Source organism: Chlorocebus sabaeus, chromosome 6, assembly GCF_047675955.1.
Source record: "Chlorocebus sabaeus isolate Y175 chromosome 6, mChlSab1.0.hap1, whole genome shotgun sequence".
NCBI lineage: Eukaryota > Metazoa > Chordata > Mammalia > Primates > Cercopithecidae > Chlorocebus > Chlorocebus sabaeus.
Window position 1 is genome coordinate 52,194,775 of NC_132909.1, and position 66,092 is coordinate 52,260,866.

The 66,092-nt window shown below is 53.6% G+C and overlaps 1 protein-coding gene across 4 annotated transcripts; it reads right to left on the bottom strand.

The window, feature by feature from the left end:
* Positions 1–7,422: 7,422 nt before the first annotated feature.
* Positions 7,423–58,552, bottom strand: PDE4A (phosphodiesterase 4A). Of its 4 annotated transcripts, none has more exons than XM_037992363.2 (15): positions 58,005–58,552; positions 30,315–30,506; positions 28,428–28,464; positions 28,142–28,212; positions 26,302–26,351; positions 26,013–26,125; positions 22,058–22,151; positions 18,872–19,095; positions 17,477–17,575; positions 17,216–17,380; positions 15,578–15,677; positions 15,129–15,283; positions 14,803–14,925; positions 12,875–13,057; positions 7,423–10,177 (listed from the first exon to the last, which is right to left on the bottom strand). In XM_037992363.2, exons 1-15 carry the CDS (start codon positions 58,322–58,324, stop codon positions 9,452–9,454), a joined length of 2,652 nt encoding a protein of 883 aa, XP_037848291.1. In that variant the 5' UTR covers positions 58,325–58,552; the 3' UTR covers positions 7,423–9,451. The 4 variants fall into 4 exon arrangements, with proteins under 4 accessions (XP_037848291.1, XP_037848293.1, XP_037848294.2 ...); XM_037992365.2 differs by lacking the exon at positions 58,005–58,552 and adding an exon at positions 47,338–47,648; XM_037992366.2 differs by lacking the exon at positions 58,005–58,552 and adding an exon at positions 45,863–46,278.
* Positions 58,553–66,092: the final 7,540 nt, after the last annotated feature.

A 66,092-nucleotide genomic window follows, 5' to 3' on the forward strand; every position in this document is an offset into this window, starting at 1 on the left:
CTGGAATACAGTGGTGTGATCTCAGCTCTCTGCAACCTCCACCTCCGGGATTCAAGCGATTCTCCTACCTCGGCCTCTGGAGTAGCTGGGATTACAGGCGCATACCGCCACTCCCGGCTCAATTTTGTATTTTTTAGTAGAGGCGGGTTTTTCACCATGTTGGCCAGGCTGGTCTCGAACTTCTGATCTCATATGATAACCCACCTCGGCCTCCCAAAGTTCTGGGATTACGGGCATGAGCCAACGCGCCCGGCCCTAAATGATTTCTCATGTGACATAGTGGGTTCCTTTAACAGCTAGTTTCGGTTTCTCCCCATCTTCGCGGGGTGAGTTGAGTCTTTTGCCTTCCCCTCTGCTCAGCTGGGGGCAAGGGACACAGGGGGTCTTTGGGACTTCTATCTATGGGGGTCACCGAAGCCTTGCAGGGGTCGACCTTAAACTGGAAAGGAGGAAGGGACTGATCTCAGAAAAAGAGGGGATGACAGATCCCTTCTGAGTGTGCGGAGGGCAATGATAGGAAACACTCTGGAAATGGGGGAACAGCATCAGGCCCCTTCTCGGGAAGAAGAAACAACTCTGGGAATCCTTGAGGAAGGGGGACGCTCTGGGGTCCCCTCAGGAGGGGATAATGGCATGGGGGTCCCCGCCAGGAAGAGCGGAAGAAGTCTGGGTTTCCCGCAGGAAAAAAGGACAATGCGGTGCTGGCCATCAGGACAGGGGAGTGACAGCAGGGTCCCCTCAAGAAGGGTAGATGACGCCAGGATCCCCCTCAGGAAGTGAGGACGACTCTAGGGTCACTCAGAAAAAAGAGATGACTCCAAGTGTCCCCTTTTGGAACGGGCGACTGATGTCAGGATATTCTCGGGAAAAGGAGGACGATGCCGGGGTCTGCCGAAGAGACTAGGAACGACGCTGGGGCCCCTCTTAAGACGTTGTGAGGGCAGGATCCCCTCAACCACTTTGGGGTCCGTGGCGCTCGCTGTGGGTCGAGAGCCTTTGGCTCCGCACGCCTAGCTTCGCTCAGCCCTCGGCCTCCAAGGGCGAGGAGGCCGCGCCTCTCATTGGCTGCCTTTTCAAGTGATGACAGTTACATCAGCCAATCGTAGTCGGGAAAAAAAAAACCCTCCTGCTCGTTCTCGCCACGCCTCCCACCTGTTCTGCGCGTGCGCTGGGTCCCTATTCGGCTGTAGCACCCCCGTCCCCCGACCCCCCTCTCCCCGAGCCCTACTCTAGGGGGCGCTCACGGGCTCCGACTCCCAGCCCTGCCTCCTTCCCTGCCTATGCCTGTGACCCTTTTTATAATAATAGTACCTACTTAATAGGGCTGTTGTGAGCATTTACCCCGATGATTTACGTAAAACAAACAGGGCCTGTCACATAACAACCTCTCGGTAAACCTGAGCTATTGTTATTTGGATTTTTTTTTTTTTTTTTTGAGACTGAGTCTCACTCTCGCCCAAACTGGAGTGCTGTGGCACGATCTCGGCTCACTGCAACCTCCGCCTCCCGGGTTCAGGCAATTCTCCTGCCTCAGCCTCCTGAGTAGCTGGGATTACAGGCGCCCGCCACCACGCCCAGCTAATTTGTTGTTTGGATTTTACGGTGGGGGAAACTTAGGAAAGGAAAGGGAAAGGAAAGGGGAAGGGAAGGGGAAGGCAAAGGAAGGGGAAGGGGAAGGGGAAGGGGAAGGGGAAGGGATGAGGAGGGGAAGGGGAAGGGATGAGGAGGGGAAGGGAAGGGGAAGGGATGGGGAGGGGAAGGGAAGGGAGAAAGAAAGAAAAGAAAGAAAGGGTGGGGGTGGGGAGAGAGAGAGAGAGAGAAAGACATGTCTCACTATGTCACCCAGGCTGGTTTTGAATTCCTGGGTTCCAATGATCTTCCCACCTCAGCCTCCAAAAGTGCTGAGATTCCAGGCAAGAGCCACTGCACCCAGCTGGCTATGTTTTTGATAAATATTGTCAGACCATTCCTGGAAAGCTGTATGTTCTAGCTTCCACGAACAGAAATGAGCTGTGAAAATGCTTTGCAAAAGAAAATAAAAAAAATAAATGTCTTATTTTGATTTGCATTGACTTTTTTTTTTTTTTTTTTGAGATGGAGTTTCGCTCTTGTTGCCCAGGCTGGAGTGCAGTGGCGTGATCTCAGCTTACTGCAACCTCCACCTCCCAGGTTCAAGCGACTCTCCTGCCTCAGCCTCCGGAGTAGCTGGGATTACAGATGTGCGCCACCACACCCGGCTAATTTTTGTATTTTTAGTAGAGACTGGGCTTCACCTTGTTGGTCAGGCTGGTCTCGAACTCCTGACCTCAGGTGATCCACCTGCTTCAGCCTCCCAAAGTGCTGGGATTACAGGCGTGAGCCACCACACCTGGCCCGCACTGACATGTTTTTATGCTATTAAAGAGGGAGAAATACTACCTACATCTCAAGATTTCGTACACCTGAAATAACGTAAAAGTACGGGCACAGCTATCACTGTTGAACAGGCACTGGGTGAAGCGAGGTCCTCGTCTTATTTCCTTGAATTTTCTCCATATTGTGCTATCTCATCCCAGCCCTCAGTTTCTTCAACTGCAAAATGGAACCAATGATAGCCCATATCTCAAGAACAGCTGGAGAGTCAATGAGATAATCCTCTTGAAAAGTTTAGCACAGGACAGAGCCCTCTAAAGGCTGGGAGAGGCGGAGCCATTTGCCCAAGACCAGTACCAGGAAGCCTGCAAGCCTTGATGTCAATTTCAGAGACTGAACCGACTTCACCCCTTCCCCAGGTCCCCCTGGCCTCCTTCAGATTACATGGCCTCCCTGCTGTGCCCCACTGCCCTTGTTCACCTTTGCTTGAAGAAAAGTGAACTCCCCACCCAGGAGAGCCAGCTGAGGGTCACATGTCACTGCCTTTTTTTTTTTTTTTTTGAGACAGAGTTTTACTCTTGTTGCCCAGGCTTGAGTGCAATGGCACAACCTCTACTCACTGCAACCTCTGCCTCCCAGGTTCAAGCAATTCTCCTGCCTCAGCCTCCTGAGTAGCTGGGATTACAGGCACATGCCACCATGCCCGGATAAATTTTGGGGTTTTAGTAGAGACGGGGTTTCGTCATGTTGGCCAGGTTGGTCTCGAACTCCTGACCTCAGGTGATCCACCTGCCTCGGTCTTCCAAAGTGCTGGGATTACAGCCGTAGGCCACCATGCCTGGCCATCACTGCCGTTTTTGATGCACATTTTCAGTCTGTCCCAATACAGGAGGTGTTCGGGACATCACATCTGCCCTTTTTTTTTAAAAAAAAATTATATTTTCTTGAGACAAAGTCTCATTCTGTTGCCCAGGCTGGAGTACAGTGGCACGATCTCAGCTCATTGCAATGTCCACCTCCTGGGTTCAAGAGATTCTCCTGCCTCAGCCTCCTGAGTAGCTGGGATTACAGGTGCCTGCCACCACGCCCAGCTAATTTTTGTATTTTTAGTAGAGATGGGGTTTCACCATGTTGGTCAGGCTGGTCTTGAACTCCTGACCTCAGGCGATCCACCCGCCTTGGCCTCCCACAGTGCTGGGATTACAGGTATGAGCCACCACGCCTGGTGTTTTTTTGGTTTTTTTTTGAGACAGTCTTGCTCTTTCGCCCAGGCTGGAGTGCAGTGGCTTGATCTCAGCTCACTGCAACTTCCGCCTCCCAGGTTCAAGCGATTCTCCTGCCTCAGCCTCCTGAGTAGCTGGTACTATAGGTATGCACCACCACATCTGGCTAATCCTTTTGTATTTTTAGTTGAGACAGGGTTTCACCATGTTGCTCAGGCTGGTCTCGAACTCCTGACCTCAAGCGATCTGCTTGCCTCAGCCTCCCAACGTGTTGGGATTACAGGTGTGAGCCACCGCACCCGGCCTGCCCTTTTACACTTGGGGAAACTGAGCCCTAGAAGGAGAAATCTCGCCTAGGGTCACCCACAGTCCACTGCAGGATTGGTACTGTCGCCTCCTGACCCCCAGCCCAAAGCCCTTTCCCCATCTCTGCCTCCCTTTGAAAGTCCCTGGGGAAAATGTCTGTGTCTTTTTGCTTCTTGCACAAAGTTCAGATTCCCTGAAAACTTCTACCTAGTTTTCAAGCTCTGCTTCTCTCCTCCCACTTTTCTAGGCTCTATCTACTGGGAATCTTCACAGCTGTTGTCAAACAACTCTTTGTATAGCCGAAATATTTTCCATTAACTCTGGCTGAAGTTTTAGAACTTAAGTCCAATATAGTAGCTCCTGGCCACCACTGTGGTGGGAAATTAAAACTGGCCACATTTCAAGGGCGCAATAGCCATATGTGACTAGTAGCTAACTTGTTGGATAGCACAGGTACGGAATATTCCCATTACCACAGAAAATTGTACTGAGGCCGGGAATAGTGACCTCACACCTGTAATCCTAGCACTTTGGGAGACTGAGGCAGGAGGACTGCTTGAGCCTAGGACTTCCAGGAGATCGGCTTGGGCATGTAACATGGTGAGACCCCACCTCTACACCTTTTTTTTTTTTTTAAAGAAAGTTTTAGGCCGGGCGTGATGGCTCATGCCTGTAATCCCAGCACTTTGGGAGGCCGAGGCGGACGGATCACGAGGTCAGGAGATTGAGACCATCCTGGCGAACACGGTGAAACCCTGTCTCTACTAAAAATACAAAAAAATTAGCCGGGCGTGGTGGTGGGCGCCTGTAGTCCCAGCTTCTAGGGAGGCTGAGGCAGGAGAATGGCGTGAACCTGGAGGCGGCGGAGCTTGCAGTGAGCGGAGATCGCGCCATTGCACTCCAGCCTGGGCGACAGAGCGAGACTACGTCTCAAAAAAAAAAAAAAAAGAAAGTTTTACTGGACAAACCGTACTATAGAGCAACTCTTTAACTCTGGAACTGTTGTTATCCCAGTTTATTTAAATAATTAATTCTTTTGTTTTGAGACAGAGTTTCACTCGTGTTGCCCAGGCTGGAGTGCAATGTTGCGATCTCAGCTCTCTGCAACCCCTGCCTCAAGGGTTCAAGTGATTCTCCTGCCTCAGCCTCCCCAGTCGCTGGGGTTATAGATCCCCGCCAGCACACCTGGCTAATTTTTGTATTTTTAGTAGAGATGAGATTTCGCCAAGTTGGCCGGGCTGGTCTCTAACTCCTGACCTCAGGTGATCCGCCTACCTCAGCCTCCCAAAGTGCTGGGATTACAGGTGTGAGCCACCACACCTGGCCCCATTTTATTTATTTACTTTTTTTTTTTTTTTTTTTTTTTTTTTGAGATGGAGTCGTCGCTCTGTCGCCCAGGCTGGAGTGCTGTGGCCGGATCTCAGCTCACTGCAAGCTCCGCCTCCCGGGTTTACGACATTCTCCTGCCTCAGCCTCCCGAGTAGCTGGGACTACAGGCGCCCGCCACCTCGCCCGGCTAGTTTTTTTTTTTTTTGTATTTTTTTTTAGTAGAGACGGGGTTTCACCGTGTTAGCCAGGATGGTCTCGATCTCCTGTCCTCGTGATCCGCCCGTCTCGGCCTCCCAAAGTGCTGGGATTACAGGCTTGAGCCACCGCGCCCGGCTTTTTTTTTTTTTTTTTTTTTGAGGCAGTGTCTCACTCTGTCACCCAGGCTAGAGTGCAGTGGCTCAGTCACAGTTCACTGCAGCCTCGACCTCTTGGGCTCAAGTGATCCTCTTGCCTCAGCCTCCAGAGTAGCTGGGACTATAGGTGCACACCACTACACCCAGCTAATACATCCCCATTTAGTAGAAGAAACAAGTGAAGGTCAGAGAGATCACACCCAAGGTCACCAATCAGAGTCCCTCTCGAGCCCAGGAGTTCATGACCAGCCTGGTCAGCATAGGGAGACCCCCATCTCTACCAAAAAAAAAAAAAAAAAAAAAAAACAGAAAAAAGAAAAATATCTCAGAGTCCCCGGACTAGAAACAAAAGGCAGAGTAGGCGGTAGACTTTTCCTTGGACCCAGGCAAGATGCTCTCATTTGTTTCAGAACATGCATAATATAAAAACATATGTCTAGCGTCCCCTTGTGTCTACCTACTCGAGCACTGTGTGTTTTCATGTGCATCCTGGTTTATTAAACCCCAGAGGCAGCCAGTATTCTTTTTTTGAGACAGAGTCTCGATCTGTCACCCAGGCTGACATGCAGTGGTGCGATCTGGGCTCACGGCAACCTCCAGCTCCCGGGTTCAAGCAATTCTCCTGTCTCAGCTTCCCAAGTAGCTGGGACTACAGGCATGTGCCACCACGCTCAGCTAATTTTTGTATTTTTAGTAGAGACGGGGGTTTCACCATGTTGATCAGGCTGGTCTTGAACTCCTGACCTCAAGTGATCCACCTGCCTCGGCCTCCCAAAGTGCTGGGATTATAGGAGTGACCCACCGTGCCCAGCCGAAGCAACCAGTATTCTAATGAATGTCCAAATCACAAACATTTCCACTATCCATATCTTTATATTCAGAAGTTTTGCTCATTAGTATAGTATCAGAAACCTTCTATTGGTAAAACCAGGGGCTTGTTAATTAGCCTAATAGGGCTGGGTGTGGTGGCTCACGCCTGTAATCCTAGCACTTTGGGAGGCCGAGGTAGGCGGATTGCTTGAGCCCAGGAGTTTGAGACCAGCCTGGGCAACAAAGCGAGACCCTGTCTCTACAAAATAAAAAATAAATTAGCCAGGCATGGTGGCACCCGCCTGTGGTCCCAGCTACGTGGGAGGCTGAGGCAGGAAGATGACTTGAGTCCAGGAGGTTGAGGCTGCAGTGAGCTATGATCACGTCACACCACTGCACTATAGGCTGGGTGACAGAGTCTCACTCTGCCACCAAAAAAAAAAAAGAAGTCTAATAAATGTGGGAAAATTAGTCTCCGTGAGTGGAATTAACAGCATTCAAGTACGCGAGCCACTGCACCCAGCCCCATGCAGTATTTAAAAGGGAAAAGATGTGGCCGGGCACGGTGGCTCACGCCTGTAATCCCAGCATTTTGGGAGGCCGAGGCGGGTGGATCACGAGGTCAGGAGTTTGAGACCAGCCCGGCCAATATAGTGAAACCCCGTCTCTACTAAAAATACAAAGAATTAGCCAGGCATGGTGGCGGGCGCCTGTAATTCCAGCTACTCAGGAGGCTGAGGGAGGAGAATCGCTTGCACCTGAGAGGCGGAGGTTGCAGTGAGTCGAGATCATGCCATTGTACTCCAGCCTGGGCAACAAGAGCGAAGCTCCATCTCAAAAACAAAACAAAATAATCCCTGCACGGCTTGAATTTCCATTTTATAACCCGACTCAGGCTGGAGAATGTCTCTGTCTGAGCTCTACTTCCCAATTCCGTCTGCTGGGGAACAAGTAGGGACAGAAACTCTCTCCCCAACCCAAGCCGACGATGCAGCGGGGAGACACCTCAACAAACAACGTGGGGGAATGAAGCCACATCAGTCAGGAAGATCGGTGAAAGCCTCGGTTTAATTGGAGACAAGATCGAAGGATTATTGATCAACGGACCAAATGACTGATCGTCAAAGTGGACAATACACAAGCAGCGTACAGAGGTCCTGTGCCCACCCTGGGGAGAGGAGCCCTGCTTGGGGGTGGGGGTCTGTCTCTCCAGTCACCCCCTGGCTCCTGGCAAAGGGGGAGGGGACAGGCTCTGCCCAGCCCCAACCCCTAGGATGATACAACTTCCCATAAAACGACAGCGGTGAGTCCACCCTTTTCCCGGGACTATGGTACAGTTTGTATAATACAGCAGGAACGGAGAGTCTCCCAACAGGAGACCCCCTTCCCTACCTTCCCGACTGGGTCAGCCAGGGAAGGGCAAGTTTTTATTTTCCCTTTTTGCCTCTGTAGAATAATTTACAAACCAACCTTACAGTATGTACAAAAAAGAAAGAAAGAAAAAGAAAAAAAGATAAAGAATGAACAAAAAGAAAAGAAAAGGCCCACTCCGATCGCCGGCTGGGACAAAAACGACTTTCGCTACAAAATATGAACCCTGTACAGACAGCATCGAGGGAGTGCGAGTGGGGGGTTACCTCCCCCTGGGGTGGACAGACGGATGGAAGGCTAGGGAGGAACTGGGGGCTACAGTACCGTGTGCTCAGAATTGGGTCGGGGGCAGGCGATGAATGAGGTCGGTCCAGCTGCAGAACCAGGCCGAGGGGCAAGGGGAGGAGGGAGAGAGGGGATCTTTCCTTCCAAACAGTCCCCCATGGCTTGGAGAAAAATGGCCTTGCATCTGTCTGCCGTATTGCTCAGGACTAGCTGGGGGAGAGGGAGAGGATTGGCAAGGTAGGGATGGAGGAGAAATTATTTTGGTGACAGAGTGGACGGAAGGGTTGCCCAGGAATGAGAATGAGGGTATACACCATTATTGCTTCCTCCTAGGGCAAAAGGTCGGGGGCTGTGATCAGAGTGTGGAAGGTGGGGTCTGGAGGACCCTGGAAAGGGGGGTGCAGCCAGGATGGGGGTTCTGGGCGCCTGTCCCTGCCTCACGCAAGGTGCAGGCAGCCACTGCAACCCCCTCACCTGTGGCCATGGAAATTATTAAGGCAGAAACAAGAGGAGAAGCAGCTAGAAGTGGGGTGGGGAGGGGGGAGGTGTGCATGGATTAGAGCCACCGCCCCCCCAAAATGGAGAAAATTCAAAGTGAACCCAAAGTGGAAGGGAAAGAGGATGGAGAGTAGAGGAGGTCTAGGGCCATCCTCAAATCCCAGGCCCAAGGCTGGTGGTGTGAACGCCCCCTTCCACACCACCGCATATCCTAAAGTGAACAGCTCCCCCAGCTCCCTGACTCTCTAGTCAGTGTTGCCGGGATTATTGCCGGGATTATCGCCAGAATTGTGCAAAATCAAGCGGAAGACTCTTTAGCAGGGAGAGGAGGCAGCAAACCAGAGGGGGCTGGAGCTGGGACCTCCCACAGTGACTGCCCCCCACCCCGGCCCCAGCCCCGCCTAGAATGGCTATTCCTGACCACGTTCTAGAAATCCTCTAAAATTCAGAAGAAAACGCCCGAAGGAGGCCCCACACCTGCTTGAGCCCAGGTGGAGAGCCCTAGGTGGCTGGAAGACTGAGCCTGGAACTTGGGGGGCCAAGGGAGGCGGTGAGGGGAGGGGTTTGGAGGTGGAAAGGGGGAACCAGGAACAGGAGCATCTACAGTTGCTGTGTTTCTTTCTTTTTTTTTTTTTTTTTTCTTTTTTTTGTTCTTTTTCTAAAAATGTTACAATTAAAATTCAAAAAAATAAAATCCCTTCCGGGACCTCAGCCCCTCGTTCCCCAGCCCCCACCTCCAAAAAAAAGGCCCCGTGGGTGGGGGCGGGGGGAAAGGGGAAAAAAGAAAAGAGAAAAAAAAAAACCCACCTTTCGTTTTCTTTTTTCTTAGGAGGGCCAAGAGTCTTTGAGGCAGCGGAGGAGGTGGTTGGGGGAGAACGGAAGTGAGGGGAGGAGTGGAGGGGAACAGGGACAGAGGTCTGGGGATCAGGTAGGGTCTCCACCTGACCCTCCCCCACCAGGAGCTGGGAGTGCAGATGTGTCCTCCCCAGATGTCCCTGTGCAGGCACTGCAAGCCCTCTTGGCAGCCTGGTGCTCTCGTTGGGCCTCCACCTCGGCCGCCGTGGAGGGGAGGCCCGGGAGGCCCGGGGCATGCTCTGAAACAGACAGGGTCCTCCAGGCAGGGAGAAGGGGGCTTTGAAGAGCCAGGGCGGAGGGGCTGCTCTGGCTTACAGCAACCACAGATTCTTCCTGGGATGAGAACTCATCCTGAGCCACAGGTGCACTGCCTGTGGACTGTGCCTGCTGTGTCAAATACACTTCCTCCAGCTCGGCCTCCAGGGACTCATCCTGTGCCATAACATCCAATGACTCCTGCGCTGGGGATGCCTCCCGGGCCATGGTTGTATCCAGAGCTCCTGACAATCCCTGCGCTGTCAATGTCTCTTGGGCTGTGCACGGTATCGGGGCCATTGATATTTCTTCCTCTTCTTCCTCCTCCAGAGTCAGCTCAAACTGGAATTTATCAGGTGGGGGTGGGTGACCTGGCCCCCTTGACTCCTCCTCAGGTGGCGGCGACGGGCTCTGCCGGATGGCGCTGTAGTACCAGTCCCGGTTGTCCTCCAAAGTGTCCAGGATCTCCTGGGCATCTGGGTGGACAAGGTCTGCCCAGGTCTCCCACAATGGGTGCACAATGTAGTCAATAAAACCCACCTGGTGGAGGGGAAGAACGTATAAACGTGCAGCCTATGGGGTGGATGGTACCACCACATTGTGGGAGCTAATGAAATGGAAAACATGCTTATGGGCCAGGCACGGTGGCTCATGCCTATAATCCCAGCACTTTGGGAGGCTAAGGTAGTTGGATCATTTGAGGTCAGGAGTTCGAGACCAGCCTGGCCAGCATGGTGAAACCGCATCTCTACCAAACATACAAAAATTAGCTGGGCGTGGTGGTGCGCGCCTGTAGTTCCAGCTACTTGGGAGGCTGAGGTAGGAGAATTGCTTGAACCTGGGAGGCAGAGGTTGCAGTGAGCCAAGATTGCGCCCCTGCACTCTAGCCTGGGTGACAGAGCAAGAATCTGTCTCAACAACAACAACAAAAAAACCACACACAAAAAACATATACATTGATGCAGTTTATACACACACACACACACACACACTTTTTTTTTTTTTTTTGGACACAGGGTCTCACTCTGTCACCCAGGCTGGAGTGCAGTGGTGTGAACATAGCTCATTGCAGCCTTGAACTCCCAGGCTCAAGTGATCCTCCCACCTCAGTCTCCCCAGTAGCTGGGACTAAAGGCGCACGTTACCACACTCAGCTAATTACTGTATTTTTTGTAGAGACCGCGTCTTGTCACATTGCCTTGGCTGGTCTCAAACTCCTGAGCTCAAGCAATCTGCCTATCTTGGCCTCCTAAAGTGCTGCGATTATAGGTGACAGCCACTGTGCCCAGCCCTGTATGTATTTTTCTGTTTTTCTTTTCTCTTTTTTTTTTTTTTTTTTTTTTTTGAGACGGAGTCTCGCTCTGTCGCCCAGGCTGGAGTGCAGTGGCCGGATCTCAGCTCACTGCAAGCTCCACCTCCCGGGTTTACACCATTCTCCTGCCTCAGCCTCCCAAGTAGCTGGGACTACAGGCGCCCGCCACCTCGCCCAGCTAGTTTTTTGTATTTTTTAGTAGAGACGGGGTTTCACCATGTTAGCCAAGATGGTCTTGATCTCCTGACCTCGTGATCCGCCCGTCTCGGCCTCCCAAAGTGCTGGGATTACAGGCTTGAGCCACTGCGCCCGGCCTTCTCTTTTTTTTTTAAGACACAGTCTCACTCTGTCACCCAGGCTGCAGTGCAAGGGTGCGATCTGGGTTCACTGCAACCTCCGCCTCCTGGGTTCAAGCGATTCTCCTGCCTCAGCCTCCAGCGTAGTTGGGAGTTCGAGACCAGTTTGACCAACATGGAGAAACCTCGTCTCTACTAAAAATACAAAATTAGCTGGGAGTGGGTGGCGCATGCCTGTAATCCCAGCTTCTCAGGAGGCTGAGGCAGGAGAATCACTTGAACCCGGGAGGCGGAGGTTGCGGCGAGCAAAGATTGCACCACTGCACTCCAGCCTGGGCAACAAGAGTGAAACTCCGTCTCAAAAAAAAAAAAAAAAAAAGATGAGCAGGGCGATGCTTCTGGCATCTAGTGGGTAGAGACCAGGCATTCTGCTAAAAACCCTGTAATACCCAGGGCAGCTTCTAGCACAAAAAATGATCAACCAAATGTCAACAGTGCTGAGGCCTAGAAACCCAGGTCTGGAAGGGCAGAGACATCAAACTCAGATGGTTGGGTTTCACCAGGGAGGATATAAAGTGGAGAGGGACCAGGCAGGGTGGCTCACCCCTGTAATCCCAGCACTTTGGGAGGCTGAGGCAGGCGGATTGAGTGAGCCTAGGAGTTGGAGACCAGCCTGGGCAACATGGCAAAACCCCATCTCCAAGAAAAATACAAAAATTAGCCGAGTATGGTGGTGCACGCCTGTAGTCCCAGCTACTCTGGAGGCGGGGGTGGAGGATCACTTTAGCCCAGGAGGTGGAGGTTGCAGTGAGCCGAGATCACGCCCCTGAACTCCAGCCTGGGTGACAGAATGAGACCCTGTCTCAGAAAGAAAAGAAAAAGAAAAATGAAAACAAAGCCGGGTATGGTGACTCACCCCATATCCCAGCACTTTGGGAAGTCAAGGTTTGAGCCCAGGAGTTCAAGACAAGACTGGCAACATAGCAAGCCCCTATCTCGATGAAAAAACTTTTTTAATTAGCCAGGTGTGGTGGTGTGCACCTGTAGTCCCAGCTACTCTGGAGGCTGAGGCAGGAGGATTGCTTGAGCCCAGGAATTCAAGGCTGCAGTGAGCTATAATCACACCACTGCACACCACCCTGGGCAACAGTGCAAGACCTGGCCTCAAAATAAATAAATAGAACATAAATAAAAGAAAAACAAACAGGAGGCTGGGCACGGCGGCTCACACTTGTAATCCCAGCATTTTGGGAGGCTGAGGCGGGTGGATCACAAGGTTAGGAGTTTGAGACCAGCCTGGCCAACAGGGTGAAACCCCATCTCTACTAAAAATACAAAAATCAGCCGGGCATGGTGGTGCGTGCCTGTAGTCCCAGCTACTCGGGAGGCTGAGGCAGGAGAATCACTTGAACCTGAGAGGCAGAGGTTGCCGTGAGCCAAGATTGCACCATTATACTCCAGCCTGGGCAATAAAGACTGTCTCAAAACCAAACCAAAACAAAACAAAAAAACAGGAAAACCTGGCATTGTGGAAAGGCAGGGGAGGAGCTCCTGGGCCTCAGCACTTCAGGCCAAGATGGGCTGGGGAGACCCACCCTGTCCCCGTACATCAATGTCCTGAGCCTGTACCTGAGACTTCTCCACGGAGGCAGTGTGCTTGTCACACATGGGGCTGATTTCCATGCCACGCTCGCGCTCACGGTCACCCTGCTGGAAGAACTCGGCCATGATGCGGTCCGTCCACTGGCGGTACAGCTCCAGCGGCTTGGTGGGGTTGCTGAGGTCTGCGCAGTGCACCATGTTCCGGAGGACCTGCATGGGGTCGGGGCACAGGGGAATCTTCAGAGGCTATGCCTCTGTCCTGGTCTGAGACCTCAGGCATTCTTTCTTTTTTAAGAAATGGGGGCTGGGCGCAGTGTTTCACACCTGTAATCTCAGCACTTTGGGAGGCTGAGGCAGTTGGATCATGAGGTCAGGAGTTCAAGACCAGCCTGGCCACCATGGTGAAACCCTGTCTCTACTAAAAATACAAAAAAATTAGCCAGGCATGGTGGCGCATGCCTGCAATCCCAGCTATAGTGGGGCTGAGGCAGGAGAAGAGGCGGAGGTTGTGTGAGCCAAGATTGTGCCACTGCCCTCCAGCCTGGGTGACAGAGGGAGACTTCGTCTCAGAAAAAAAAAAAAAAAGAAAGAAAGAAAAAGAAATGGGGCCGGGCGCTGTGGCTCACACCTGTAATCCCAGCACTTTGGGAGGCCAAGGTGGGCAGATCACTTGAGGTCAGGAGTTTGAGATTGTCCTGGCCAACATGGCGAAACCCTGTCTCTACTAAAAATACAAAAATTAGCCAGGTCTGGTGGTAGGCACCTGTAATCCCAGCTACTGTACAGGCTGAGGCAGGAGAATTGCTTGAGCCCAGGAGGTGGAGTTTGCAGGGAACCAAGGTCTGTGCACTCCAGCCTGGGTGACAGAGAGACCCGGTCTCAAACAAACAAACAAACAAAGAAACAAAAACAGAAAAGAAGAAAGAAGGAGAGGAGAGGAAAGCGGATCTTGCAATGTTGCTCTGGCTGGTCTGAAACCTCTGGCCTCAAACAGTCCTCCTGCCTCAGCCTCCAGAGTAGTTGAGATTATAGGCGTAAGCCACCACACTCAGCCTCTCAGGCTTTCTTATCTCCCACCTGGGGAGGGAGGGTGTGGGGAGAGGAAGTGGGGAGAAAAGAGAACAGAGGAGGTAGCAGGGAGAGGTGTGTGGGAGATGGAGAAAATATGGGGGGAGTCAGAAGGAGGGTGAGGGAAGAGAAGATGGAGAAGATGGTGAGGGAGAGGGACGGGGGACCTGGAAGGGGTTGATGAGAAGACAGGAAGAATTAGGGGAAATGGGAGGAAATGGTGGGAGAGACGGGAAGGAGAGATGGGACTGGAAAATGAAGATGGAGAAGGGGACAGACAGAAAAAGAAAGAGGTCAGGTGTGGTGGCTCACGCCAGTTATCCCAGCACTTTGGCAGGCCAAGACAGAAGGATCACTTCAGTTCAGGAGTTTGAGAACAGCCTGGTGACATAGTGAGATCCCAGCTCTCCTTTAAACATACAAAGTAAATAAAAATAAATTTAAAAAAAGAGGGCGGGGCGCGGTGGCTCACGCCTGTAATCCCAACACTTTGGGAGGTTGAGGCGGGCGGATCACCTGAGGTCGGGAGTTGGAGACCAGCCTGACCAACATGGAGAAACCCTTTCTCTACTAAAAGTACAAAATTAGCTGGGCATGGTGGCACATGCCTGTGATCCCAGCTACTCCAGAGGCTGAGGCAGGAGAATCGCTTGAAGCTGGGAGGCAGAGGTTGCAGTGAGCCAAGATCGTGCCATTGCACTCCAGCCTGGGCAACAAAACCAAGACTCCGTCTCAAAAAAAAAAAAAGAAGAAGAAGAAAAAAGAAAGAGACAGGAAGATGGGCCACATGGGAGAAAGAAGCTGAGGAAGGGGCAGCTAGCTACCCAGACCTAAAGGTGTGGCTGGGGGAATGTCCCGCCTCCTTAGATGATGGGGCGTGGGGGCACCTGGATGCGGTCGGAGTAGTTATCCAGCAGCAGGACCCCCGAGCTGGTCACTTTCTTGGTCTCCACCATGGTCTTCAGGTCAGCCAGGAGGGTCATGTGCTTGGACATGTCCGTGGCCAGCACCTGCGGGCAAGGGGGCGTCACTGGGGCTGCTGACCAGACTGATCAGCCCACCAGACTGACCCAGGCATCCGAAGTTTTCACCAGGTAGAAGCCGCCCGCTCTGTCTAGGTTGAGGGTTCCTCTGGGACTCAGACCCACTCCTCCCCAAAGCCCTCGATTCCAAGGCTTCCTTTCCCGCTACGTCCAGCCCCAGCCCCGCCCACCATGTCGATGACCATCTTGCGTAGGCTCTGCCGCTGGCGCTTGCTGAGGTTCTGGAAGATGTCGCAGTTGTCCTCCTGCAGCAGCTTGAAGCCCACGGCCAGGTGGTGATTCTCGAGCACCGACTCATCGTTGTACATGAGCGCCAGCTCCGAATCTGCAGCCCAGCCCGGAGGTCAGGGGAGGGCCCACGTGTGCAGCCCCAACCGCAGAAGGGCCAGCTCCGTCCCCAACTAGCTAACCCCTCCTCAGCCTGGACAGCCTCGCCTCCAGCCCAGTCAACTACCCCAGCCCGGCCATCACCTTTCCAGTCCAGCAAGCCCCACCCCCCGCCCCGCCAGCCCCGCCCCAAGCCCCACCAGCCCCGCCTCCAGCCTAGTCAGTTCCGCCCCAAGCCTGGCCAGCCCCGCCTCCAAGGCAGCAAACCCCGTCCCCGGCGAGGGCCACTCACTGGTGTTGATGAGGAACTGGTTGGAGACCCCAGGGTGATCTACATCGTGTATGGCAGCCGCGAAGAGGGCGGCGAGAATCTCCAGGTCCGTGAATACTGCCTGGGAGAGAGAGACGGACGTTAGAATAACAGAGTTGAAGCCATGCATGGTGGTGAGTGCCTGTAGTCTCAGCTACTTAGGAGGCTGAGATGGGAGGATCACTTGAGCCTAGGATTTCAAGGCCAGAAGTTCAAGGCCATCCTGGGCAACTTAGCGAGACCCTGTCTCAAATTTAATTTTTTTTTTTTTTTTTGAGACAGAGTTCTGCTCTTGTCGCCCAGGTTGGAATGCAGTGGCACGATCTTGGCTCACTGCAACTTCCCCATCCTGGGTTCAAGCGACTCTCCTGTTTCAGCCTCCTGAGTAGCTGGGATTATAGGCGCCCACCACCACGCCCATCTAATTTTTAAAATATTTCTTGTAGAGACAGGGTTTCACCACGTTGGCCATTTCTGACCTCAGGTGATTCACCTGCATTGGCCTCCCAAAGTGCAGGGATTACAGGTGTGAGTCACCTTGCCTGACCTCCCCAATTTTTTTTTTTTTTTTGAGATGGAGTCTCACTTTGTTGCCCAGGCTGGAGTGCAGTGGCGCGATCTTGGCTCACCGCAACCTGCACCTACTGGGTTCCAGCGATTTCCTGCCTCAGCCTCTGGAGTAGCTGGGATTACAGGTGTGCCCTATTGCGCCCGGCTAATTTTTGTATTTTTTTTTTTTTTTTTTTTTTTGAGATGGAGTCTCGCTGTATCGCCCAGGCTGGAGTGCAGTGGCCGGATCTCAGCTCACTGCAAGCTCCGCCTCCCGGGTTTTTACGCCATTCTCCTGCCTCAGCCTCCCGAGTAGCCGGGACTACAGGCGCCCGCCACCTCGCCCGGCTAGTTTTTTGTATTTTTTAGTAGAGACGGGGTTTCACCGTGTTAGCCAGGATGGTCTCGAACTCCTGACCTCGTGATCCGCCCGTCTCGGCCTCCCAAAGTGCTGGGATTACAGGCTTGAGCCACCGCGCCCGGCCCCTAATTTTTGTATTTTTAGTAGAGACGGGGTTTCACCATGTTGGTCAGGCGGGTCTCAAACTCCTGACCTCAGGTGATCCACCCATCTTGGCCTCCCAAAGTGCTAGGATTGCAGGCGTGAGCCACCGCACCTGGCCTAAAACATTTTTTTTTTTTTTTAAATAAATAAGATTTTTGGCCAGGCACAGTGGCTCACGCCTGTACTCCCAGCACTTTGGGAGGCCAAGGCAGGTCAGGAGTTTGAGACCAGTCTGTCCAACTTGGCGAAACCCTGTCTCCACTAAAAATATTTTTAAAAACTTAGCCAGGCATGGTGGTGGGCGCCTGTAATCCCAGTTACACAGGAGGCTGAGGGAGGAGAATCGCTTGAACCCGCCAGACAGAGGTTGCAGTGAGCTGGGATCGTGCCACTGCACTCTAGCCTGGGCAGCAGAGCGAGACTCTGTCTCCAAAAAAAAAAAAAAAAAGAGAAACAGGGTCAAAAAAGAGATGGAGGTCAGAGAAGCAGGGTCAGAGAGACACACAGGAGGCTGAAGAGGCAGTCACAAAGACAGACGGGGACGGGGAGACAAGGTAGTCACTCACATCTAGCGCAGGCGTGGCCAGCAGTACGTGGGTGGACTGTAGTACGTCGGCAGCGTGCAGGCTGTTATGGTAGGCTACGTCAGCGTGGTAGTGATCCTCCAGCGTCAGCATGTATGTCACCATCGTGTCCACAGGGATGCGGAATTTCTTCAGCAGGTCCCGCTCCTGAGAGCAGGCAGGGGCAGGGTGGTGACCTCTGCTGGCCCCCAGCGCGCCACTCTGAGCCCCTCACCCGGGCCCACTCCCAGCTGTCCCCATCACCTGGAATATCATGTACATGATGCAGGTGAGCGAGCGGCCTCCGGCGTAATCTGACACGCAAAAGATGTTCAGGCCCCACTTGTTCAGGTTCTCCAGTTCCTGGTGGAGATGGAGGCCAGAGGTCAGTAGCCTGTAAGACTCAGGGCCCTGGAGAATATTTCCTAGGAGTCTGAAGCCTTGGTCTGAAGGAAGCACCATTATTGCTCACCCAGTGGGTGACAGGTTCAACAGCACAGAATGTACTGCCCTCGTCCTACTGGGCTGCAAAATAACGAAAGCAATCACAGCCACTGTCTTTTGAGCACTTATGATCTGCCAAGTATTGCTCTAAGTACTTGATCTCATTTGGCAGGTGAAGGCACCAAGACTCAGAGAAGCAATGTGACTTTTCCAAGATCATGCAGCTCATAAGTAGCAAAGCTAGGATGGGAACCCAGCACGACTGGCCCCCAGCACAGCTCAGCCTCTTAGCTAAGCTGTTCACGAGCCCCAGAGGAGAAAGGAAGAAGGGCTTATTTTCTATGCCTCTCCAGAATCCAGAAAACAGCCAGCACATAGTAGCTGCTTAATAAACACCAGTTGGCCGGGTGCAGTGGCTCACGCTTGTAATCCCAGCGCTTTGTGAGGCTAAGGCAGGTGGATCACTTGAGGCCAGGAGTTTGAGACCAGCCTGGTCAACATGGTGAAACCCCATTTCTACTAAAAATACAAAAATTAGCCAGGTGTGGTGGCACATGCCTTTAGTCCCAGCTACTCAGGAGGGTGAGGCAGGAGAATCGCTTGAACCCAGGGAGGTGGAGGTTGCCATGAGCCGAGATCATGCTACTGAACTCCAGCCTGGGCGACACAGCAAGCCTCCATCTCAAAATAAATAAATAAATATAAATAAATAACTAAACACCAGGTGACTGAACGGAAGATTCACTGGAGGAGGTGGCTCAAAAAGGGTTACAATAAGCCTCAGCTGAGTGAGCCACCAAAGATGGATCACTTCCACTGCCACTGTCTCCTGGAAGAGCTAGGAGTGAAACCCGGGTCTGGACCGTTGGGGACACTATGGGGGCGCAGTCTGGATCAGTGTTACTGGTCTGTACACCAATCCCCCCGCAGCTGGGAGTGTTGCCTGCTAAGACTCACAGCTGCCCACTTTTCCAGAAGACTAGTCCCAACAGGAGCTACATGGAAGAGGTGATATGTCCACCCCTGGGGACTGCCCCCAGGCAGTAAATGATACAGAGGTACAAAGCGCCAGCTTTGCCTCAAGATGGGCTCAAACCCTCACCTTAGGCTCTGCTTCTAGGAAACCTGGCCTAAGACATAACCCAACGCCCAGTCTTTCTCGGGGTCCCAGGAGACCACTCCCTCCAGCCCTGCCCCTACTGAGCCCCCACCCACTTGGGCCAGGAGCTCTTCTTGATCGGTCTTCACCCCAAATCGGGGAATGTTAGAGTTGTTCAGGCTGTTACTATGCATCAACTTTTTCACCCCTGTGATTTGGGACATGGGCTGTAAGTGTGGTACAGGGGGCGGGGGCGGCTGGGATGGTCTTGGTCGCGGCGCTTGCTGTTTTTCTCGTTCCTTCATCGTGGGTGATGGGATCTCCACTTCATTCTGTTTGTCTGCAGAAGACGGGAAGTGGGAACAAGTGTGAACACCCCCTCCACCCCTGGAGGTTCCCTTATCCTTCAGCCCTCTACCATGTACGGGGAAGGCTCACCCAAAAGGGCAGAACCCTTCCAGTTGTGATGCCGTTGGCTACTCAGAGTCAGGAAACCAGAGGGGATGTGGGAAATCTTCCGGGAGGTGGTGGGCTGGAGTAGGGGCCCAGGGCTCTGGGATGGCCCCAGTCTGATCATCAGATTTGGATGGAGAGTGGCATGGGAAGTCAGGAAGTGAGGTGGGGACGCCAGGGAGAGCCGCTGCCTACCCCGACAACCCAGGGAACCATTTTGGGTGGGGAAGACCCTAGCATGGGGGTTAAGAGTGCTGGTGCGGGGGGTAGCATCGCTGGGAAGAGAGAGGGAAGGGTGGTCTCTGGCTCCATGTCCCTGGCCCCCCCGCCTACCTTGGCACCAGCCTGGCTAGGGGACAGCCCCAGGAGCCCTTTTCCTGAGCTTTCAGGGGCTCCCAGAGCTCAGCCAAGGTCACCCATTGTGACCTGGAGCTAGCTAGTCAATGACAGGGCCTAATATGGGTCATTTGCATGCTATGCTCCCATTGGGTGGATCCTCAGAACTCAGAGACACACCCCACCATCACTGGTGGGAGCACTGGAAACTCCAAACACTTTTTTTCTTGAGACAGAGTCTACCTCTGTTGCCCAGGCTGGAGTGCAGTGGCATGATCTCTGGCTCACTGCAGCCTCCACCTCCCAGGTTCAAGCGATTCTCCTGCCTCAGCCTCCCGAGTAGCTGGGATGACAGGTGCCCGCTACCACGCCCGGCTAATTTTTATATTTTTAGTAGAGATGGGGTTTCATCATGTTGGCCAGATTGGTCTTGAACTCCTGACCTCAAGTGATCCGCCTGCCTTGGCCTCCCAACAAGTTGGGATTATAGGCATGAGCTACCACGCCCAGCCCCAACACTTTTCTTGAGCTTGTCTGGGCGGTTCCTGAATTTGGGGGCCTTTGGGGTATAGTGATAAACTGCCAGGATTAAATTATCTTGAGTTTGGGGGGACATCTTTAGCTTGAGCATTTTGAGGAACCCATGAACTTAAGGGTTCCAGTGAATCTGGGGTATTCTGGTGCATTTGGGGTTCCATTGAATTAGGAATCTTACAGGTGTTTGTTTTTTCGAGACAGGATCTCAGCTCTGTAGCTCAGGCTGGAGTGCAGTGGCGCAATCATGTCTCACTGCAGCCTCAAACTCCTGGGCTCCAGTGATCCTCCTGCCTCAGCCTCCCAAGTAGCTGGGACCACAGGCACACACCACTATGTCCGACTAATTTTTTATTTTATTATTATTATTACTATTATTTTAGATGTAGTCTCACTCTGTCACCCAGGCTGGAGTGCAGTGATGTAATCTCAGCTCACTGCAGCCTCCACCTCCCGGGTTCAAGCAATTCTCCTGCTTCAGCCTCCTGAGTAGCTGAGATTACAGGCATGCGCCAACACTCCCAGCTAATTTTTGTATTTTTAGTAGAGACAGTGTTTTACCATGTTGGTCAGGCTGTTCTTGAACTTCTGACCTCGTGATCTGCCCACCTTGGCCTTCCAAAGTGCTGGGATTACAGGTGTGAGCCACTGTGCCCGGCCTAGTTTTTAATTTTTTTGCAGAGACAGGTTCTCACTATGTTGCCCAGGCTGGTCTTGAACTCCTGGGCTCAAGCGATCCTCTTGCCTCAGCCTCCCAAAGTCCTGGGATTACAGGCATGAGCTGCCTCTTCCTGCCTCTTACAGGTTCTTAAGCTTGATAATCTTCTAGAGATTAGGGTTCTAAAATGTTGGGAGTCTACTGAATTGGGGGGGGTCATACCAAGTTTGGAGATCCTATTGAATTTGGGGGGTTTTTCAGTTTGGAGGTTTGCTAAAGTTTGGGGGCCTTTTGTGGACTCGGAAGCACAGAACTTCCCTTAAGTTTGAGAACTCTACTGAGTTTGGGCATCTCTCTTGAGTTTGGAAGGGAGTCAATCCAAGTTTGGAAATTCTATTGAATTTGGGGTTCTACTCAGTTTGGGAGGCTTTCCAGCTAGGAGGCTTTTTTTGGTTTATTTTTTGAGACAGAGTCTCACTCTGTTACCCAGGCTGCAGTGCAGCAGTGGCGTGATCTCGGCTCACTGCAACCTCTGCCTCCTGGGTTCAAGCGAGTGTCTAAAACAAAGAGGTTTTTGTTTGTTTGTTTTGAGATGGAGTCTCAACCCTACTGCCCAGGCTGGAATGCAGTGGCATGATCTTGGCTCACTGCAACCTCTGCCTCCTGGGTTCAAGTGATTCTCTTGCCTCAGCCTCCCAAGTAGCTGAGATTACAGGCACACACCACCATGCCCAGCTAATGTTTTTTGTTTTTTTTGTTTGTTTGTTTTTTGTTTTTTTGGGGGCAGAATTTCACTCTTGTTGCCTAGGCTGGAGTGCAATGGAGTGATCTCGGCTCACTGCAACCTCCACCCGCTGGGTTCCAGTGATTCTCCTGCCTGAGCCTCCTGAGTTGCTGGGATTACAGGCACCCGCCACCATGCCTGGCTAATTTTTTGTATTTTAGTAGAGATGGGGTTTCACCATGTTGGCCAGGTGGGTCTCAAACTGCTGATGTCAAGTGATCGGCCCGCCTCAGCCTCCCAAAGTGTTAGGATAACAGGCTTGAGCCACCGTGCCCGGCGCTTGGAGGCTTTTTAAAGTTTAGAAAGGTTTTCAGCTCACGGATGATTTCAAATATTGGGTTCTATAGAAGTTGGGGGTCTCACAGAGTTTGAAGGCATCAGCAATGTGAGGGCTGTTGGATAGGGTGACTTTGACCTTTGGGGAGTTGAGAGTCCGAGTCCCTAGGAAAATGTGACCAACAGGACCCACGGTCAGAGGCAGACCCCTCTCTACCCCAAGTGTCCCCCCTGCAATCCCATGTGCTTCCCCTCACTCACCCAGGAATGTTGTGGAAATGTACTCTGAGACCTGGTTTCCCGACCTGCTCATTTCTGACAGGTGTGTGAGTTCACGGTTCAACATCCTCTTGAACTAAGGCAAAGAAGTCAACAAGGAAGAAATGATGGGGGAAGCACAGCGGTGAGGAGGGTGTCAGTCCTTCCCAAGAACGCCTAAAGACCCCATGAGTCCCTCCTATTTTTCTGCTCAGCCAACAGAGGCCCTATAAGACTGCTGGGGGGTGGGGTCAGCCCTTCCTCTCCTCCCAGCTCTGGATGGAGGTCCCCAGGTTTGGGGAATCATGATCAGCATAACCCTCCCTGCCTGAGGAAAGAGGGGCTCCCCTCCCCATTTCCCCCAAGGAGGAGCCACAGGGGCACCTGTGGAAGGGAGGGGCTCCTGCCTAACAGGGAACCAATGGGGAAGCAGGAGAATCCCGTCGCCATGGCGATGGGAGTCTCCTTAGCAACTCCCCCTCCAACCAGCTGCTGAGCTGGGGAAAAGGGGGGCAAGTGGAGGCCCCTTAACCCTTGCCTTCCCAGAGCTGCCCCCAACCCAAGTCTTCCCAGACATGGACCCCAATCCTGGGGGTCCTGGCTCCTGGCCCCCAACTCAGTTTGGAAAAAGGGAACGTGGTAACCAAGCTCCGGGGGACAAAAAGGTTTGGCCGGGGCTGGGGAGAATGGTGAGCTAAGGAAATCCCAGTTTGATCACCCAGGGGAGGGGGAGGGGGGTTCCCATCCTAGCCCCCTCTCCCCCAACCCCAGAGAGATGGATAGATGCACGGATGAACAGAGTACACCCAAAATCGGGCTTGGAGGCCCCTCCTGGTCCCCCCATGCCACTCTGCACAGGCCTCTGCTGTGACATTGTACACAGAGGAGAAAGGGCATTGGCTCCCCACCCCCAAGCTCTGCCACAGCACCCCAAAAACAGGAGCAGACTCTGTCCAGGGAAGCAGGAGGGACAGTTGGTAGGAGGGGTGAGCCTGCATGGCCCATGCTGGGACAGGGAGCTCCCTCCTCCCAGTGCCACCCAGAGACCCTGGGTACAGAGACACACATATCCACACAAGATGGACCCACAAAATATCACACAACCACACACACAATCACAGGCTCTCGGTCCTACACAGCGCCACACAACCCAGACACACAGATCAAAGGGCATGCAAAGTAAGACAGTCACTGACATTTGGGGTCACATGTCCCCAAAATATCAGGCAGCTCTGGGTTCAGACACACAGCCCAACACACAACACCACAGTCAGAGCTAGATGATCTTAGACAGGGCCACACTGTGACCCAGGCAAACAAGCCTACACTCAGGCAGACACACACCATCACAGACACACACACACATCCAGGCACTGACACAGTCACACCCAGTGAGGGACCTGCAGTCCACCCCCAGGGAGAGTCACACACCCCCAGCTGCCCGCCATCCACGCCCAGCCCTGGGCCACACACAGAGACAGTCACAAGGCTTCATCTCCAGGCCACACACGTGCACAGCTTCACACACAAGCCCACACCAGGGGTCCAGCTCGCCAGGATGCCTGCCCACCCACTACCCTGCACTCTCCTACCTGGTCCCACCAGCCCACCAGCCACGGCTTGGAGCAGGTCTCGCAGAAGAAATCCACCAAGGGCATCTTGGAGACTTAGCCCGCCTGGGGCTGCTGCACACAGAGGCTGGGCTTGGGGAGTCCCGGGGTTAATAACCACCGGGGAGGGGGTGCCGGGCAGGTGGGTAGTGGAAGGGGGAGCCGCGGAGGGGCCTGGGCCGGCCCAGCAGGGCTGGGGGCTCCCTTCCCCTCCGCGCTCCCGGCGGCAGCGCTGGTTACATGGTCCGCTAGCCCTGGGCCCCAATGGGCCCCCCCGTGGCGGTGGGTGGAGGCGGTGGGGGGTCCGTGCCCATGGGAGGGGGGCAGGGCAAGGGTCCCAGGAGGAGGCTGCGGAGCTCTGTGTGTGCACCCGTGTGTGTGCGTGTGTGCTCACTGCAGCACTGGCAGGCTGTATGGGACGTCAGGTGGTGCTGGGGGTGGGGGGGGCGTTAAAGGGGCATCAGAGACCATGGGCCTCAGCCAGAACCTAGGTGGGCTGTCCACATCAGGACCCGTCCCCTCCATGGACACACCCAGAGATAGAAACGCACACCCACTTTACACTCACAAACGTACAAACACCCTGAGACACACCTTCCAGGGACACCCACACACATCCAGGCACTTGACACTTGAATACACACAGATACCCAAATGCTTTCTGTTGTACACTTATAGCGCACACACACACACACACAAACCTGGAGACAGTCACAACTCCGATATCCAACACATATATAGGTGCACAGCTAAGCATATAGCAAATGCCTTCAGACACACCCCATCCAAGGGCACAGACCCACATCCAGACCTACATCCAGACCCACACCTAGGGACAGACACTGAGATGCCAGCCACAATTTTTTTTTTTTTTGAGATGGAGTTTCACTCTTGTTGCCCAGGCTGGAGTGCAATGGCACGATCTTGGCTCACTGCAACCTCCGCCTTCTGGGTTCAAGCGATTCTCCTGTCTCAGCCTCCCCAGTAGCTGGGATTACAGGCACCCTCCACCACACCCAACTAATTCTGTATTTTTAGAAGAGACGGGGTTTCTCCATGTCTCTAACTCCCGACCTCAGGTGATCTGCCTGCCTTGGCCTCCCCAGCCAGCCACACTTACAGACATACACTAAACACACCCACAGACACACTTTCCAACCATTGCAAATATCCACTGTCCTTGGACACAAACATACCCCAACAAATCCATAAGGAAATACACTCACAGATGCAGAAATACACACACATACACACACACACACACACCATTGCAGAAACACCCTCAGACCCATATCCAGAGACACAGCTACATTTCAGATGCTTGATCCACCCTCAGGGACACAATCGCCCTCGGACTGGTATGTTCCCATACAAGCCTCCACCCACTGCTGTAAGCACCCCCCAACACAGACAGTCCCACCTACAGATCATTTCTTGATAGACACCCGCCCACAAGGGCTGCTACCACTCTCTCCAACTCCAGGAAGCATCATTCACACATACTGCCCGCTTCCTGAATGGTGTCCGTTGGAGTTGTGCAGTGCACGGTCTGCACAACTGTACATGGGAGCCTTGCAGTCACCCCTGCAGCCCTGCAAACACATACACATTCACAAACACATAGAGCCACACATTCAGTTTCCCATCTGGTCCAACTGTCTCTTGCAGACATGCGCACCCCTCTGGCAGAGCCCCACACACCTATAGCCCTGCATAATCACCCGTGCACACCTATACACCCTCCACAGGTACACACTGGCGTGCCACTCTTCAGAATCTATTGCCAACACACGAGCACTGCAAATGCATAGCCAATAGACCAGCAGCTACACAGACCTACAGCCACAGATACACCCCTGCAGACCATAAAAGCATAAACCCCCCCAACGGAAACGGTCACCTATTGATACATGTACAACCAGACGGACACACCCCACCCCACAACACACACCAGGCTCTTCCAGCCCTGGGGAAAGTCAGAATCTACAGGAAATTCAAGCCTTGAAGCTGCCGTCCAGGGACTGGCCCCACCCAGGGACTGACCCCATACCATAGGCCCTACCCAGAGATTGGCCCCACCCTCATGAGCCACGCCCAATAGTAGGCCTCGCCTACAGGCCCAACCTAGTGGTTGGCTCCACCCATAGGGCCCATCTCCACCAGACCCCGCCCAGGGATTGGCCCTGCCCTAATCAGCCACACCCAGTAGCTATCTCCTCCCACAGGCACAACCTAGTGGCTGGCTCCATCCGCAGACCGCGCCCACTGCTCGCATCCAGTGGTTGGCTCTACCCACTGGCCCCGCCCCCACCAGCCCCGCCCAGGGGTTCTGCCCACCACCTGCACACCTTGTGCGAGGCCATCTCGCTGACAGAGCGGTAAGTTTGCATGGTCTCCAGCTGCTCCAGACACCAGTCCAGCTCTTCCAGCGTCTCCCGGGCCAACTGCTGACACGTTTCTTCTAAGGAAGGGGCAGCCAGGGTAGTGACTGAGAAGGTCTGTAGGCAGAAGCCCAGAGGCCCCAGCCCGTGGTGAAGAGGTTCGCCAGGTGAGTGGACTGCTGGGTGGGGAAGGGGCTGAGGGACCCCCACTGGGGCAGCAAGAGGGGCCCCTTCCCACCCCTCTGGGCTTAGCTACCTGACAGCGTGGCCTTGCAGACAGGGGTGGGGCCGCCCAGCGGGGACCGCCTGCAAAAAAAAAAAATGGGGCTGCAACATCAGCCTGGGTCCCCCTACCAGGTCCCTGCCTCCCGCTTTCCATGAACAGTGCCAATTTTCATTTGTCTGAATGCTCGCCGTGTCCTAGGGCCGCTGCCATGTACTCTGCCTGCAGCCTCAATGAGCCCCAGAAAAATCCATTGTATAGATGTGGAAACTGAGGCTCAAGGAGGTGAAACAGCTTCTTCAAGACCACGTGGCTGATCTGCTTTAAGATCAGGTCCTGGGTTTCCAAGATCTCTGCTCTCTTGACTAACTCCCTACAAATCCTCCAAGCCCCTAAGGATGTCTCTATCTCCCACCCCTAGAAGGACTGGCAGCTCTCAGCCACATCTCTTGCCCTAAAACAATGAAGATCCACTCCTATGTATTCTGCCCTTACTACGTGCAGGGTAATATTCTAGCACTTTCTAGACATCATCTTCTCTCCTCACAGCAGTTATCTAAAGGAGGCATTGCAATCCCCACTCTATTTCTCTATTTATTTTTTGAACCAGGGTCTTGTTCTGTCACCGAGGCAGGAGTACAGTAGTGGGAACACGGCTCACTGCAGCCTCAATCTCCTGGGCTCAAAATGATCCTCCTGCCTTAGCCTCCTATGTAAGTGGGAACCACAGGCACATGCCACCATGCTGGGCTAATTTTTTTGTTTGTTTTTTTTTTTTTTTGTAGAGACAGGGTCTTATTTTGTTTCCCCCAGGCTGGTCTTGAACTCCTGAATTCAAGTGATCCTCCGGCCTTGACCTCCCAATGTGCTGGGATTATGGGCATGAGCCAGCACGCTTGGCTGTGATCATCACTTTACAGAGGGGCAACAGAAGCACCATGGAATGCCATTTGCCCAGCAACTTGGTGTCAAGGCCCAGGGTGGGCCTGGGGACTGTGGCTGTGGCCTCACCACCATGCATCCAGATCCCTAAATCTTTTTTTTTTTTTTTTTTTTTTGGAGACGGAGTCTCGCTCTGTCGCCCAGGCTGGAGTGCAGTGGCCGGATCTCCGCTCACTGCAAGCTCCGCCTCCCGGGTTCCCGCCATTCTCCTGGCTCAGCCTCCCGAGTAGCTGGGACTACAGGCGCCCGCCACCTCGCCCGGCTATTTTTTGTATTTTTTAGTAGAGACGGGGGTTTCACTGTTAGGCAGGATGGTCTCGATCTCCTGACCTCGTGATCCGCCCGTCTCGGCCTCCCAAAGTGCTGGGATTACAGGCTTGAGCCACCGCGCCTGGCCTCCAGATCCCTAAATCTTTATTTATAAAAACCTCTGGGCTGGGCACGGTGGCTCACGCCTGTAATCCCAGCACTTTGGGAGGCTGAGGCAGGTGGATCACCTGAGGTCAGGAGTTTGAGACCAGCCTGGCCACATGGTAAAACCGCAAGTCTACTAAAAATACAAAAATTAGCCTGGTGTGGTGGCACATGCCTGTAATCCCAGCTACCTGGGAGGCTGAGACAGGTGAATCGCTTGAACCCGGGAGGCAGAGGTTGCAGTGAGCCGAGATCATGCCACTGCACTCCAGACTGCGTGACAGAGTGAGACTTGATCTCAAAACGAACAAACAAACAAAAAACAACAACAATAAAAACACCTCTGTGTCTTAGGTGCTTGAGCTGCAATGGCTCTCTGGCTCTCTGGGAGCTGGTGTCCAAACAGAGGTTCAGAGAGGTCACCTTGCCTACCCGAGGTCACACAGCAGCGCTGAGAGCAGAACCTGGGTATGCTTCACCTTATGATCACAGCTGTTGCAGCCCAGCCTTCACTTACTTGTTAGTGGGAACGGGCACATTGGTCAGGAGTGAGAAGTTGCTACGGACGCTCCGGAGGCTGGCCAGCACCTGGGATGGGGAGCGACAGTGAGGACTGGGGTCCCCCCAGAGAGGCAGTGGGGCTGGGCCCTGTCCCCAAGTGTGGCAGAGCATTGGAGCCCCTTCTCTCCTTAACCATTTGGGAGGGGATCTCCCCAGAGGGGCGGTGGGGCTGGGCCCTGTCCCCAAGTGTGGTGGAGCGTTGGAGCCCCTTCTTTCCTTAACCATTTGGGAAGAGGTCTCACCTGAGCAAACGGTGTTACGATGAGGTCTTCAGCATGCCTGTGATTGAGGACAGAGGCAGGTCAGGGGTCCGCAGAGTATCAACTCTCTGGGGTAGATGCCCTGTGAGACTGGACCCAGGGAGGCTGAGCGGGAGGGAGGGGACTCTGTGGGACCTAGGGAAAGAACACTTGTCCTGCGTAAGGGTGGACATGTGTCCAGAGCTGATCGTGGAAGAAATGGCAGTCAAGGAGGGTGGCTCAGGTAGGTCGGGGGAGAAGAGACAAAGTGGAAAAGGGGAGAGGGGAGAGGTGAATATGGTTAGGATTTTTTTTTTTTTTTAGACAGAGTCTCACTCTGTTACCCAGGCTGGAGTGTGGTGGCGTGATCTCAGCTCATTGCAACCTCCGCCTCCCAGGTTCAAGTGATTCTCCTGTCTCAGCCTCCCAAGAAGCTGGGATCACAGGTATGTGCCATCTTGCCCCACTAATTTTTGTATTTTTAGTAGAGACGGGGTTTCACCATGTTGGCCAGTGTGGTCTCAAACTCCTGGCCTGGAACGATCTGCCCACTTTGGCCTCCCAAAGTGCTGGGATTACAGGCATGAGCACCGTGCCTGACCTTTTAATTTATTTTTTATTTTAAAGAGATGACATCTTATCCTGGCCAACATGGTGAAACCCTGTCTCTACTTAAAATACAAAAATTAGCTGGGCATCGTGATGCATGCCTATAGTCTTAGCTACTTGGAAGGCTGAGGCAGGAGAATCGCTTGAACCCGGGAGGCAGAGGTTGCAGTGAGCCAAGATTGTGCCACTGTACTCCAGCCTGGTGATAGAGCGAGATTTCATCTCAAAAACAAAAAAAGAGATGAAGTCTTGCTATGTTGGCCAGGCTGATCTCAGACTCCTGAGCTCAAGCAATCCTTCTGCCTCAGCCTCCAAACGTGCTAGGATTATGAGTGTGAGCTTCCAAGCCTGACCTGAGGTGAATATGTTGCAAGGGCGGGGCTTGATGAGGGAGCAGTGAACAGGAAGGGGGCCAAGGGGGCTGAGGTGTGCACAGCAATGGCTGGGGGCAAGGCCTGGAGGAACCCAGTGAGAGAGGAAGAGGCAGAGCAGGTTCAAGGGGAGCTCACACCTCAACAAGTATCACGATAAGAGGGGTTAGTTCAGGAAAACCTAGGGGAAGGGCGGGGGGTGGGTCAGGTGAGATGCACACACTGTGGGAGGACGCAGTGGGTGGACACTCACACCTTTCTGGCTGGACACACTATAAAATAACTGAGGGCAGGCGGGGTGGCTTATGCCTGCAATCCCAGCACTTTGGGAGGCTGAGGTGGGAGGATCACTTGAGCCCAGGAGTTTGAGACCAGTCTAGGCAACATAGTGAGACCCGATCACTATTTTAATATATTTTTTAAAAAAGGAACGAGGCCGGGCGCGGTGGCTCACGCCTGTAATCCCAGCACTCTGGGAGGCCAAAGCAGGCGAATCACTTGAGGTCAGGAGTTTGAGACCAGCCTGGCCAACATAGTGAAACGCTGTCTCTACTAAAAATACAAAATTAGCCAGGCATGATTGCGGGTGCCTGTAATCCCAGCTACTGGGGAGGCTGAGGCAGGAGAATCACTTGAACCCGGGAGGCGGAGGTTGCAGTGAGCTGAGATCGCACCTCTGCACTCCAGCCTGGACAACAGAGCGAGACTCCGTCAAAAAAAAAAAAAAAAAAAAAAAGAGGAACTGAGTCCTTTATAGGAGAGGCAGGGGGCTGCTTACCCTTCACTGGGGAGGACAGGTTGGGGGTGTTGAGCAGGATGGGGTGGGTGCCCCCCCACTCCTTGCTGGGAAGGGCAGCTTCCAGCAGGACCAGGCCTGGGGGAACTGGCATGTGGGCAGGGGGATGCTCACGCCTCGCTGGTGACCGATGAGTTCCGGGACATGGTCTTGGGTGACACGTCATAGTCGCTGTCCGAGCGGTACAAGAAGGACTCCCGGCGCTGGCTGGTGGCCACCCCGGCATGTAGCACGAGTCCTGGGCTCGCCTGCGAGTCCAGGGGGCTGCGACCGGGAGGTGGTGTCGGCCCATTCTCTGCCTCGAAGCTGCAGGGGATAGGTGAGAAGAGGGGTCAGGAAGCCGAAACGCTGTGACGGAGGTCAAGAGGAATGAGGAGGCCAGCCGTGGTGGCTCACGCCTCACGCCTGTAACGCCTGTAACGCCTGTAATCCCAGCACTGTGGGAGACCAAGGACGGGGCAGATCACTTGAGGTCAGGAGTTCAAGACCAGACTGGCCAACATGATGAAACCCTGTCTCCACTGAAAATACAAAAATTAGCCAGGCATGGTGGCAGGTGTCTGTAATCCCAGTTACTCGGGAGGCTAAGGCATGAGAATCGCTTGAACCTAGGAAGTGGAGGTTGCAGTGAGCCAAGATCGCGCCACTGCACTCCAGCCTGGGTGACAGAGCTAAACACTGTCTTGAAGGAAAAAAGGGGTGGGAGGGAATGAGGAGACCAAGGGAATTCCTGGCAAAGAATCAGGTGGAGAATTTTTTTTTTTTTTTTTTTTTCTGAGACATGGTCTCGCTCTGTGGCCCAGGCTGGAGTAGTGCAGTGGCACGATCTTGGCTCACTGCAACCTCCACCTCCTGAATTCAAGTGGTTCTTGTGCCTCAGCCTCCTGAGTAGCTGGGATTACAGACACGCACCACCACGCCTGGCTAATTTTTGTCTTTTTAGTAGAGACGGAGTTCCACCATGTCGGCCAGGCTGGTCTCAAACTCCTGGCCTCATGTGATCCTCCCTCCTTGGCCTGCCAAAGTGCTGGGATTACAGGCCTGGGTCATTGCGCCCAACCAAGTGGAGGATGTTAAAGAAAGACAGATGCCTCAGCTACTCGGGAGGCTGAGGCAGGAGAATGGCGTGAACCCAGAGGCAGAGCTTGCAGTGAGCCGAGATTGCACCACTGCATTCCAGCCTGGGCGACAGAGCGAGACTCCCATCTCAAAAAAAAAAAAAAAAAAAAGAAGAAAGACTGATACCCTAAAAGAGATGGGAGACACAGAATGGCAAAGATGAAACTTGTTGCGTGCCGGTGTGCACCGGTGCACCCGTCCCCACTACTGTGGTGGGGACACCCCAAGGTCAAAATTTATGGGTTCATTCACTCTTTCCTTTGCACCTCAAATCAGCCTTGCTGCCAAAATCTGTCCAGAATCTATCTACTTCTCACCCACTCCTTGGCCAGCTCCCCTCATCCCTAGCAGGACTGGTTGCATTCACCTCTGCCCTGGCACCCCCATCCTGTTTTCAACTCCTATTCTTTCTTCAATGGCTGCCAGGGGGAGCTTGGAAACACCTCAATGAGGTTAAGTCCTACCTCTGCTAAGAACCTTCTATGGATCCCACCTTACTCTGGGCAAAATCCAAAGTCCTCACTGCAGCTCACAGGTCCTGTCCCATGACTTCCCCTTCCCCCCTCACTAATTCTGCTCCAGCCACAATGGCCTCCTCACTATTCCCTAAAAATCTCACACAGGCCAGGCGAGGTGGCTCACGCCTGTAATCCCAGAATTTTGGGAGGCCGAGGTGGGCGGATCATTAGAGGTCAGGAGTTCTTGACCAGCCTGGCTAACATGGCAAAACCCCATCTCTAATAAAAATACAAAAATTAGCCAGGTGTGGTGGTGGGTGCCTGTAATCCCAGCTACTTGGGAGGCTGAGGTAAGAGAATCGATTGAGCCCAGGAGGTAGAGGTTGCAGTCAGGACCGAGATATCGCCACTGCATTCCAGCCTGGGCAACAGAGCAAGACTCCATCTCAAAAAACAAAACAAAACAAAACAAAAAACTCAGACACAGTCCTGCCTCAGGGCTTTGCACAGGCTGTTTCTCCAGCCCAGATTTGCAGCGGCTCCTCCTTCCCACCTTCAGGCCTCTGCTCAAATGTCACCGCCATAGAGATGCCTCCCCTGACCAACCTAGCTAAAATTTTAAATATAACATATTTTTTCTTTTTTCGAGACAGAGTTTCACTCTTGTTGCCCAGGGTGGAGTGCAATGGTGCAATCTCGGCTCACCGCAACCTCCACCTCCTGGGTTCAAGCGATTCTCCTGTCTCAGCCTCCCTAGTAGCTGGGATTATAGGCATGCACCACCACACCTGGCTAATTTTGTATTTTTAGTAGAGATGGGGTTTCACCGTGTTGGTCAGGCTCGTTTTGAACTCCCGACCTCAGGTGATCCACCTGCCTTGGCCTCCCAAAGTGCTGGGATTACAGGAGTGATCCACGGCGCCCAGTCTATTTTGTGTTTTCAGTAGAGATGGGGTTTCTCCATGTTGGTCAGGCTGGTCTCGAACTCCCAGCCTCAGATGATCCGCCCGCCTCGGCCTCACAAAATGCTGTGATTATAGGCGTGAGCCACTGCGCCTGGCCCAATACTTTCCATTTCTCTTCCTTAAAACACACACACACAAACTAAAATCACACTACTTACTTGACATAAACATATTTAATTTTTTTTTTTTTTTTTTTTGAGACAGTCTTGCTCTGTCACCCAGATTGGAGTGCGGTGGTGGGATCTTGGCTCATTGCAACCTCCACCTCTTGGGTTCAAGCAATTCTCCTGCCTCAGCCTCCCAAGTAGCTGGGACTACAGGAACCTGCCACCACACCTGGCTAATTTTTGTATTTTTAGTAGAGACAGGATTTTACCATGTTCACCAGGCTGGTCTCGAACTCCAGACCTCAAGTAATCCACCCACCTCGGCCTCCCAAAGTGCTGGGAACACAAGCATGAGCCACCGCACCTAGCCTGGTGTTTTCCTGAGACAAAGTCTTGCTCTATCGCCCAGGCCGGAGTCCTGTAGGGCAATCACAGCTCACTGCAGCCTCAATCTCCTGGGCTCAAGCTATCCTCCACCTCAGTCTCCCAAGTAGCTGGGACTACAGGTGTATACCAGAAAGCTCAGCTAATTTTTTTTTTTTTTTTTTTTATGAGACAGGGTCTCATTCTGTTGCCCAGGCTGGAGGGCAATGAATGGCACAATCTCAGCTCAATGCAACCTCCACCTCCCTGGCTTAAGAGATCCTCCCACCTCAGCCTCCCAAGCAGCTGGGTCTACAGGTACATGCCACCACCCCCAGATAAATTTTGTTATTTTTTGTAGCGATGGGGTTCTCGCCATGTTGTCCAGGTTGGTCTGGAACACCTGGGTTCAAGCAATGTGCTCACCTTGGCCTCCCAAAGTGCTACAATTACAGGTATGAGCCACTGCACCCAGCCCACGGCTAATTTTTTTGTAGAGACTGGGGGCGGGGTGGGGGGGTTCTCACTATGTTGCCCAGACTGGACTCGAACTCCTGGGCTTGAGGGATCCTCCTGCCTTGGTCTCCCAAAGTGCTGGGAACGCAGGCATGAGCCACCATGCCTGGCTAGAGCAGGGAATTTTGTCTACTTTGTTTGCTCTGTCTCCAGGGCTGAGGAGATGGCCTGGCACACTATAAATGCCTAGTAAATGTTTACTGAGCTGGGCACGGTGGCTCACGCCTGTAATCCCAACACTTTGGGAGGCTGAGGTGGGTGGATCACCTGAGGTCAGGAGTTCAAGACCAGCCTGGTCAACTTGGTGAAACCCTGTCTCTACTAAAACTACAAAAAATTAGCTGGGCGTGGTGAGGCACACCTGTAGTCCCAGCTACTGGGGAGGCTGAGGCAGGAGAACTGCATGAACCTGGGAGGCAGAGGATACAGTCAGCCGAGATTGCACCACTGCACTCCAGCCTGGGCAACAGAGAGGGACTCCGTCTCAGAAAAAATAAAAATAAAAAGGCCGGGTGCAGTGGCTCAAGTCTGTAATCCCAGCACTTTGGGAGGCCAAGACGGGCGGATCATGAGGTCAGAAGATCGAGACCATCCTGGCTAACACGGTGAAACCCCGTCTCTACTAAAAAATACAAAAAACTAGCCGGGTGAGGTGGTGGGCGTCTGTAGTCCCAGTTACTCGGGAGGCTGAGGCAGGAGAATGGCATGAACCCGGGAGGCGGAGCTTGCAGTGAGCTGAGATCTAGCCACTGCACTCCAGCCTGGGCGACAGAGTGAGACTCCGTCTCAAAAAAATAAATAAATAAATAAAATAAAAAATATATAAATTAGCCGGGTACAGTGGCTCACGCCTATAATCCAATCCCAACACTTTGGGAGGCCTAAGCGGGCAGATTAGGAGGTTAGGAGATCAAGACTATCCTGGCTAACACGGTGAGACCCCGTCTCTACTAAAAATACAAAAAATTAGCACTCGAGATGGCACCACTGCACTCCAGCCTGGGAGACAGAGCGAGACTCCATCTCAAAAAAAAAAAAAAAAAAGTTCATTGAGTGATTCATTGAACATATGAATAAATGTCTACGTGAACTAGATTGCACCATGCTGGGGTCGGGACGGGCCTCTCTGAAGAAGTGACATCTCGGAAAGGCCTGAAGGATGAGAAGGAGCCAGCCACGAGTCAGGAGGTAGGAAGTAGGAAAAATCAAACCAGGCAGAGGGAACTGCAAGTGCAAAGGCCCTGAGGCAGGATATGATTTTTTTGCTGGTGTGGCTGGAATGGAAATACAATAACAAGAACACAGCTATAGAGAGGACAGAAACCCTCCCTTTCCAGTTGTTTGTCTCCTGATTATTGAGTTTTAAGGATTCACTATATATTCTGTTTTTTATTTACTTTATTTATTTATGTTTTAACAGAGAGTCTCCCTCTGTCGCCCAGGCTGGAGTGCAGTGGCGTGACCTTGGCTCACTGCAACCTCTGGTTCCTGGGTTCAAGCGGCTCTCCTGCCTCAGTCTCCCCAAGTAGCTGCGATTACAGGCACACGCCACCACACCCAACTAATTTTTGTATGTTTAGTAGAGACAGGCTTTCACCATGTTGGCCAGGCTGGTCCTGAGCTCCTGGCCTCTAATTATCCACCTGCCTCGGCCTCCCAAAGCACTGGGATTACAGGCGTGAGCCACTGCGGCTGGCCTATTATATATTCTGGATACAAATCCCTTATCATGTATTTTTCTCCAAGTTTGCAGCTTATCATTTAGTGATGGCGTCTTACTCTGTTGCCCAGGATGGAGTGCAGTGGCACCATCATAGCTCACTGTAACCTCCTGGGCTCTAGCAATCCCCTGACCTCAGCCTCCAGAGTAGCTGGGACTATAGGCATGTGCCACCCACACCCAGATAATTTTTGAATTTTTTGTAGTAATAGGTAATATGTAATAATAGTAATACGTAATATTACTATTATGTATATTAGTAACTTATAATATGTAATAATAGTAATATGATAATATGTAATAATAGTAATATGATAATATGTAATAACAGTAATAAGGTAATATGTAATTAGTTATTATAGTAATAAGGTAATATGTAATAATAGTAATAGTAAATATGTTGCCCAGGATAGTTTGTAACTCCTGGGCTCAAGAGATCCTCCCACTTTGGCCTCCCACAGTGCTGGGATTACAGACATGAGACACTATGCCTAACTCAAAGCGTGTCTTCGTATACATTTTTGTTTTGCTTTGTGTTGTTTTTGAGACAGGATTTCACTCTGTCGCCCAATCTGGAGTGCAGAGGCACGATCTCGGTTCACTGCAACCTCTCTGCCTTCTGAGTTCAAGCGATTCTCCTGCCTCAGCCTCCCGGGTAGCTGGGATTACAGGTATGCACCAGCACGTCTGGCTAATTTTTGTATTTTTAGTAGAGTCAGCGTTTCACCGTGTTGGCCAGGCTGGTTTCAAACTCCTGGCCTCAGGCGATCTGCCCACCTCAGCCTCCCAAAGTGCTGGGATTCTAGGCACCTGGCAGGCCTAAGAGATTTCAAACTTATTTCTTAGTAGAGAGACCATTCCAGTAAAGTCTTATGGTGACTCTCCATAGGCTGCCCTAAAAAGGGGAAGCAGGGGGCTCCTATCTTCTCTGCCTCTCCACTTGCACCCAGTCAGAGCATAGCCTGAAATCTACCTACCAGTCTAACCCCAGAGACTGTGCAATGGGGAAAGAACTCTTTTGAAAACGATGGTGCTGGGAAAACTGAAGAGTTGGACCACATACAGAAATTAACTCAAGGCTGGGCGCGGTGGCTCATGCCTGTAATCCCAGCACTTTGGGAGGCCGAGGCGGGCAGATCACCTGAGGTCAGGAGTTCAAGACCAACCTGGCTAACATGGTGAAACCCTGTCTCTACTAAACATTCAAAAATTAGCCAGGCATGGTGGCAGGTGCCTGTAGTCCCAGCTAGTCAGGAGGCTGAGGCAGGAGAATGGCGTGAACCCAGGAGGCAGAGCTTGCAGTGAGCTGAGATAATGCCACTGCACTCCAGCCTGGGCGACAGAGCAAAACTCTGTCTCAAAAAATAATAATAAAAATAAATAAATAAAATAAAATAATTAGCCAGGCGTGGCGGCTCTCACCTGTAATCCCACCTACTAGGAAGCTGAGGTGGGAGAATCACTTAAACCCAGGAGGCAGAGACTGCAGTGAGCTGACATCGTGCCACTGCACACCAGACTGGGCAACAGAGTGAGACCCTGTCTCAAAATAATAAATAATAAATAATTGGGCTTAATAGACAAAGGACTTGATAGGCATTTCTGCAGAAAAGATATTCAAACAGTCAATAAGCACATGAAAAAAAAATCCTTGCCGGGCGCGGTGGCTCAAGCCTGTAATCCCAGCACTTTGGGAGGCTGAGACGGGCGGATCACGAGGTCAGGAGATCGAGACCATCCTGGCTAACACGGTGAAACCCCGTCTCTACTAAAAATAGAAAAAATGAGCCGGGCAAGGTGGCGGGCGCCTGTAGTCCCAGCTACTCGGGAGGCTGAGGCAGGAGAATGGCGTAAACCCGGAAGGCAGAGCTTGCAGTGAGCCGAGATCGCGCCACTGCACTCCAGCCTGGGTGACAGAGCAAGACTCTGTCTCAAAAAAAAAAAAAAAAAAAAAAAAAAATCCTTAACATCACTCATCAGGGAAATGCAAATCAAAAGAAAGAGATATGAGCCTGGCGAGGTGGCTCATGCCTGTAATCCCAGCGCTTTGGGAGGCAAGGTGGGTGGATCACTTGAGGTCAGGAGTTCGAGACCAGCCTGGCCAACATGCCGAAACCCTGTCTCTACTAGAAATACAAAAATTAGCTGGGTATGGTGGTGGGTGCCTGTAATCCCAGGTACTCGGGAGGCTGAGGAAGGAGAATTGCTTGAACCCAGGTGACGGAGGCTGCAGTGAACCAAGATTGCGCCACTGCACTCCAGCCTGGGTGACAGAGCAAGACTCCGTCTCAAAAAAGAAAAAAAGGAGATACCATGTCACGCCTATTAGGATGGTTCCTGAAGGGACTTTTACTTTTGAAGGTCTTGGGGTTCCTCCATCCCCTGCATGCAATGCCAAGGAGGGTATTTTGGGGACAGCTGTGTCCTGAGCCACTTCTTTCCAGGATGCCACTTGTAACTGGCCTTTACCCGTGTCCTGTCTCCCAATTGCTCTCCCCTCCAGACAGCTGGTCTCTTCACTCCAAGAGAAGGGGCTGTGGAGCCAGGGGGCACTCCTACCTCCATCCACCCCGTCTCTCAGCCTCTGACCTGCCTCCTGGGCCTCAGATTTGAGTTCCAGAGAGAGACCTTGTTGAAGGCCTGGACTCTTCGCATCCCTGAGGTCACATCGCCTCCTCTCTTACCTGCTGCACTATCCCTTCCGACCAGGTCTCTCTGCTGCTCTGATTCCTCCCCACTCACAAACAATCCATTCCTACCTGCTGTTGAGAGAACCACTGTAACCCCAATCAAAAACAGGTGTAATCCCAGCACTTTGGGAGGCCGAGGCGGGCGGATTACCTGAGGTCTGGAGTTCAAGACCAGCCGGGCCAACATGGTGAAACTCCATCTCTACTAAAAATACAAAAATCAGCTGGGCATGGTGGCAGGCACCTGTAGTCCCAGCTACTCAGGAGGCTGAAGCAGAAGAATTGCTTGAACCCGGGAGACAGAGGTTGCAGTGAACCGAGATCGCGCCACTGCACTCCAGCCTGGCCAACAGAGCGAGACTCTGTGTCAAAAACCAACCAACCAACCAAACGAAAAACCCTCCAAACAAACAAACGGGTAGAATAACCACACAACGCAGCAATCCCACTCCTAGGTCTATCCCCAAAAGAATTGGAAGCAGGGATCTCAAGCAGATACATGCACACCCATGTTCACAGCAGCATAATTCACAATGGCCAAAACGTAGAAGTGACTGACGTGTCCATCAACAGATGAATGGATCAACAAAATGTGTTATATCCATTCAATGGAATAGAATTCAGCCTTAAAAATGAAGGGAATTCTGACACAGGCTACAACATGGATGAACCTTGAAAACATGCTCAGTGACCCAGCACTTTGGGAGGATGAGGTGGGCAGATCACCTGAGGTTGGGAGTTCGAGACCAGCCTGACCAACATGGAGAAACCCTGTCTCTACTAAAAATACAAAATTAGCTGGGCGTGGTAGCACATGCCTTTAATCCCAGCTACTCTAGAGGCTGAGGCAGGAGAATCGCTTGAACCTGGAAGGCGGAGGTTGCAGTGAGCCAAGATTGGGCCACTGCACTCCAGCCTGGGCAACAAGAGCAAAACTCTGTCTCAAAAAAGAAAAAAAAAAAAAAAGAAAACATTATGCTCAGTAAAATAAGCCGGTCAGAAAAAGACAAATAGTGTGCAGGAAATTCCACTTACATGAGGCCCCTGGAGTACTCAAACTCGGAGACAGAAAGTAGAAGAGTGGGGGCCAGGGGCTGGGGGAGTTAGGGAAATGGTGTGTGTGTGCTTAAAGTTTCAGTCTGAGAACATTAAAAATTCCTGGCCAGGCGCGGTGGCTCACACCTGTAATCCCAGCACTTTGGGAGGCAGAGGCAGGCGGATCACAAGGTCAGGAGAGTGAGACCATCCTGACCAACATGATGAAACCCTGTCTCTAATAAAAATATAAAAATTAGCTGGGTGTGGTGGTGCGTGCCTGTAATCCCAGCTACTTGGGAGGCTGAAGCAGGAGAATCGCTTGAACCCGGGAGGCGAAGTTTACAGTGAGCCAATATTGCGCCACTGCACTCCAGCCTGGGTGACACAGTGAGACTCAGTCGCAAAAAAAGAAAGGAAAAAAAAAAAAGTCTTGAGGCTGGGTGAGGTGGCTTGCACCTGTGATCCAGCACTTTGGGAGGCCCACATGGGAGGATTGCTTGAGCCCAGGAGTTCGACACCAGCCTGGGAAATGTGGCAAGGACCCATCTCTACAAAAAATGAAAAAAATTAGCAAGGCATGATGGTGTGTGCCTGTGGTCCCAGCTACTCAGGAGGCTGAGGTGGGACGATCACCTGAGCCCTGGAGTTTGAGACTGCAGTGAGCAGTGATGGTGCCACTGTATTCCAGTCTGGGTGACAGAGTGAGACCCTGTCTCAAAAAAAAAAAAAAAAAAGAAAAAAGAAAAAAATCCTGGAGATGGATAGTGGTGATGGTTGCATAACAATGTGAATGTAATTAATGCCACTGAACTGTGCACTCAAAAATGGATAAAATGGGCCAAGCAGGATGGTTCATGCCTAAAATCCCAGCACTTTGAGAAGCTGAGGTGGGAGGATCACTTAAGGCCAGGAGTTTGAGACCAGCCTGGGCAACATAGCAAGACCCTATCTCTACAAAAAATTAAGAAGTTAGCTGAGCATGGTGGTGCATGCTTATAGTCCCAGCTACTCAAGAAGCTGATGCGAGATGATTGCTTGAGACCAGGATTTTGAGGCTGCAGTGAACTGTGATCGTACCACTGCACTCCAGCCTAGGCGATACAGTGAGACCCTATCTCAAAAAAAAAAAAAAAAAAAAAAAAAGAGGCCGGGCACAGTGGCTCATGTCTGTAATCCCAGCACTTTGGGAGGTCAAGGTGGGCGGATCATGAGGTCAGGAGTTTAAGACCAGCCTGACCAACATGGTAAAACTCCGTCTCTACTAAAAATACAAAAATTAGCCGGGCATGGTGGCGGGAGCCTGTGGTCCCAGCTACTCAGGAGGCTGAGGCAGGAGAATCGCTTGTACCCAAGAGGCGGAGATTGCAGTGAGCCGAGATCGAGCCACTGCACTCCAGCCTGGGTGACAGAGCGAGAGACTGTCTCAAAAAAACAAAAACAATAACAACAAAAAAACCCCACTCTTAAGGTGAGATAATCATAGATCATCAGTTTGGCCTTTGATGATAATGTCTATTTATTTATTTATTTATTTTATTTTATTATTATTATTTTTTTTGAGACAAGAGTCTAGCTCTGTCACCCAGGCTGGAGTGCAGTGGGCAGATCTCAGCTCACTGCAAGCTCTGACTCCCGGGTTTACGCCATTCTCCTGCCTCAGCCTCCCAAGTAGCTGGGACTACAGGCACCCGCCACCTCGCCCGGCTAGTTTTTTGTATTTTTTAGTAGAGACGGGGTTTCACCGTATCAGCCAGGATGGTCTCGATCTCCTGACCTCGTGATCCGCCCATCTCGGCCTCCCAAAGTGCTGGGATTACAGGCTTGAGCCACCGCGCCCAGCCTATTTATTTATTTATTTATTTTTGAGATGGAGTCTTGCTCTGTCGCCCAGGCTGGAGTGCAGTGATGCAATCTCAGCTCATCGCAACCTCTGCCGCCCGGGCTCAAGCGATTCTCCTGACTCAGTCTCTCGAGTAGCTGGGATTACAGGCGCGTGCCACTACACCTGGCTAATTTTTGTATTTTTAGTAGAGATGGGTTTCACCATGTTGGCCAGGCTAGTCTCGAACTCCTGAACTCAGGTGATCCACCCACCTCAGCCTCCCAAAGTGCTGGGATTACAGGTGTGAGCCACCACGCCCGGCTGATAATGTCCATTTATTGAGCATCTGCTGTGTCCTGGGTGCCAGGTTAGATCCTTTCAGGCATAGAGTAATAATAACAAGATATTTATTGAATGCTTGTTGTGTGCCTGACACTACGAGAGTGCTTTATGGCCGGGCACAGTGGCTCACGCCTGTAATCCCAGCACTTTGGGAGGCCGAGGCGGGCGGATCACAAGGTCAGGAGATCGAGACCATCCTGGCTAACACAGTGAAACCCTATCTCTACTAAAAATACAAAAAATTAGCCGGGTGTGGTGGCGGGCGCCTGTAGTCCCAGCTACTCAGGAGGCTGAGGCAGGAGAATGGTGTGAACCCGGGAGGCGGAGCTTGCAGTGAGCTGAGATCGTGCCACTGCACTCCAGCCTGGGCGACAGAGCAAGACTCCATCACAAGAAAGAAAGAAAAAAAAAAAAAGTGCTTTATACACATTAACCCATAGAGGGCTCCAACTCACTCTATAAATTAACATATAGGTCCTAGTTTGTTGTTGTTGTTGTTGTTTGAGACAGAGTTTCGCTCTTGTTGCCCAGGCTGGAGTGCAATGGCGTGATCTCGGCTCACCGCAACCTCTGCCTCCCAGGTTCAAGCAACTCTCCTGCCTCAGCCTCCTGAGTAGCTGGGATTACAGGCACGCATCATCATGCCCAGCTACTTTTGTATTTTTAGTAGAGACAGGGTTTCTCCATGTTGGTCAGGTTGGTCTCAAACTCCCGACCTCAGGTGATCCACCTGCCTCGGCCTCCCAAAGTGCTGGGATTATAGGCGTGAGCCACTGTACCCAGCAACATATAGGTCCTGTTAATATTCCCATGGCATAAGGAGACAAGGGGTTGGTGGCTTCATTGTCTAAGAACCATGTCCTGTCTCCTAAGGCCCAGGATGGATTTTTTTCCAGCTCCAGAGAAGGGGAGAGAATTCTACACACAGACGATGCCCTACCTCCAACTCCCTGGCCTAGGAATTTAAGCTGCAGTTTAGGAAGGTGAGACCGTGTTCCCAAGCGGGTGCCCAGCTAGCATCCTGGCACATCCACCAGCCCCAAGGGACTCAGCTCACGTCAGCAGGAGCCCAGAGGCCTGGATGGGAAAAGGACGCTCCCTGGGGCCCTGCTGTTTGTGCTTCAAAAGCCAATGTTCCCTGGGCTGAGGGAGGACAGAGGGGAGGGGACAGGGCTATAGAATTGCTGCCTGGGAGTTGGTGGGGATAGGGGAGAGTCAGGGCCAGCTATGCCCCAGAATCAGACCCCTGAGCCATGGAGAGTCACCCCTACCTGGCTTGCCACTGACTGCTCAGGGTGGCCCAAAGTTAGGCCAGAGGCCACTCCAGCAACATCACCATGGGACCCAAGGCTGCAACCCAGACACAGAGGCAGCTGCCAGCCTTACATCACAGCCACGTGCCCAGACCCTCCATTGGGGGTGAAATGACCTGCCCAAGACTCCCTCTTAGGCAGGCTAATCGTGTGTGTGTGTGTGTGTGTGTGTGTGTGTGTGTGTGTGTTGATACAGGGTCTTGCTCTGTCACCCAGACTGCAGTGCAGTAGCGCGATCATGGCTCACTGCAGCCTTGGCCTCCCGGGCTCAAGCGATCCTCCCACCTTAGCATCCCAAGTAGCTGGGACGACAGGCGCACACCACCGCACCCAGTTCATTTTTGCTTTTTTTTTTTTAAAGCAGAAACGGAGTTTCACCATGTTGCCCAGGCTGGTCTCAAACTCCTAGACTCAAGCAATCTGCCTCCCAAAGCCTCGCCCTCGCAAATTGCTGGAATTATAGGCATGACTACCACATCTGGCCTCAGGCTGACCATTTGGTGACACTTTCAAATGAAGTTGCTACCTGTTTCCCCCTCCATGTGGCCCTTAGGCCTTCCCACGAGGGCTTTTGGGAGCATGAAATTGGGCTTGTTGAGGGCTGTGCAGCCCAGGGAGAGTCTAGGCCTTGGGGATGCCTACTGCAGGGACTGATGGGACACAAACAAGCTAGGGAATGGGGGCGGGGGAAAGGAATACATTGGTAAAGATTATAAAAAGAACTATGGCCAGGCGCAGTGGCTCATGCCTGTTGGAGCATCGCTTGAGCCTGGGAAGCAGAGGTTGCAGTGAGCAGAGATGGTACCACTGCTCCCCAGACTGGGTGATAGAGATGCTGTCTCAAAAAAAAAAAGCCAGGCACAGTGGCTCATGCCTGTAATCCCAGCACTTTGGGAAGCCGAGGCAGGCAGATCACTTGAGGTCAGGAGTTCGAGACCAGCCTGGCCAACATGAGGAAACCCCATCTCTACTAAAAATACAAAAATTAGCCAGGCGTGGTGGCGGGGCGCTTGTAATCCCAGCTACTTGGGAGTCTGAGGCAGAAGAATTGCTTGAACCCAGGAGGTGGAGATTGCAGTGAGCCGAGATCGCACCACTGCACTCCAGCCTGGGCGACAGAGTGAGACTCCATCTCAAGAAAGAAAAAAAAACCAAACTATGTGAAGGCCACATTCTAGGCATTGTGCATACTGTAACATGCATTAATGCTCCATTTTCCAGACAAAGAAACTGAGGCCGGGTACGGTGGTTCATGCCTGTAATCCCAGCACTTTGAGAGGCCAAGGCGGATGGATCACTTGGGGCCAGGAGTTTGAGATCAGCCTGTCCACCAAAGAGAAACCCTGTCTCAACTAAATATACAAAAAAAATTAGCTGGGCTCTGGTGGTGTACACCTGCAATCCCAGCTACTCAGGAGGCTGAGGCTCAAGAATTGCTTGAACCCGGGAGGCAGAGGTTGCAGTGGGCCAAGACCGCTCCACTGCACTCCAATCTGGGTGACAGAGCGAGACCCTGTCAAAAGAAAAGGAAAGAAAAGGAAAGAAAAGGAAAGAAAGGAAGGAAGGAAGGAAGGAAGGAAGGAAGGAAGGAAGGAAGGAAGGAAGGAAGGAAGGGAAAGAAAGGGAAAGGAAAAGAAAGGAAACTGAGGCACAGAAAGGATGAATACCATGGGTATTAGTAGCAGAGCATGGATTTCTTTTACAATTTATTTATGTTATAGAGATGAAGGTTTTGCTATGTTACCCAGGCTGGTCTCGAACTCCTGGGCTCAAGCCATCCTCCCACCTCAGCCTCCCAAAGTGCTGGGATTACAGGCATGAGCCACCACACCCGGCCTAGAACATGGATTTGAACCCAGGCAGCTTAGCTACAAAGCTGCGTCGAGTGTCTTCCCCTGGGGCTCACAGAGCAGGCAGGCCTGGTGTCTCCCCTGGCTCCCCGTGCTGTTCCACCTGACTCACTTGTAGGTGGTGCCAGGCAGCCTTTATGGAAAGGCCTGGCATTTGCTTTGTGAAGGTCACACAGAGGTTGAAGGCGGGTACTGGTGTGTGTCTCCCAGGCAGGCGCGTGGTGCCAGGTGGCACAGCTGTTTGGGGGGCTGAGTATGTAAGAGTCTGGGGGAGAGGGAGGTCTGTGTGCCCCTGGGCATCGCACGTAGACATCTCTGTGGCATTGCATATCTGCCTGTGTGAGCAGGAGCTGGGTGCTCATGGGTGCCTGTGTGCATCTCTGTGTCTTTGTGTATTTCTGAGTCTGGGTGACTTCATGAGACTGTGTCGCACTGATACTGTGACAGTCCCTGACCCTTGTGTGGGCATGAGGTGCGTTCCTGTGTGTATCTGGTGCAGGTGGGAGTCCAGCTTGCAGGAACACGTGTGGGCCCTGGGTGTGTATTTTGGTGAGAGGGTGTCTCACTCTCACAGAGAGTTCCTCACTGTGGAGGAACGCAGTGTAGACGAGGATGTGTGAGGGGTGGGCCAGGGTTGCTGTGGTCTGTGTGTCACCTGTGTGTGACTATGAGTCAACTGCAGGGTCCTCTTGGTACAGCCAGAAGACTCACACCTAGTACAGTAAACACCAGGCGACCGGGATTGCCCTGTGTGTGGCCCTGTGTGCGTGTCTGTGTTACAGACCATGAAGCAGGAAAGCAAGAACAAGGCTAGAAACCCCTGAGAATTCTCAGAACTTAAAGGCCACCCACAGCCCCAGCTCAGTCCAGCTTATTCTAAATACCCTCGATGCATCCCAGAATCTCCCTGCCCCACCCCCAACCCAGCTTGGTTTACAGCCTGGCAGCTCCAGCATGAGAGGGGGTGGGGAAGGTAAGGCTGGAGACACTGAGCCAGGCAGGGACTTAGGGACCTGGTTCTAGGCCAGTGGCCTGGGAGTGGAGCCCAGGTGACGCTAGACACCCATATTTGCAGTCAAAGTGAATGCCAGAAGCCCAGGTTTAGGGGCACAAAGAGGGTGACGAGTCCTACCTTGGATAGGCAGGAATGGACCCAGCACCCATTTTGGGGGCCGCCACCTTCAAGAAGCCCTCAGCAGCACCCCAGGCCTTTAGGGCCAGGAAAGGGGGTGGGGCCCCAGCCAGATCCTGGAAGCCACTTAGGGGACTCACCCAAGTAGACTCAGCACCCCCACCCCCCAGCACAGCCAGTGCCCTTCAGTATTAAAAGAGAGGACTGACTGGCCACAGGTCACCCACCTGACAGATCTGCCCTGAGGGTGCCGACGGGTGTCCTCATCGCTGAAGGAGAAGTGGGTCAGGGACTCGGGGCCCGTGGGGGGCAGTGCCAGGGCAGAGGGCCGGGGCCGGGCCCGGGGCGCTGCACCGGAGCGCATGGGAGCCAAGCGCTGTCGTCGGGGCGCGCATGGGGACGGCGGCAGGGCGGTGTGGCGCGCGCTGCTGGCCAGGCCCAAGGTGTCTGCGGCCTCCACTGCCGGCACCGCCTCCACGCCTCTGGTGACCCCCCCAGGGACAGCCCCGGGCGGTCGGGCGTTCCCGCGTCTGCACGGGGGAGGGGAGCGCACGGGCGCTCTGTCTGCCTCCCCCTGCAGGGGTTCTGTGGAATCGGACGCACACTTCCCCCCGTCTCCTCCCTCCTAGGCCTCTGGGGTGCCCCGGGGCTCCGGTTTCCCGGCTCCAAGCCCGCCCTCCTGCCACCGCCTCCGGCCCCGCCTTTCCCCCCTCCCCGCCCTGACGTCGAGCTGGGCCCGCTCGAGGTCTCTGATCGCCATGCGCCCCCGGGGAAACGGGACTCGTTCCGAGTGTGGGGCCAGGTGACACGAACCCAGGGGAGGGGAAGGTGCAGCTCAGGGGTGGGGAGGAGAGACAAAACAGAGACAGAAGAGACTGAAGTGGAGACAGAGATGTAGGACGCACAGAGAGCGACCCGGAGAGAGGGAATGATTTCCCTGCACACACCCTGCGGACCCCACGCGGGGCTCCCAAAGGCCCCGGCCCCTCCTCCTCTTCTGTCCCCGCCCCATTTCGTTCCTGGGGCCAGTCGCTGGACCAGGTCCTGCCCTGCGGTGCCCTCCTTCAGTCTGTGCCTCAATTGCACACGTAAAGTAGGTGGAAGAGCAGGAGGCAGAGGACCCGGAGAAGCCCCCAGGGCCAGCCAGTGCCCAACTCCGGGCTGCCAACTTCTGCCTCCAGGATATAAGGACATTAGAAAGCCAGACCGGATGTGGCCTCTGAGCCTGTCACCCCCAGACTTCCCGCCCCCGCAGCCCACCCCGTCTGGCCAGAAAGGGAACTTCCATTTGCCCTCCGTGGCCCGGTACAAGGAGTGACACTGAGCCTCACCAAACGGCCACCCCCAGAGGGCACGACTGGCCCCATTTCACAGGCCAGTAGACTGAGGCTGACAGAACTGAATACATATCCCCAGGATGAACACATGACCTGGATGGCAGGTCGCCCTCACTCCTCCAAAGCATGACCGCAGCTTCAGGTTTGCACAGGAAGTGGGAGGGATGCAACATTTATTAAACTTCTACTGCATGCCCTATCAGAGGTCTCCACGGCAACCCTCGCGGGCAGGGATGATTTTGATCGCTGCTATGTGACAGAAGAGGAAAGTGAGGCTGTAGAGAGTGAGCCACGAACCCCAGACCTCGGCGCGCGCCAGGTGGCCAGGGGCGACTTGAACCCACGGCCACCAGCGATGCACTTACCCAGCCCCAGCCCATGCCTGGCGGCTCAAATCCTGGAAGCTGCGGAGAAGCCGAAGGCGCCTGCGGAAAGTTGGGGACGGGCTGGCGAAGAAGACCGGCGAGGAGGGCGGCGAACGCGGGCGGCGGGGCGCGCGCGGGGCCAGGGGCTCGGGCAGGAACGCTTCGTCCTCAGCCGCCACCGCCACCGGGAAGGCCACCAGCTGCAGCTCCGGGATGCGGCCTAGGCCGCGTGGCCGTGCCATGGCCGCGGGGCGGCCCCGCCTCGGCGGGCGCTGGGGAGCTGCGCCGCCCACCCCGCGAGGCCCACGCAGGCCGCCTGCCCAGCCCCGGGCCCGCGGGCCCTACCCCGCCCTATTGCCTCGGCCCTTCCGGCTTCGCGCTGGAGCCGCCCCCAAGGCGGGGCGGGTCTGGGGCGCCCGCACGGCTTTGGCGGGGACTCCCCCGCAGACCCCAAAGCCGCCCGCATTGGCTCTGATGTCCTCACAATCGCCGGACGCGTCCCCACAAACACCAGGGACACCCCCAAATCTCTGGGGACACTCCTGCAAACTCCCCGTGCTGTTGACAGGACCCATAAGCCCCAGGAGCCACCCCACAGTCCCTCAGAATCCCAAGGAGCACCCTCACTGTCCCTGAGACAACCCCACACAAGAAGTCCAGGGGTACCCCCCAAATCCCGAGGCTTCTCTGCACAACTTAGAGGTGCTCTGAGACACCCTCATAGACCCTGGGGCACTCTCATAGCTCCCCAGATGCTCCCATAATCCTAGCAGTGTCCTCACTGTTTCTGAGACATGCCACAAGCCCCAGGAGTGCCCCAAGAATCCCAGGGTGCACCCACAAATGCCAGGGATACCCCCAAATCTCTGGGGGCACTCCCACAAACTCCCTGACAGTGGTGCTCTGAGATCCCAGGGAAAACCCTTCAGATCCCAGAACCCTCACCACAGTTCCTCAGATGTCCCAAAATTCCTCCAGAGCTCCCCATCATCCCCAACTCTCATCATCCCATCATGCATAGACCCTCCCCCGAGTACCCCCAGAATCCCCCACACCCACAGAGCCATTTTCATAGACCAAATATAGGTTCCCCCCAAATCCTAGAGTCCTCCACAGACCCCGGGAACACCTCCACAGTCCCTCAGATGTCCCTTAATCCCTGAATGGTTCTACAGCATCCCTGAGATGCCCCCACAAGTGCTGAGACCCCAAGACAACCTCGGGAATGCCTTCAGACTCAGGGAATGCCCTAGTAACCATGCAGATGCCAGCAAAATCTGGGGTGCCCCAATAGACCCCAGGGACACAACTAGATTCCTCTCCAGCTCCTAAGACAGTCTCACACCCTAGAACAGAATCCCAAGATGCACCCCACAGTCCTTGGGGACAACCTAGAATGCCACCCACAGGTCCTGAGATGTGTCTTACAACTTTTTTCCTTTTTTTTTTTTTTTTTTGAGACGGAGTCTCACTCTGTTGTCCAGGATCTTGGCTTACTGCAACAAGTGATTCTCCTGCCTCAGCTTCTCGAGTAGCTGGGATTACAGGCGCCTGCCACTGTGCCCGGCTAATTTTTTTTTTTTTTTGGTATTTTTAGTACAGACAGGGTTTCACTATCTTGGCCAGGCTGGTCTTGAACTCCTGATCTCGTGATCCACCCGCCTCGGCTTCCCAAAGTGCTGGGATTACAGGCGTGAGCCACCTCTCCTGGTATGTCTTACAACTCTTAAGACACCCCTAGAAGCCAGGCGTGGTGGCTAATGCCTGTAATCCCAGCACTTTGCAAGTTGAAGGCGGGAGGATCACTTGAGCCCAGGAGGTCGAGACCAGCCTGGGTGACATGGCAAGACCTCATCTCTACAAAAAAAATTACAAAAATTAGCCAGACATAGTGGGATGAGCCTGTGGTCCCAGCTACTTTGGAGGCTGAGGTGGGAAGATCACCTGAGCCAAGAGGTTGAGGTTGCAGTGAGTTATGATGGCGCCACTGCACCATCTTGAGACAGTGAGACCCTGTCTCAAGAAAAAAAAAAAAAAAAAGGCCGGGCACGGTGGCTCAAGCCTGTAATCCCAGCACTTTGGGAGGCCGAGACGGGCGGATCACGAGGTCAGGAGATCGAGACCATTCTGGCTAACACGGTGAAACCCCGTCTCTACTAATAATACAAAAAACTAGCCGGGCGAGGTGGCGGGCGCCTGTAGTCCCAGCTACTCCGGAGGCTGAGGCAGGAGAATGGCGTAAACCCGGGAGGCGGAGCTTGCAGTGAGCTGAGATCCGGCCACTGCAGTCCAGCCCGGGCTACAGAGCAAGACTCCGTCTCAAAAAAAAAAAAAAAAAAAGAAAAGGCGGTGCATTTCTATTTTCTTGCTTTCTATCCTTTTTTTTTTTTTTTTTTTTTTTTTTGAGACAGTGTTACCCAGACTGGAGTGCAGTGGCACGATCTTGGCTCACTGCAACCTCTGCTTCCCAGGTTCAAAGGATTCTCATGCCTCAGCCTCCCAAGTAGCTGGGATTACAGGCGCGTGCCACAATGCCTGGCTAATTTTTTTTTAATTTTTTATTTTTTTGTATTTTTAGTAGAAATGGGGTTTCACCATGTTGGCCAGGTTGGTCTCAAATTCCTGGCCTCAAGTGATTTACCCGTGTGAGCCACCGTGCCCCAGCAGTGCATCTCTATTTTCGAGTCCACCTCTGTGAAATATCTTTTTTTCTCTAGTGTTGGCTCTGATGCCATGGGGCCCAGAGTGAGGAGGCCTGGGCTTGCGTGTGGCCTCTGGCACTTCTTAGCCATTTGATCTTGGGCTAATCACTTCATTTCATTGAGCCTCAGTTTCTCCAGTTGTAAAATGGGTATAATACTACACTCACCCCATGAATGGACACATAAAAGGCTCAGAAAAGTGTCTGAACCCAGTAAGCACTCACTTAATATGAGCTACAGTTATTATCATTATTTGACAAGTATTTACTGAGGGTTTATAACATGCAAGTCACTATACTAGCCAGAGGATATAGACGATGATGATAATGACCATGATGGTGATGATAGCAACTAATCCTTTAGAAAGCTTCCTGTGCATCCAGTGCCTCTAGCTATGATTTCTCTCTCTCTCCTCTCTCTCTTTTGAGACAGGATCTCACTCTGTCATCCAGGCTGGAGTGCAGTGGCTCGATCATAGCTCACTGCAGTCTCAACTTCCTGGGGTCAAGTGATGGAGTTTCGCTCTTTTTGCCCAGGCTGGAGTGCAATGGCGTGATCTCGGCTCACCACCTCCGCCTCCCAGGTTCAAGCAATTCTCCTGCCTCAGCCTCCCAAGTAGCTGGGATTACAGGCATGCGCCACCATGCCTGGCTAATTTTGTATTTTTTAGTAGAGACAGGGTTTCTCCGTGTTGGTCAGGCTGGTTTTGAACTCCCGACCTCAGGTGATCCGCCTGCCTCGACCTCACAAAATTGCTGGGATTACAGGTGTGAGCCACTGCGCCCGGCCATGCCTGGTTAATTTTTTGTATTTTTTTCTAGAGATGGGGTTTTCCCATGTTGCCCAGGCTGGTCTTGAGCTCCCGGACTCAGGTGATCTGCCTGCCTTGGCCTCCCAAAGTGCTGGGATTACAGACATGAGCCACCACACCTGGTCTTATGATCTCATTTAATCCTCACAACATACCCACCAGATACCTAACAGGTGATATTCTTTTTTGTTTCTTTTTTTTTCAGTGATATGATATTGGCTCACTGCAACCTCCACCTCCCAGGCTCAAATGATCCACCCCCTCTCAGCCTCCCAAAGTGTGTTGGGCATGAGCCACTATGCCGGTCCCAGAAATGCATTTTTGTTCACTGACCAGTTAAGGTTTCAGTGCACTTAGCTTCCCTGAATTGTTTTGCCAATTCATCAGATCAGCCCTTGGGAATACAGTTCTTACTAGGCCCATTTCAGAGACGGGGAAGCCGAGGCCCAGAGAGGAGTGACTTGGCCAGGGTCTCCCAATCTAGAAAGATCAGAGCTGGCTTATGGACCCAGATGTCTGGCCTCAGAGACAGGAATTTTAGCCATGAGGCTACACAAGCCCTTTATGGATGAGTTTCCTTCCAGCCCAATGTTGCTTGTCCCGTCCTAGGAAGCCAGATGTAAACTGAGGCCTAAAGCCAACCTAGATCATGGCCTCATGGTCTATGAGTCCTTACATGAGCTTCCTGTCACCTCACTCCCTCCTTTTCTTCTACTCCCTCCTCGCTCACTCTGCCTCAGACACACTTGCCTCCAACGTATCAGACACACTCCCACCACAGGACCTCTGCACTGGCTCTTCCCTCTGGTTGGCACCCTCTTCCATCAGATACCCACATAGCAACCTCCCTCAGTTTTTTTTTTTGTTTTTTTTTTTTTTTTTTTTTTTTTTTAGATGGAATCTTGCTCTGTCACCCAGGCTGGAGTGCAATGGCACGGTCTTGGCTCACTGCAACCTCCACTTCCTGGGTTCAAGCAGTTCTCCTCCCTCACCCTCCAAGTAGCTGGGATTACAGGCGCCCACCACCGCACCTGGCTAATTTTTGTATTTTTAGTAGAGATGGGGTTTCACCATCCTGGCCAGACTGGTGTTGAACTCATGACCTCATGATCCACACACCTCGGCTTCCCAAAGTGCTGGGATTACAGGCGTGAACCACTGCGCCCGGCCCTTACCTCCCTCATTTTATTTGGGTCTCTGTTCAAATGTCACCTCCTCAGAGAGGCCTTCACTGACCTCAGGATCCCTCTTTTTTCCATATCTTGTGTGTGACCATCTTGAATTATCATACAGCTTTACTTGCTATTTCTTCTTTTTCCTTTTTGAGACGGAGTCTGGCTCAGTCACCCAGGCTAGAGTGAAGTGGCACAATCTCGGCTCACTGCAATCTCTGCCTCCTGGGTTCATGCAATCCTCCCACCTCAGCCTCCCAAGTAGCTGGGATTGCAGGCGTGCACCCAGCTAATTTTTGTATTTTTAGTAGAGACAGGTTTTTGCCATGTTTTGGCCAGGCTGGTCTCGAACTCCTGGCCTCAAGTGATCCAACTGCCTCGGCCTCCCAAAGTGCTGGGATTACAGGCCTGAGTCACTGTGCCCCGCCCTTTACTTACTATTTTTGCTTCACCCTGTAGTCTGACAATTTCAGGACAGCAGGGATTGTGTCTATGGCAAAGGTGTCCAATCTTTTGGCATCCCTGGGCCATACTGAAAGAAGAAGAATTGTCTTGGGCCACACATAAATACACTAACACTAACAATAGCTAATGAGCAAAACAAAAACAAAAAAACACACACAAAAAAAAAACAAAAAAAAATGAACAACATAATCTCATTGTTTTAAGAAAGTTTACGAATTTATGTTGGGCCGAATTCAAAGCCATCCTGGGCCACAGGCTGGACAAACTTGGTCTACAGCATTCTCAGCCACAGCTCTGAAGGCGCTCAGCGTTTGTGGAATGAACGAATCTGCTAGAAATGAGGAGACTGAGGCTCTGACAGGTGCAGGTCACACAGCGAGTACAGGACAAAAGCTGGATTTACTTATTTTATTTTGTTCTTTTTGTAGAGACAGGGTCTCACTATGTTGCCCAGGCTGGTCTCAAACTCCCAGCCTCAGGCAATCCTCCCGCTTCAGCCTCCCAAAGTGCGGGGTGTGAGCCACCTCGCCTGGCCAAAAGCAGATTTGAACTCTTTTCTTCTCTTCCTTCCTTCCTTCCTTTTTTTTTTTTTTTTTTTTTTTTTTTTTTTTTTTTTTGACAGGGTCTCACTCTCTCGCCCAGACTGGAGTGCAGTGGCCCGATCTCAGCTCACCGCAACCTCTGCCTTCTAGGCTCAACCGATTGGATCCTCCTGCCTCAGCCTCCTGAGTAGCTGGGATTACAGCTACTCGGTGTGCGCCACTACCACCTGGCTAATTTTTGTATTTTTAGTAGAGACAGGGTTTCACCATGTTGGTCCTCAAATAATCCACCTGCCTCAGTCTCCCAAAGTGCTGGGATTACAGGCGTGAGCCACCGCATCCAGTCAGATTTGAACTGTTTCATACTCCACAATGAAAAGAATGGGCTCAGATGTCCCCACAATTCTGTTCTCACCCTGCCAGACTGTGGCTCTCCCAGGTCCAAAGCCCCAGTTTTCCTAAAGTCATAAGAGCCTGCAGTCAATCTGTTGCCACTGAAATATGGGGCACCCTCCCCGCCAGCGGGGCTTGCGGTTTTGGGGGACGCCCCCTTTCTCTCTGCTGATGTCATTTGAGGAAGTACTTTCTCAGAACACCAGCTCCTGGCTGCCCAGCGCCTACGTCAAACATATCAGCCTCACCACAGCCCTGGGGGTGGACAGTTCTTATTTTTCAGCCCCGTTTGACTGATGAGGAAACTGAGGCTCAGAGAGGCACAATCACTGGCCCCAAGTCACACAGAGAGTCAGCAGGCAGGGCTGCCATGTGAATGTTACTCAGAGGTCTGGAGTGGATGAGATCTGTTTTTTTTTGTTTTGTTTTTTTTGTTTTGCCTTTTTTTTTTTTTTGAGACGGAGTCCCGCTCTGTTGCCAGGCTGGAGTGCAGTGGTGCCATCTCGGCTCACTGCAACCTCCGCCTCCCGGGTTCAAGCGATTCTCCTGCCTCAGCCTCCCAAGTAGCTAGGATTACAGACGCGTGCTACCACACCTGGCTAATTTTTGTATTTGTAGTAGAAACGGGGTTTCACCATGTTGGCCAGGATGATCTTGAACTCCTGACCTCGTTCGTGATCCGCCCGCCTCGGTCTCCCAAAGTGCTGAGATTACAGGCGTCAGCCACCGCGCCCGGCCAAGATCTGGTTTTTAACTCCCATTCTCACCTTCCTCGCTGTGTGACCTTGGGTAAGTCCCATGGTCTCTTTTTCCCAGGCAGAAGTGCAGAGCCAAGGATGCTGGAGTTCATCAGCCTGCCGGGCAAGCGAGCGGAGGCGGGACAGGAACTCCACCGCTGCAACTTTTCGGCCAGGTTCCTCCCTGTCCTCCAGGCGGCAGTCCCCGCAGCGTGTGGCAGGGGCTGGCGCATGGGGAAAGTGGCCTGGTCCCAAGCCCAGGAGGGCGAGGACCCCACACGCTGCCTGCGGTCAGCCGGCCTGGCGCCCGCTCTCCAGGACGCTCAATAAGCATGAAATAATAATACTGGGCGCCGCGACGGTGACGGCGACTTTGCTTTGCTCCGGGACTGGCGGCGTCCCTGGGGCAGGTCCGCGCTCGGAGCGCACACCGAGGCTGTGCCTTCCTCGTCGTCCGGCAGAGGGCGCGCGGGGAGACCCGCTCTCAACCCACATCCAGGGACTTGGGAGCGCCAGGGACAGGGGGAGGCGAGGACCCAAGTGGAGACAGAGACCAGCGACCAGACGGAGACCCCAGCTCGGCTGCCTCCACTTGCTCCTGGGGCCACGCTGTGCCCCCACCTTGATGGGGAGCGTTTTAGGGCCCAGGGAGGGGGGACGCGGGGTCTGTATGTTGGCCCCGTCCCCAGTTCAGACAGCTTCCCACCTCCCCCCCACCAAAGTCCTCCTCTTCCTCCCTCTCCATCTGCCTCTTGACAGATTGTGGCTGTGCCGTGACTCAGCCGTCTCATACATCCTCAGGGGAGGTTTGGATGACATCTCGGGTTGTGGGGGGCAGTGCCCTCTCTCTGGGGATTCCTTTGACCCAAATGGGGGAGCTCACTGGACTCTTCTTGTGGTAGCTGGATGAACTCCAATGTGGGGAGCACCGAATCCTGTGTGTGCCCTGCTGAAATCCCCTTTTTGAAGAAATGTCCGTTCTAAGCATTGAGGTTGCCATCAGAGACATTTCTCCTTCTCCCTGGGGAGGGGGAAGGACGCTGGCACCAATGCCAGCTACAGCCCACCCATCAGTCCCAGCTTTGGACCTCAGCACAGACACTGAAGGGTGCACAGGCCCACAGTGAAACAGAAACCGGGGTCTACGTGGGGATGTGGTTAAGGTTCCTGTTTTTTCTACTCACCCTGGAGAAATGGGATCCACTCAGGTCCCCCCTCCTTAGTCCAGGTCCCTGAATGGAGATCTACTCATTATGTTAAGTCCTTTACACACATCCCCAAGCTCACAGAACCCTCAAACTGACCCCCACACGGCAATGCCAACAACAGCCCCACTTTACAGACTGGAAAATTGAGGCTCAGAGAGGGCAAGACACTTATACAAAGATGCACAGGAATTGGGCAGACCTGCATTGCAATTCCAGCTCCCCCATCTCCCGGTTGTGTGAGCTTGGGTGAGAAAGAGAAAGGGTTTAGGTGGGCGCAGTGGCTCATGCCTGTAATCCCAGCACTTTGGGAGGCAGAGGCGGGCAGATCACCTGAGGTCAGGAGTTTGAGACCAGCCTGGCCAACATGGTGAAATCTCATCTCTACTAAAAATACAAAAATTAGTCGGGTGTGGTGGCGGGCTCCTGTAATCCCAGCTACTCAGGAGGCTGAGGCAGGAGAATCGCTTGAATCCGGGAGGCAGAGGTTGCAGTGAGCCGAGATCACGCCACTGCACTCCAGCCTGGGTGACAGAGCAAGGCTCCATCAAAAAAAAAAAAAAAAAAAAAAGAGAGAGAGAAAGCGTTTTGTCTCTAGGCCCTAGTTTCCCCATATGCCAGCAGGAATACCCTGCTGGAATACCCTGGCACTGGGGATAAGGATGCATGGAAAAGTCCCTGGCATGGAGCCTGAGGGTGACCCACTGCGAGATGGATACCCACCAAAATGATGATTATTACCGCTCAGCCACTGTCTCCTAAGACTCAGCACCCCAGAGACCAGGCTAGGAGGAGTCTCTGGAGCCTTGCAAAGAAATGGGGCCCGGATCCTACTGCATTTCACCCACCCCTTGGTGTCTTAGGACAGTGACGTGTGCCAGTTTGGCCCCTTGCCCCCGGTTTTAGCATTTTCTGTTGATTCCAGCTTTCTCTTCCTTCAGCCTCTCTCCAGTTCCCTTTGGGAAATATTAGCCCATATGTACTGGACCCATGACACTTGCTTCCTGGTGGGTACAGGGGTGCAGGGGGACTGGGGCTGGGGGGTGACCAGAACAGAAGTGGGGGTGGCCTGGAGGGCTGCAATGACTGCTGAAGACCCCCAAAGAGACTTAGGAAGAGTAGGGCTACATCTTAGAGGGGCCTCACTCAGGAACTCCAGGGATAAGAAGTCTGAATCTGACCGTCTTGGTGATATCCCCAGCAGTGGGGCATCCAGGTAGAGCACACGAGCAAAGCTGTCAGTTGCACACATCACTGGAGCACACGCAATCAGACCCTGGAGCACCATCAGAGCAGGAACAATAACTAAGAATACCAGGTGGTTAGAGGACACCAGTTCTTAGGATACACCAGGCAGAGGGAACACAGGCCACATGTCAGAGCACCGACGCTCAGACGTGAGCACCTGGCGAAGACTAACACACAGCCACGGTGTTTCAATCACAGTGTCCAAGGAGCACAGACTGTTCCACGAACTCAATCACACTGTTTTCCAAGTGTAAACACCCCAGTGCCACAATCACTGCATGCCAGAAATGACACTGTCACAATCATTGTCCCTAGACCACCGACACCACTGCACAATCACTGTCCTAGGAGCAGAAATAGTCACTCTGTCCCAATCACTGCATCCCATGAGGCCACACAGTCACCCTGTGACACTCACAGCATTCCTGAAGCATACACAGTCACTGTCACAAACCCTGTCCCAGAAACACACAGTCACACTACCCTGGAAATACACAGTCATACTGTCACAATTACACTGTCCCTGGAGGATACATAGTCATCGTGTCACCATCACAAGAACCCAGAAGCTCACGCAGAGCCCACAACTGATGCAGCCACAGCTGGTCATACCCGGACAGCTGGAGCAAACGCAGGTCAGTCGGAGGATACCGTCAGAGAAGACCAAGCTCAACACACACACCCTCACTATGCTGTCACCTCTGCAGTCAGGGACTCCTTCCCTCTGTGCTGGGACTGTGCCCCCCCTCCACTGTTTCCTGCGTCTGAACAGCTACTGAACCCTAACACTCTTGCCCTGAGAGGGAAACTCCAACCTAACACAAGGCTCCCAAAACAGTGCTCCCCCAAGAGAGAGGCACCCTCTGGATTTCCGGCCCCAGCTGCTGCAGGAAGAGTCCACTAACATCCCCGCAATAGAGTCCTCCACCCCGTAGAACCCTGAGGGCACCCGACCCTGAACTAAAGATCCTGGTCCTAGCAGGCACCCGCTCACAGAGTGCCCCAGCGGTACCCCAAACACTGCGAATCTAGCCCTCAGAATAGTGCCCCCAGGAAGGTCCCTCCAAGTGGTTCCCAGCCTAGCCGCTGTCCTGCACTGTCACTAAGAATACAGACCCCTAAAGGTGCAGCCCCCTTCCCCAACCCAGACCTCGTTAACACCACGCGCAGCATGGCGCCCCCTAAATGGACCCCAGGCTGGGCTTCAGCAGGAAGCCGTAGCGCGGGCAACCAGCGGCCAGGTCCTAGACGCCCCCGCAGCCGAACTCCCTCCGCCCCCGCCAGCCGAGCCGACCCCACCCGCATCCTAGCGCCCCCTGCGGCCGGCGGCTCGAGTTGCCTCCTCCCTGCGCGCCCATCGGTTCCGCGCGCATCCGCCAAGGGGAGTCTTACCGCCTGCTGCTGCCTCCGCCCGCGCCGCCGCTGCCAGTGCCAGTGCCATGGAAGGACGAGGGCCAGGACATGCGGGTCGTGCGCAGGCCGGGCCGGTCGCTGGTGTCCATGGCATCGGCGCGCTCTATGGGCCGGTGAGGCGGCCGCTCCGGCTCTGCGCGCTCCGCGCTGTCGGAGTAGCCGCGCTGCTGGATACGGATGGGGGTCCGAGGCTGCCGCCACAGGTGCTGAGGGGGAGGCTTCAGGGTGGCTTGGCCCTCCCGGGGCCCGGGCAGTGACAGAGACAGGCTCCTTTCCGAGGGGACGGTCGGGGGCTCCATGGCGCCGGCCCCCACTTGCGCCCCGGAGGGCCCTGGCCCTTCCAACCTACACCCCCCTCAGCTGCGCTCAAGCCAGCGAGCCCAGGGCCCCGCGGGTGCGCCCGGCCGCGGTAGGGCCATGGCGCCCCGGGGACAGACCCGGGGGCGCTGCGGGCCAATCGCCCCCGGGCCGGGCTCTGCGGCTTCCTCTCCGCGCCTGGAGCTCTGCTCAGTGCCGGGCGGCGCTCTCCGCGCTCCGCGCCCCGCTCGGCGCCAGCCCCGGCTCCTCCGCCCCGTCCCGCCCCTCCCCGCCCCCCGCCCGCCGCGGCTGTCAGCGCCGCCCCACTCCTCCTCCGTCCGGGCCAGTGGGGGGCAGCTACCTAAGTGGGGGGGCCCTTCCCGCCCACGCAGATCCCCGCTCCGGGGTGGGAGGGGGCGCTGAAACTCGGCTCTCTTCAAAGCACCCTGCTTGGCCGCGGCGCGCACGGGCAGGAAGGAGTTAAACGGTTAATCCGATCTGGAAGAAGACACCGGACTGGTTGCCAGAGTGTCAGTCAGTCGGTCCATCATGGCGAGGGCGGAGTCCGGTGCTGGCGTGTCCTCGCCGCTACCCCTGGCCGGGGCTAGTTTTTGAGGAGTGGTCCTGGTGCCACCGGCGCGGTGCCTGCAGCGGGCGGCGGCAGAGTGTGTGGGATCTCCTGTCTGTGCGTCGGAGGATAGTGATGGTGCGGGCCCGGGGCGGGATGTGCGCGCACGTGGCCTCTTCCAAGGGTTGTCTGTGTTTTCAGTGTCGGCTGGAAGTGTGTGTGCGCACGTGGTTGGCTGCTGTTGTCTGCCCGTTTCTCTGAATTTGGCTGTGTGTATAATTGTGTGTGTCTGTGGATGAAGGATGTGTGCGCACATGTGCTACCTATTTGGAGGATGTGCATCCCTACGTGGTCTTTTTTCAGGTGGCCTGGGGACTGTGAATATGTTCTCAAGCGCTTGGATGCGTCTGTGGTCGGTGTGTGCTTGCGGAGTTGTGCACGCGATTCGGCCTCTGTCGTCTGACTGTAGTGTCGGAGGGCGTCTATGTATGTTAGTGTGTGCGTGTACGTGTGCGTGCGTGTGTGTGTGGTCGGCCTGGGGCCTCTTTGGGGTGTTTCTGGGGTGTGTCCCATTGGTTCCCTTGCGGCTCCAGGAGGACACCCTATGGCGGATACCCCAGCTGCCCGCCCACCGCTCTATACATCGCTGCCTCTTCTAAAGCGCTTCTGCGGGAGGTAAACTGAGGAAGGTCCCGGGTAGCCGCGGAGCGCACCCCCGTGCCCTTTTCAGGCGAGTAAACAGGCGAGCCTCCTCCCTGCGGCCCCCGCCAGCAGAGCCCCCCTTCCGGCACCTAAATCGGGAGTCGCCGTGACTCACGCTCCCGCCTCCCCCAGCGCCGCGCCGAGCGAGCGAGCAGAGAGCGAGCGGGATCCGAGCGCGCCCCCATCCCCCTCAACCCCCCCCCAAGGCTGGCTGCTGGGCGGGGGGAGTGCACGCGCCTGCGTGTCCCACCCCCACCCCCAACCCCGATAAGAGCTTGAACGCGAAACTGCTCTGCTGCGCGACCCGGGGACCAGACCCCAGCCCCCGTGCGCCCCCTCTCACGGGCTCCCCAGGGCAGGCGATGCCGTCTGCTACTGCCCTCCCCCCGCGCTCTTCTCCTTATTTGGAGAAAAAAAAAAAAAAAGACTGCCCGTCTTCAACCCCCACAGCCACTTTTCTCCCCGCCAGAGGGGGCTCCCGGGGTGGGCGAACGCCGAGCAAAAACCGGCCCCCCCCATCAGCAGCCGCGGGGTATCCCAAGGGCCAGAACTGTGTCCCCCACTTCTCTCAGGAACACCCCCCGCCATTACACACTCAAAACGGCTTCTAGGGAATTTGCAGGGGCTGCGAGTTCTCCCCAGATCATATTTGAGAGTCCTGGGCTGGGCCAAATTCTTGGCGGGGGAAAGCTGTAACGTTGGTTAGAGATGTGGAGGGGGGTGGGGGTGCGTAATGCGAGGTGGGTGGGGATGTCAGGCCACAGCTGGGGTTGCAGAAGAAGGAGGAAACGAGGAACGGTGATCTGAGCGGGGGGATAAACTGATCTGGACCTGAGGCTAGTGGGATGGACATGGGGAGGTATAATTAAGCAGCTCCAGGGGCGAGTGACAGTCACTTGCTCTCCCTGTCTGGAAATGAACCTTGGACCATGAGGGAAACAGAGACCCTGGAACTCTCCAATTGAGTAGATAGGGGTGGGGGTAGATTGGAACTGCCGAGAGCGGTGACCAGAGGAGGGCATGGGGGCAGGGGCCGGCCAGAAGCCAGGACCAGCTCAGCTGTCTGACTTTCCAGCTCATTCTTGAGCCAAGAAGGGGGTTGAGTACTCTGGGAAACTGGTTGGGTACCGGGAAGGTCCCCAGATGAGAACCAGCAAGAGGTGCTGTGTGAACCCAGAGCTCGCAGATATTTCTCACATCTCCCCAGGAGAAAGAAAAATGCCAGTCCAGACCCCTTCCAAGACTCCACCATCCCCTTCAAGGCGGAGAAGAAACCTGATCCTCCCAGCGGGGACACGAAAGCCGGTGCACAGCCGCCTGATCAACCTGCCCCAGCTCTGTGAATATGGGAGCATCTTGGGGGCTGGAGACATGACACCCCTTTCCTCAGTCCTGCCCCTTGCTGACTCAGACAGCTGGAAAACGAAAGAAGGGTTTCCTAGAGCTTTCGAAGGTTGCCTTGGAGGAGGGGTGTCACAGCCCGCCACAGTACAAGTTGCAACTAGTTTTGCAAACGACAGGGAGCGTGGAGATCGGGAAGGGCTGGTGGCTGGACCTAGCCCAGTTGGCACTGTGCCTCCCCAACCCAGCTCCCACTCTGCTCCCTCTCCTACCTACCTGTAGTTCTCCGCCCTGGTGATGGAAATCCGCGGTGGGATCCGCAGCGGCAGCGTGGTGGGCCGTGGCGGCAGAGGGACCCTAGGGTCCGAGGGCTCAGGCTGGGCCCAGCCCAGGCCAGGACCGGACGAGAGGCGGCGGCGAGGGCGACGCAGGTCGGCCCCCAGCATGTTGGCATGGCCGGATTCGGGGTTCTCCCTCGGCCTCTGGGGAGGGATAAAGTGGAATGGGGGCGTGGCCTGGCTGGGAAGCTCTGAGCCCCTCTCCCCAAGAACACCCCTACCTAGCTGTCTAAGGGAGTAGTTAATGGGGGGTATAGGCTCCCCTTCACGTGTGAACCACTCGCTGACCCCTCCCACAAAGAGTGCCCTACCATCTCTTAGGTCTGAGAGTGCCCCTTCTCAGCCATAATTTTTGTGGGGTCCCCTCTCGATGCCCTAGCCTTGGGGGTCTGTCACATCTAGACATTCTGTCTTAAGTGTGAGACCTCTCTAACACATCACCTTTTTTAGGGTCTCTTCCCAACCTCCACATCTAAGAGGGCCCCTCTTGGTCTTAATGTCAATGCCCCCCTCCCCTCCCTCACATCTGAGACTCTCAAGACCTCACCACCCCTAGCGCCCCGTCCCACCTCCTCGCCAAAATCCTCTCCTCATTTGAGAAGCCTCTGCCTTCTGTCCCTGGGCCGGCTGAGAGCCTCTTAATCTGGGCAGCAGGAGAAAAATGGAATCAAGGAGTAAACTGAGGCACAAGGGGACCAAACTCCTCACAGCTTGGAGGTAGTGAAGCCGCGTTCAGGAAATAGCTATGGTCACTAGAGGGCGCTAGTCTCCCCAGGGGCGAAGCCCCGCCCCATCCCAAGCGCCTCCTCTCGCACCTCGTCCCCGGTCCCTGCCACGGACAGGGCACTACGACTCCTCTTCATCTTGCCAACCTAGCGCGCCATTGGGGCTGCGGTGGCCATGTTGGCAGGGCCAGGGCCTCCTGCAAGACCAAGCCAAACGCATCTGCCATCAGTGCCCCGGGGCTCCCCCTGCCGGCCGGGCCTAGAACCCGCCCCCGCGCCTTGCCTTTTGCCCCTCCTGGGACGTGACGTCAGCTGGTGACTGACGGACCACCAATGGGTGACGTCGCCCGCCCGTTGCCAGGGCGACAGCTGACGCACGGCTGGGATCCTGACGGCGTCAATGCCCGGGTTGGCCACTGGGGGGCCGAGAGCCTCCGGGCCCGGGTCGCCCCAGCCCCCACCCTTCCTCCCGCGGGGGCTTCCCCGGCTCGGGGATCCCGCAGAAAAAACTGGGAGCTCCCAGAGCTGGCCGCGTGCGGCGCGTGGTCCGAGCCGGGGGCCGGAGGAAGCGTCTCCTCCGAGCTGTTGGGCTTTTAAGCCTTAAACCCAAAATAGCTCCGATGTGCGGGGGCCGGGCGCAGAGAGACGACGGCTTGGGCACAGATGGGGGACGCACAGGCAGAGGCGCGTGGAGACAGACAGGGACGTGTGGAAATAGAAACAGACAGACAGGGACACAGACGCCGTTCCCGAAGACGGGTGCGCTCTGCAGCCACCGATCCTTGTCTGAAATGCTTGGGGGAGGGAAAGGCCGGCTTACTTTACCTTGGCACCCAGGCGCTGAAGATTATTGCTGTTTGGCCATGGGTCAGTGTCTTAAACTCTGTGAGCCTCAGTTTCTCTTCTGTGAAATGGGATGATACTCTCTATAGGGTCCATGTGAAAATGAAATGAGATCAAATCATATTGAACAGAATAGTGTCTGGCACTCAGTAAATGTTTAATAAATGGTAACATCTGACCCCGTGGGAGCCTGTTAGAACTGGATTCACATCATGATCTTCCTCTACCCAGAGCCCTCAATGGCTCTTACCTCACTCAGAGGAAAAGTCAAAGTCCTCACGTGGCCCACACAGTCCTGCTAGATATGCCCAGTCACCTCCCTGCCCTCAGCTCCAGCCGCACTGGTCTAGCTGTCTCTGGACACAGCAAGCATGCTGGTGCCTCTGGCCCTTTGTACTTCCAATTCTCTCCACCTGGAACTCTTCCCCCAAATATTCGCAGGTTGGCCAGGTGTGGTGGCTCAGGCCTGTAATCCCAGCATTATGGAAGGCCAAAGCAGGTGGATCACTTGAGGTCAGGAGTTCGAGACCAGCCCGGCCAACATAGTGAAACTCCATCTCTACTAAAAATATAAAAATCAGCCGGGCGTGGTGGCGGGAGCCTGTAATTCCACCTTCTCGGGAGGGTGAGGCAGGAGACTCGCTTGGGCCTGGGAGGCGGAGGTTGCAGTGAGCTGAGATCAGGCCACTGCACTCCAGCCTGGGCAACAGATCGAGACTACATCTCAAAAAAAAAAAAAAAAAAAAAATCCGCAGGTTCCTTACCTCTTTTAGGCCTTTGTTTACACCTCATCCTTTCAGGCATTTCTTTCTTTCTTACTCCACCCCCACTTAAAATTATAATACAGGCCGGGCACGGTGGCTCAAGCCTGTAATCCCAGCACTTTGGGAGGCCGAGACGGGCGGATCACGAGGTCAGGAGATCGAGACCATCTCACTCTGTTGCCCAGGCTGGAGTGCAGTGGCATCATTGCACAGCTCAGTGCAGCCTTGACCTCCCAGGCTCAAGCTATCCTCCCACCTCAGCCTCCAGAGTAGCAGCTGGTACTACAGGCACTTGCCATCATGCCTGGCTAATTTTTATTTTTGTTGTTTTGTAGAGATGGGGTCTTGCCATATTGTTCAGGCTGGTATCAAACTCCTGGACTGAAGCACTCCTTGCGCCTCAGCCTCCCAAAGTGCTGGGATTACAGGCATGAGCCACTACACCCAGTCTGGTTTTTATTTCTTTTTCTTGCCTTATTGCCTTAGCTAGCACTTCAGTTCAATGTAAATTAATGGAAATGAATGTAAACGTCATTTCTTCAACCTAGCCTTTAGCACCTGGTGGGCTCTCAACAGACATTTGTTGAACAAACGGATAAATGTATAAAGATAGTTTAAAGGTCACCTCCATTTTTCAGCCAGACTGCTCTAGTCCATGTTCTGTGCCCCCACTGCAGGTTTTTCTACCCCCATTGAAGCACTCACCACTCTGATTGTAACCTGTATTCTCCAGCAAACAGAGCAAGAAATGGTACCCATTCATTGTGGCCCCCAGCCTTGACCTCCTGGCTAAAGCAATCCTCCCACCTCAGCCTCCTGAGTAGCTGGGATTACAGGCACACACCACCATGCCCAGCTAATTTTTTGTTGTTGTTGTTGTTTGTTTGTTTGTTTGAGACAGAGTCTTGCACTGTCGCCCGGGCTGAAGTGCAATGGCACAATCTCGGCTCACTGCAACCTCCGCCTCCCGGGTTCAAGTGATTCTCCTGCCTCAGTCTCCTGAGTAGCTGGGATTACAGGCACCCACCACCACGCCCGGCTAATTTTTTGTATTATTAGTAGAGACAGGGTTTCACTATGTTGGTCAGGCTGGTCTCAAATTCCTGACCTCGTGATCCACCTGCCTCGGCCTCCCAAAGTGCTGGAATTACAGGTATGAGCCACCACTCCTGGCCTTAATTTTTGTACTTTTTGTAGAGATGGAGTTTCGCCATGTTGCCTAGGCTGGTCTGGAACTCCTGGGCTCAAGCAACCTTCCACCTCAACCTCCCAAAGTGCTGGGATTACAAGCATGGGCCACCATATCCGGCCTAAAAAGTAAACGTGTTTTAATATGAAAAAGAAAAAGAAATAGAAGCTGCAGCAAGTTACCCAGAAGAGATGTAGCTAAAATTATTGATGAAGGTGGCTACGATCAACGACAAATCGTTCAGTGTAGACAAAATAGTCTTTTTTTCTTTTTTCTTTTCTTTTTTTTTTTTTTTTTTTGAGACAGAGTCTCACTTTATTGCCCAGGCTGGAGTGCAGTGTCGTGATCTTGGCTCACTGCAAGCTTCGCCTCCTGTTCTCCTGCCTCAGCCTCCCAAGTAGCTGGGACTACAGGCACCTGCCACCACATCCAGCTAATTTTTTGTATTTTTAGTAGAAATGGGGTTTCACCGTGTTAGCCAGGGTGGTGTCGATCTCCTGACCTCATGATCCGCCTGCCTCAGCCCCCCAAAGTGCTGGGATTACAAGTGTGAGCCACCATGCCTATTTTTTGTTTTTGTTTTTTTTCTGAGACAGAGTCAGGGGAATGGGAAGAGCCTGTTGTTAAGGCCGGAGTGCAATGGTGAGATCGTGGCTCACTGCAACCTCCACCTCCCAGGTCAAGCGAGTCTCATGCCTCAGGCTCTGGAGTAGCTGGATTACAGATGCGTGCCACCATGTCCAAGTAATTTTTTGTGTTTTTATAGAGACAGGGTTTCGCCATGTTGCTCAGTCTAGTCTCGCGCTCCTAGGATTATAGGTGTGAATCACGGCGCCCGCCCAACAAAATAGTCTTCTATTGGAAGTAGACGCCAGCTAGGACTTTCACCCTAGAGAGAAGTGAAGTCAATGACTGGCTTCAAAGGACAGGCTGACTCTTGGTAAGGGCTAATGCAGCTGGTGGCTTTCAGTTGAAACCAATGCTTATTTACTATTCTGAAAATCCTGGAGACCTTAAGAATGATGTTAAGTGTACTAGACCTCTGTGCTATAAATAGAACAACAAAGCCTGGGTGACAGCACATCTGTTTACTGAATATTTTAAGCCGACAGTTGAGACTTCCTGTGCAGAAGAAAGGTTCATTTCAAAATATGGCTGCTCATTGTCAATGCAACTGAGCTCTGATGGAGATGTACAGGAGATATATTCATGCCTGCTAACACGACATCCATTCTGCAACCCATTGATCAAGGAGTACATTTGACTTTCAAGTATTATTATTATTATCTTATTTATTTAT

Bases quoted from the DNA above. Each gene is read 5' to 3' on its own strand.
- PDE4A (XM_037992363.2), bottom strand. From the start codon at position 58,324: ATGGAGCCCCCGACCGTCCCCTCGGAAAGGAGCCTGTCTCTGTCACTG. The intron at 26,126-26,301 runs GTAGCTAAGCCC...CCCCTTCCTTAG, and splicing joins CTGCAAGGCCACGCTGTCAG to AAGAAACGTGTCAGCAGTTG. The intron at 17,381-17,476 runs GTGATGGGGACA...GCCTGCTCTCAG, and splicing joins TCATGTACATGATATTCCAG to GAGCGGGACCTGCTGAAGAA.